Raw genomic sequence first — 72089 nt, 5'->3', positions numbered from 1 at the left:
TAGGAAGGGATAGCTAGGCAAAGATAAACATAAGCAAAAGCAGTGTGATATATTGGGGAGGGATTGAGGTATAGAGAAAATATAAGCAATTCATTGCTGCTGGAGTATGAAAGGTATAAAGGAAGATAGCAGGAAGTAAGTCTGCATGAGTAGGTCCAAACCTTACAATGCCTGGTAAACCATATTTAGAAAATGTGGAGTAAAGGTAGGATTTTCAATAGAATTGTCACAGTTGGGTTTGTATTTACAGAACACTGAAACCAGCATAATCCAAAGAGTGAAGAATGACAGCAGAGAGATTAGCTAGGGAATTAGTGCAATAATCCAGTTTTGAGATTTGGGGGACGTGACTAGGGCAGAAAGATTGATATGAAAGCAGAGGAGTGATAGACAGACAGATAGATATAGACAGATATAAATGGATATAATATACACATAATGTGAAATATGCCTTTATTTCATATATATATTGGATGTGAAATATTTAGGACTTGGTAAATAACTGAAAGTGGTGGATGAAGGTAAAAGAAAAGTGAAAACGACAGCTAAGTTCTCGAGAGATGACAGAGTCGAGCAACTCAAATGGTACAGAATTAAGTGGAGATTTAATTGGCACATAATCAATATATAGAGCTTGGGGCATATTCAGGTGAAGGAGTTCAGCAGAATTTAATGTAGATATATGAAGGTGACTTGAGCAATCCATATGAGTGTGATTAGCATGAAACTATGTAACTGGATGCCCTTGTCATGGGAAAACATATGAGTAATAAGAGCATAATGGGTAGAGGAAAAGGAGGGGGTAGACAAGACCAGAAAGGTATCTTCAAAGGTATGAAGAGGGCAGGAGAGAATGATGTTACAGAATCAAAGAGAAACAGCATTTCAAGATGAAAGGAATTGCCAATTAAATACAGAATAAAGGTTAAGGAAGAAAATAATAGAAAATATCCATTGCATTTGAGAATTGATGTTATTGGTACCATGTAAGCCAAAAATTTACGTAGATTTTTATGATTTATTTTGGAGGGAAGGGGAGGTGAGAAAATGGAGATAGAGACTGTTGCTGATTATTTTGAAATCGTGGATTAGAATGGCTTGAGAAGGATAAGAGCTTGGGAGTAACGTGATTCAAGGATGAGATACTTAGGCTAAAAACTGGTTGAAGATAGAAAAGCTAGAGTGTGGCTCACTGATGGTACAAGATTCCAAAAGAGTCAGGGATTAATGAGGTCAAAGACATTGATAGAGTCAGAGGTTGCCTAAGAATAGGAAGAGGGATCTCATTCTTTGGAATTACAGAAAAGGAAGTAAGTATAGATAGTAATGAAGTTGAGGAGCAGACAGAGGGGAGGAAAGTTGAGAAAGACCATGCATAATAACTTTATTTTCCAAGCAAACCAAGGAATTGTCTAGTTACTATCTGTGTGATACTGACTTAATATTGCTGAGCTTCCATTAAGATGGAAGAAAAGAGAGGTCAAAGAATTGGTGGCCTCAGAACTTTAATTAGAAAGTTTAGTAAATGTGAGGGTGTGAGATTCTTGGAAGGACAAGATTTATTGGACAGAGAGTAATCTTGCTTGATATTAAGATTTCTTTTATGCTGGTCTGCCTGATAAAAGAAGGGTCATGAAATGGTGTAGGAAGAAAATAATGAAGCAGAGCATGGGTGAAGCCAGTAAATGGAGGAAGCCCAGGAATTTAGCACCTGGTTACTTGGATGGATTTTGTTCATAATTATTGATGTTTCCTAGATATATGGTGAAAATATCTAGGATAAAGAATGAAAATCTAAACCAGGCATAGAACTCTTCAGTACAAGTTTGTTTGTGGAAAAGGGGTGATGCATAATTGGAATGGTAAAAGCCAGGTGGGATTATCCACAATGGGTTTGGTAAAACGAATATTGTCCATTGTTGAGTCCTGTAGAGGAAGTGATATCCTTAGGCAGATCCAGGATTAAGAGAACGCAAGCTAGTAGAGAAAAAAGGCCATGAAGAGGGTGAGGAAATAGGTAGATAAGCCTTCTTTTTCCAGAAAAAAAAAAAATTTGAAAGGATTCAGAAATGAAATCAGAATCAAAAGGAATCAGGCTACAGGAAATATAGAGAAATAAAAAAATGAGAAAAGTCCCAAGAAGAATGACAACTAATTTTGGTCACTCAAAAGAAGCAGAATAAACACTCACCCCAAATTTGGTTCAGATGTCAATCCTAATGATGTCATATATGCACCAAGAAGTTATGAAAGGTTTATTAGTCACACAGAGACTTTCTGGGAGAACAGGGGTGAGTTCTGAAACTGGTGCGAGAAGGACTTGAGAGAACAGAGAAAAGAGACTAACTTGGGGTTTTAAGGTGGTTAGGGAATGAGGCTGTGGTGAGGACTCCCATGCACTAGCTGGAGCTTATGGGGTTTGATCTTCCCAGTGGCATCAAAGGAGAGAGAAAGTAGGCTTTCTTATCAGCTTTCCCAGATGTAGGGTAGAAGGAGATACCAGCAATCAAATATTAAATATGGAGCCAGACTCTATTTACAAGAGGATTGCCTTTCCTTCAGTAATCAAGGACTATATGGATAAGACACATGGTTAGAAATGCAGAGTTAAGGTGTTTATACTCATTAAGCTTAAACTATTCACACATAGATTCTAGTGACCATGAGCATTGAAAACATGAGATTAAACTGGCAAAAGGCAAGCAGTCTAGGACTCAAGGAAAGATTTTCATCCCATAGGGACAGTGGAGCATTGAACCCAGAAACTAAAGACTGAATATACAAATCCAGCCAAAAGAAGAGACATAAGGTAAGATCCATGTGCCAATGTTTCTGTTGATCAGAAGTTCTTAAGTGTTCAGGAATTTGGCTGGACTAAGCCTGCAGGTGAATTTTATTACTGACTGCAGCTGAGAGATGCCAGAATCATGTCAAGTTTTCAAGATTTTACATCCTTGTTAGTAGAAAGGAAAATGATTCCTCTGAATCCATAAATGGCACATCTTACCTGTAGGAGACAACCAAGAGCCAAGACTATGGTTGGAATGAAGCCTAGAATTATCAAAGTTCAAAATTTAAGACGTCATGACAAGCTTATAAACCCACATGCTTTATCCTCTGGGTTAATTCAAAAAGGAAAAGGAAGAGATTTTTCAACTCTTTAGGTCAAGCAGCCTGTCTGAGAAGGCTTGAGAAGAGGATAAAGATTCTTACTGTGGCAAAACTATCTGGACACAATTGAAATTCTGCTATTCAAAGAGAGCCAAGATAGTAACACAAGTGGATTTTAGTCTTATATTCAATTCCTTTTTAAAATTTTTATTTGTTATTAACTTTTATTGGCGTATAGTTGCTTTCCAATGTTGTATTAGTTTCTGCAGTACAGCAGAGTGAATCAAGTATGCCTATACATATATCCACTGTTTTTTAGATTTCCTTCCCATTTAGGTCAACACAGATCATTGAGTAGGGTTCCCTGTGCTAAACAATAAGTTCTCATTTCTTATGTATTTTATACACAGTAGTGTATATATGTCAATCCCAATCTCCCAATTCGTCCCATCCTCCTTTCCCCCCTTGGTAACCATAAGTTTGTTCTCTACTTCTGTGATTCTATTTCTGCTTTGTCAATAAGTTCATTTGTACCATTTTTCTAGATTCCACGTATAAGCAATATTACACAATATTTGTTTTTCTCTTTCTAACTTACTTCACTCTGTATGGCAATCTCTAGGTCCATCCAAGTCTCTGCAAATGGAACTATTTCATTCCTTTTTATAGCTGAGTAATATTCTTTAATTCTTTTTTCAAAAGTCAACCTGATCCATTAAATTCCTGTTTTCATTTAGCAGTTCTCTCTCTAAACTGAAATCACAAAACATAGGAATATTTTCCAAATATATTTATGGTATAGTTGAAAAGAATTCCCACCAGTAACACACTGTCAAAGATATCATCACTGAAACTGCTAAGTGTCAGAGTCATGGAATCTCAGAAATTTATTCAACATCCTGTTGTACACATTTGTATCTCAAATACTTCAGGTGTAAGCAGGTCCTTATTGACAGTAAATCTAATAATATTACTATATTTTGGAGTAAAAATGAATGATGACTAGGATGGCTTTTCAATAATGGAGAACTAGTGTCATAATAGAAGGAAGAGGGGTTTGAAAATAAGACTATATTTTCTGGAAACTAAATAATACATAAAATATTTCATTTATTGTCTCTGAACAGCCAAGCATAAAAATGTCAAGAGAGCATATTTTTCAAAAAGGAATGTTGTAAAATTCTTTTCTTTCAACACAGTTGTTAAAATCATAAAACTCTAGAACCAGAAAGCTTGGGTTCAAATCTTGTTTCTGACACTGAGAAGATCTGTCTGCCTCATCCATAAAAATATTAGGGGGCTTCCCTGGTGGTGCAGTGGTTGAGAGTCCGCCTGCCGATGCAGGGGACACGGGTTCGTGCCCCGGTCCGGGAATATCTCACATGCCACGGAACAGCTAGGCCCGTGAGCCATGGCCGCTGAGCCTGTGCGTCCAGAGCCTGTGCTCCGCAACGGGAGAGGCCACAACAGTGAGAGGCCCGCGACCGCAAAAAAAAAAATATATATATATATATATATATATTAGGAAGAAACAAAGTAATAATTGAACTTGCCTTATAGGGTTTTGGGAAGGATAAAGGGGTCAGTATTTATAACATGCTCAGAGCAGGGATGAGATCATTGCAACACGGTACAAGAAACATTAGATAAGTGTGAGCTACTATTATCAATCTTGGGAATTGCTTCTAATAAGTCAGTTCTCTCACCTCTCTGTCTGAGACTGATATTTGGAGTTTCAGAATTTTCATCGTTTACTCGTGCTGAAATCAGGGCAAAAGCTATACTGTAAGTACTATTAATCCTCTCAATTGTTGCCATGTTACTGTAGTTTTAATTCTTCAGTTAATTCTCCAAATTGGCTCAAATTCTCTGTCATCTTTGTCATTATCACCTAATTCCATAATTAATTCTTGACAGAATTTGGTTCCCAATGCTATTTGCCTTCTAAAACAGTCAGGAATTGGAAAGCAACAATGTAATTGCCTTGGCAGCATTTTTCTTGGTTTCATGAATCTTGTTTTGGTTATATTCTAGGAAGAAGGATCCAAGATTTGTAGAATTCAAAATCCCATCTTGGCAGTAATAGCATTTGACTTTGCACAGATTGCTGAGGTAGTTTGCTCAGCAGGTGAGAAAATTTCTGTTAGTCATTATGGCTGTCATGCTTTGGGGAGGCAATTCAGAAAACTCCTTTCATAATACTTAAAAGGTTTCCTTGACATTCACTAAAAGAATGGGGGGGGGGAGTGATTAGTGAAATTAATTTAGTCAAAGCAAAGCAATAACCAATATAATCATCATTTCAGAGATACATTATTTATTCATCTGGTCATTAATTCAACAAAAATTTATAGAGTGATCTCTATGCATCTCTCACGGTTTTGATCTTGCAATAAAATGGTGAATAAAACCTGGGCCTGACATCGATATGCCATAGAAAATATATTTTAAAAATACTGTTTTGAATATTAATTCTAAATCTATAATTGAGAAAACACCATTTCTCTTGATATCACTTTTAATCAGTCCCAATATTCCTGTGTATATACTAAAATGAATATATTTAAATTCGATTTTAAACTCAATAACTTAGAAATAAAAATGATTCTGGGGGAAATTTCCTCAGCCATTGGATATACTCCTATGGTCAGCTGTTCACTCTCAGTGTCACATGTAAGAGGGATAATTATTCTCATTTTACTTAGTGGTTCATAACTGTTTTAGACTGAAAGCTACTACAGGGACCATTTCTTATTAGTCTTTATAGTCCCTGTGCCTAGAATAACATCTCGGATAGTGGTTCTTAACCCCAGTATGTACCATTATCTCATCTTCTATATAGCCTTAATAATATGTTTGGTCTGGACCCACTGCAGGTCTATTGATGAAGATTCTTCAAGGGTACAGACATGTCTATTTTTAAAATAGTCCAAAGTGGTTTCAGAGCCTCAGTTAGGGTTGAGGGTTGAGTCCCACCCGTATAGAACTACTGCTTCAATGAATAAGTGACTGAATACATGAATAAAAACTAACATCACAAATACATATAAAAATCGTGTTAGGATAGTTCCTTGATTTGTACAACCAAATTCAAAGCTTTTGTACAACAGAACTGAAGCAGTAATTTAAATTAAAAACTCTTCATGCCAATGTTCTATTCTCAATTAACCAATCTATCAGTAATTTATCATCTTTCCCTATACTTCTGTATTGCCAAAGGAGAACAAACTATAACCATTAGAGAATAAGAAGCTTTCTCTAGGTTGACTCACAAGTTAGAGGAAAGGTTCACAAGATGTGAGTTAGCTGTTGATTTTCAGGCAAGCTGGATGAGTGAAAAAAACAGTTACTGAAAGATCTGAGATTTGAAGGCCAATATTACCCTAGAAGTCAGAGATGGTGTGAGTGAAGAGCACCTGGTGTTCAGTTAGTAGCCCACAAGTTACAAGAGAAATTAATGATTGAAAACAAGCTCTTATAGTAATATTTTATCCTAGAGTCTTCTTTTCAATATCTACTAACTCTTTATAGGAAAGTTAGCATTTAAATATAGGATCTTAAGAAAAATTAATGACATTGTGAATTCTGTAGGTGTACACAATCTTAAATGAAGTAATGGTTCCTTTGCAAACTTTTGTGTGTTTAGGATATGCCCCAAGTATCTTTTTTTAATGCTAATAATATTGAGAAAAACTTATGGATAAGAATAAGCTTTGCCAACAATTTTAAGCTCTGAATAATAGCTATGCAAGAAGTGATTAATTACTAAGTGTTTTAATACTAATTTAATTAGCTCCATTCATTTTCCACACCACGCTGTCTCTAATTAGCTGATTTGCCATTAAAAACAGCACAATTTGTGACAAGAATTGTACAGGAAAAGAAAAGGAACATGCTGTCATTTGAATTCAAAGGCTAATTTACAACTACAGCCCAGGGAAAGAAATATATTTTGTTTACAAAAAAATTAAAAAAGGAAGAAAGTCAAACAAAAAAAAATCACTGCTAAACAATAGTAAACATATATTCATCTAACTACAAATATCTTCTACAGTGTAAAGCTTTTATAATGAATTGTAAGTATAGGAGCTACATACCAGGAATTGGTTCTACAATTCAATCAATTTAATATAGTTGTAATGTCTTACAAAGCATTCTTTCTTCCAATGTTTTTATAGCAAAATACAAACATGTTAATCTAATTGCTCTTGACACTTCTAATTCCCAAGATTGAATCATTCTATTATCAGGATAGGTGAGAATCAGATTTCTAGTAGAAAGAATCATCATTATAGTGGAACTTAATTGAATTTTTGACCTCAACCTGATAGGCAAAGTTATTAATGGACCAGCTTTTATGTAAACTGATATTGTGTTGCTAACTTCTTCTTTCCACTTATATAAAAGGCATTCATCGCACATTGAATATCTAGAAAAATGAGTTACACTTAAATAATAGCAAGGAATATTTTAGTCATTTACAGCTTACCTTTCTGAATTGTAGATCCTTTAATATCACTGCCAATATGCTTTCTCTTTCATAATGTTCTCAACGCAGCAGCATGCTCATTAATGCATATATCATTGTTTTGTAATCTCTGAAGAGAGATGCCATTTAGTGGCACAATGTGAGTTGTTATATGCTAAAAAAAAAAAGACAAAACAGAGTCCAGGGTTTATTTGGAAAGGTTAAAATGGCAGACACTATATTATAATCTAACTCTATATAGTATCTGTTTGTATATATAAAGCACTATATCAACAGGATAATATTTATTAGCCTGTCACTTTTGTTGTCAATTGTGCTATTAAAATGTTTTCATTAAGCAGTCATATTTTCATGAACAGAACATTGTATTAATGAAACATCAACTAATGTCAATTTATTTAAATTAACATAAGCAACATCAACGATATTTAAGCCTAAAAAGAGATATAGAAACACCTTTATTTAAAAATTGCTAGTCTTTGCAAATGCTCCTCAAAGAAAAAACATTATGAGCTCTTACAATGGTTCGGGTTATCTAGAGGCTAGATCAGAAGCTATAGGACCAAAATAGTACAGAAGAAGGTGAAGCACCCTGTGTTTAACACCATGAGAATTAAATTTGCCTTCCATATCTCTATACTGAATAGCATAGTGGTTCATAGGAGAAGCTTTGGAATCAGACGTATCTGAATCTGACTCCTAGTTTCAACACTTAGTAGCTATGTGACTTTGAGCAAAAAATATAAATTAATTAAACTGCCCATCCCTAAAATGGAAGCATGATAGTTCTTTTAGGAGAGGATGGTAGAGTAGAGTACATGAAATATTTGCTGTTAGTTATAATATTACCATTATTGTCATTAATGATAGTGTGCAATGACAGTGCCCATCAGGCAGTCCTCCACATTTGCAGGTCTCGTTGCAATTTATTGGGACCATGTGATTATTATTGGTAAATGAAATGTAAGGGACAATTATGTGAGTCAATTCCACACTGAGGCAATTGAGAGTTAGGTGCCTCTTTATATCGTTCCCATTCCCTATGACAGTAACCTTGAATAGCACATGTTCCAGATAATATAGGTGGAGGAGGTCCAACAATCTAGACTGAATTTCACACAAGTGGGAAATAAAACACAGACATGTGAGGGTTATTTTATTTTAATTGTCACCATAACATGCCTAGCCTAAACTGACTAATACAGATCTTTTGAGATAGGAATGGCAAGTCCAATTGTTCCTATTTTATAGTAGGCGATACTAAGCCTCAAAGATTTAAAACAATTTCCCTAAAGTTCCAGAGATAATCAGTGATATTACCAGGATTAGATTTCAAATATTTCCATCCCATGGAATTTTTACCATGGAAGGTGAGGGGCTAGAGAACTTAGATCATGATCACTGTAGTCAGGTAACATTTATATGAAGGTCTGAATCTATGCAATGCCTTCAATCAGCTGGCATTGCGTTAACAATCTCTAGAGTCACTCATCAAAATAGGTGCTTATAGAATAAGAAGAGCACTGTATACTAAGCTCTTAGTATTCACTGTAAGAAAGATATTATTATAGAGGGTGTCGCTTGATTGTAGGTTAATTATTGAAATATCTGCTTCACGGGAAAAAAAAATTCCTTGGATTGATTTTTCCATGCATGTAATATTCCACAGGCTAGGCTTTTCACCTTGAAATTGCAGACATATTGAACGTAAATCATTTTTTGCTTCCAGAAATAAATTCACTAATTCAGTATTAATTCAGAGAAAATGAACTAATTTTTGCTTATCTTATTTCTAGGGAAATTATGGCTTTTGGAATCTTCACTCCTTTTGTTAAATCCAAATAAATCTAGTAGTCATTCTAAAATGAATGAATTGACCTGAACACCAAATTTTTACTACCTGGGTTAACTGATCTCATTGGTATCATCCCCGCTCTCGAACCCACATCCACCAACATCCTTTCCTTCTTTGCCAAGTGGAACAAACATGATCAGAATTATATCTTGCCTATGATTTCAAGGAAATTGGTTACATCTGATACTTCCCAATTTAATGGTTTTGTTTTGTTTTATTTAGTTATTTTTTTGGACAAATTGGTATTCATTGTTTCCTTTGGAAAAAAATGCATTCAAAAATTTTAAAGTTCTGAATAACACCTTTAGCTGGTTTTATTTTATTTTATTTCTTTCTTAATACATATTCAGAGCCCATTCTAATACAGTTCATACAAAAGCATTTGCTTTCTTGTGCTAATAAAGCATATTGTGAACAATAATGTTTTTAAAGAGAAAACTTTGCTCTTAACTATTTCAACTGAGTTTTTACCAACTCCTGAATAATGAACAGTATAATGAGTGCTGAATATTTCAACAGACCTAAGATCTACTTTTGGTTCTTCCAATAAAGCTATTTGAAAATAGAAAACTCACTTACTCTTACTGAGTTTTAATTTAAAATCCAGTAGTGTGAAAAGACAAAGATCTCTAGGGTCACTTCCATTTCTAATTCTGTGCATCGGTGCATGCATGGCACTTTCATTTAATCTTCTTTAACCTGTATTTGTGCAATATGTTCCTAACTAATCCTCTGTATCAAATTCCTTGTTCACCACCCACCAAACAGTTCTCTCTTCCACAGCCATTCATCCTTCAATGACTTTATTAAGATATAATTCCATACGACAAAATTTCCCCATTGTAATTGTACAATTCAATGATTGTTAGCAAATTATAGAGTTTTTAATAATCATCACAATTTACAAAGTCTTTTTCAGGTATGAGACATAAATATTTTTTTTTAGTTTGTGGATTTTCTAAATGTATTTTTGAAACACAGACTTTTTAATTTTGGTGAAGTCCAATTTAGTCATTTTATTCTCTTATGTTCATTGCCATTTTTTAGAATTTGTTACCCAACCTAAGGTCACAAATATTTTGTCCTACATTTTAGAAGTTTTATAGTTTTAGGTCTTACATTTAGATCTGATTAATTTTGAGTTAATTTTTTCTTATGGTGTAAGTTAAAGGTTTAAGTGCTTCTCTTCCCCTTCCTCTTCCTCCTCCTCCTCTTTCTCATTCTTCTTTTTGCATAGGGATTTACAATTGTTTCAGCGTCATTCAGACCCATAATTTTGTTCTATTAATCTATATACCTATCTTTGTGTCAATACACTATTTTGATTACTATGGCTTTATACTTCGTCTTGAAATCAGATACTGTACATTCTTCAACTTTCTTCTTTTTCAAAAGTGTGATGGATTTCTTGTTTTTTTGAATTCCTGTATAAAGTTTAGAATCTACTTAATAATTTCTTCAAAAGACTACTGGGATTTTAAAAGAGATTTCATGGAATTTATAGATCAATCAGGGGAGAATCATCATTTAACAATATTGAGTCTTCCAATCCATGAAAATGAAATATCTTTCCATTATTTTAGATCATCTTATTTTCCCTCATCCATGTTTTGTAATATTCGGTTTGCAAGTCTTGCAATTATTTTTTTCTTCCATTATAAATAAACATTTTATTATTTTTGATGCTATTGAAGTAAGAATTGTTTTCATAATTTCCTTTTTGTGTGTTTCATTGCTAGTGAATAGAAAGAGAATTGATTTTTGTATATTGATCTTCTATCCTAGAATTTTTAACTTATTTATATTTCTATTAACCATCCTTATCTCCATGAATTTCTTAAGGTTTCCTTCATAGAATGTTAAAATCATAAAGAAACATTACTATTCCCTTTCCAATTTGAATGCCTCTATCTCTTTCTCTCTTAGTTACTGTCTTATCACATTAGTTAGAATTTCTAGTACAATGTTGAGTAGAATTGGCAAAACTAGACATTCTCACCTTATTCCAAATATCAGGGAAAACATATTGTCTTCCAACATTAACTTTGATGTTGCCTACACAATTTTCAGAGATGGCTTTTAATAGACTGAGCTTAAGTGCTCTTCTATTCCAATTTTGGGGGGAGTTTTTATCATGAATTGGTGTTGTGATATTTAAAATGCTTTTTCTATATCTATTGAAATAATAATGTGGTTTTTGTCCTTTATGTTCTTTACTACAGTGGTATAATATTAATTGATTTTTGGTTGTTAAACAAACCTTGCATTCCTGAGATGAGTCCCAATTCACCATAGTGTATAATCCATTTATTCATTGCTGGACTCAGTATGCTAATATCTTGTTACAGATTTTTTGCCCATATATTCATCATGGATATTGTTATGTAATATTCTTATGAAGTTTTTATCTTGCTTTGGTATCAGGGTAACATTGGATTCATAGTGAGTTGGGTAGTATGTCCTCCTTGTCTAAATTAAGTAAGAGTTTGTGAAGGACTGGTATTATTTATTCTTTAAATATTTGATAGAAGTTTCCAGTGTAGCCATCTGGGCCTGGGCTTTTCTTTGGAGAAAGTATTTTCATTAGTTATTCAATCTGCTGTTGAGTTCTACTAACAAATTTTAACTTCAGTTATTGTACTTTTCTACCATTAAATTTCATTTTAGTTCTTAATTTTAATTTATAAATTTTAGCATGTATATCTTTGATTTATTGTTGTTATGCTTGCCTTTAAATCCTGAAATATGCTTTTCTTTAGCTATTTGCACATATTTATAGTTGCTTTGAAGTCTTTGTCTTCTAAATGCAATGCCTGAGATCCCTCAGAAATAGTTTGTATTGGCTGTTTTTTCGTGGTTTGGGTCATACTTCCTTGTTTCTTTGCATATCAAACTTTTTGTTGTTGTTGTTGAAACAGAACATTTTAGATAAACTAGTTGTAGCAACTTTTGATTCTGACTTTTACTGAATGATAATTGTGGATGGGTTTTTATTGTTTATTTCCTTTCCTTTTTTATTTTTATTTTTTCCTTTAATGGTTGATTGGACTAAAGTTATGAAGTCTGTCTCCTTTTCAGTGTGCAGCTACTGATGTCTTTGATCAGTTCTTTTTTTATTATTGTTTTTAAAATTATTTTTAAGAGGTCTCCCAATGTTTGCAAACCTTAGTCATCAACTAATAATTGAGGTTATGCTCATCCACTTCAAGTCCATAAGACTTTTATACTCTGCATATGACATGTATTTGCCTGTATAGAAAAGTGCACTTAAATTCAGATTGGTTTCATATATACTACAGATTTTACTTTCTATTGAGCCCTTTTTAATTTTCTGTGCTCATGTGAGCATCCTCAGATTTGGTCAGGAGTGTGTGGCTGTCTGAGGTCCTCCATGTCTTAGCTTCAGTCAAGCCTCAAACATATTCTTATATACAACAACTACCAAATCAGGCTAGTAGAGCCATTGGCCCTTCATGCCACTGAGAGTGGGCATCACCATCACTACAAAATAAGGGAGCCTCCTTGGATGGCAGCAGAAGCTGCTCTTCCGTATTGATTGCCCTGCTCTGGCAGAACTTTTACGTCTACTAACTTGTGGGGATGTGAGTGAGTTAAGAAACAGCCTTGGGCCAGAATTTTACAGATTTCCACTCTTCTGATGTTCACTCTTCTAAGGTCAGCAGGATTTTTTCGTTTGTTTTTTGGGGTTTTTTGGCAAAGATACTTCTCATAATATTTTACGCCTTTGGTTTTATTAATTTCCAAATCACTACAAAGGTATTTTGAGCTTTATGTGATTTTGTGTGGGTGTGGGTTTGTATTTTTTATTTTTGTACTTTTTTTCCAAATTTATAAGGAGAGGATTTTCCTACCTTCTCACTTGACCATAATCTGAAGTCACTTATTTTTGTGATATATAATTGGTTATTTTTCCCTGCTTAAAACATTTAGTTACAAGATTAATGTTTACTAACATGGGCATCTAGAAAATCAACTTAAAATATTTATAATGGTAACAAGATAATCAAATATCTTGGAATAAATGTTTTAAATATACAAATTTTATGCAAAAATTATAAACTATTGCTGAGTGAATTTAAAGAAGACCTGAAAGTTCAAGTAGATTTTAAATTCTTTTGGGTAGATATATAATCACACAATCAATAAATGACCAAAATTTTTACTAACTAAAAAAAAAAAAAAATTAGTAGCCTCTATTTTTTTCTTAGAATAACAGCTTTCAGAGTACTAATACTTGATACCTCATTTAATGCATCTCCGTAGCAATATTACACCCTGTGCTCCCTTTTCTCCCTGTGGTCTAGCACATTGGCCTTATTTGATGCACTGGTTTCCCTCCCACCACAATGCCTTCATAATTGTTTCCTGTCTGAGATGCCTTCTTCCTCTCTCCTCCGCTGCACAGTTAGCTCTTCTTTTCCTTCATATCTTAGCTCAATCATTACTTTCTGATCTTTCTGACTAGATTAATTGTCCTTTAAATATTCTTGAGCAACAGATAATTCTACTTTTTAACATTTACAATGTTTTTTTTTCCTTTATTCATTGCAGGCTAAGAAATAATCTGTTTTGCTTTTCATTATATTCTCAGTGCCTGACAGGGTGCCTGGCACTCATTAAAATAAGCAGCTGAGGGATTATTTTCTTAAACATTTGTTAAATATGGGATCTGATTATCATGAGCTGGTAAATAAAGTTTGACATATAATATCTTTACATCTACTGTGAACCAGGCACCTTGGCAGGTCTGGAGGATACAAAGATAAATTAAATGCATTAATGTCATTTTTATACATATTAATGCAAATAGTCATTTTCTGCATTAACATTATTACAACACTATCCCTGAGCTGGGCCAGATAATACTTTTTCCACCATTTAACTTGACATAGGTGAGGTAGTTTATGTAAAAATGTATCATTGGGCACAATAAATTAATGTTTTGAAGTTAAATTTTAACATTTTGCAGACTTCTTGCATTTAATATATAAATTTGTTTCTCTTTCCTTCTTGAAAAAGAGATATAAGCACAAGAAAATTATACTAGTTTTATAGTGTGAATATTTAAACGTTAACATTATGATAAAAGTAAATCAATGGCAGAAGTCCATGGGTGTAATTTTCCTGTAAAATTGTACCTTACATGACTCACATTTGAGCAATATTGAAGCAGAGTGTTTTTACAGTAATTCTGCTGTCAGAAGAAAGAGGAGTAGGAAAGGAGGGAGAAAAAGAGGAGGAGAAAGGGAAAGGGAAGTGAAAGGGGGCCAAGAGAAATAATTGTTACATAAACAGATACAGTGGGTAAGTGCCCAATTATCTGCTCCCTTTCTCTATTAGAACATTATTCCTACCTATTAACTGCTGTGTGATTTTCAGTGTCTTCCTGGGGAGCAGTATATTCCTTAGGCTGAAACCTGAAATGAGAAAGCATGAATTGCAGAGTTCCATAAAACCCACAGCCACTACTGAGAGCGAGGAATAAGGCACTGTTATTGAAAGCCACACGGCTTGGGGTAATGGCAGCCTTACCTAGGAACTGAGGGTCAAAATAAGCATTATACATTGCTGAGAGCTTTTTAAGGAAAACTGCAGATAATACGGTGTCCCTGCTTTTGAAATGTCATTTTATTCCAGTGAAAATAAAGCATGTTAACCCGTTGCACATTTCCATCTCTTTGTGCTCCCTGGTTGCTGTACACATGTCACACAAAACTATAAAACAAGTATAATGAAGCAAGTTAAAACAACAGCCACCCCAAAGAATCAATTACCTGTTTTTCCCCAGGAGCCACTGAAGGAAGTTAGTTTTCCAAAGTCGCTTTGATAAAACAGTGATACTCCACAGGCATCACCCCAGGCTTGTAGCTGAGCTTCCTGCACTGCATCTTCCAAAATGTGAAGGGCAGCAGTCTTTGAACTTCAAGGAAGGAAGAGATACTGATTCTGGGAACTCACAGCAGACTAGATACCTAATGTTAAATTTGGGCTTTAGGACTCTTTTTTTCAAACTACTTACTACAAATTTAAGAAAAATTCACATTCTTAGTTAACCTCACAACTTACCTGAGAGTCTTATTTCACTAGTTTCACACATTGTAATTTTATTTTAACTGGAGGCTCTTTCTCAGTTTTTAGTAATGAAAGGGCATGATCTGAGACATTGTCATGTCCCACGAAATCTATTTCCATAAATCCCATTTCCCAAGGAGGGATGGCAAAGGAGAAGGTACACAGACCTTGATGTCTTCATGGAAGACATTTATCAGGGAAATGGTGATAGAATGAGCAGAGAAAAGAAAAGCCATGAATGCCAGGTTGAGTTTTGTTGCTGACCACTGCAAAAGCAGAGTTTTCATGAAAAATTTGGGAAGAAGCCAAACACTTAAGGCGAATATACGTTCACGTTGCATATGTGAGTATATGCAGGTTTTACTTGACTGGGAATTATCTGCAAGTTAAGCATTTTCAATGTGCACAATTTCTACTTGCATCTCAGACCTCCTTTCAGGTGCCACTATCCTTCTTCCCACCCTGTGTGAATATCAAACATAGGTGTCCTAAGTTCAGAAGTTGCCTTTGTCGTTTAGTCATTTATTCAGCACTGTGTTTTGGCTTTATTTTTCTTGATTTTTTTGTAATTCTGTTCCAAATTTTAAAAGAAAAAGAAGCTCACCATCTAATGAAGAGATGGTCAGTAAATACAAAATTATAATAAAATGTGAAAAGTGCTGTGATAGGAGCAATGAGTAGTATAGTGGGATACAGAAGAGGTGTGCTTGCTTCAACCTGCACACAGGGTAAGTGGTTAAAATGTGAGCTAATCTTATAAGCCAAGTGAATTAAGTAGGTGAAGAAAGGGAAAAATTTTCTGCTTCCCTGTAATAAGGATATGAGCGGGCAAAGGACTAAACCAGAAACTGCAATTCACTCCACTGAACCAGAAACTAGCACTTTGATTTTGCTCCTTTTTGGTGTATAATTCAAATCTTTCATTCATTAAACTACTTAGGAATTTCTATTGAGGTGCCTTTCTTTATTATCTCATTTCTCTCATTCATGTAATATAAAAAACTGATTCCTTAGGTTGGGTGAATTGCTGGTTAAATATACACACAGGTGCACAACTTTTCTTTTTTACTGTCACTGGATATCTATTTTGTTTTGTTATTAAGTAGTCCCAAGAGTAACTAATGTTCAATGTATATGATTTCTGAAGATATACTACACTGACAATTCTTAGCTTTTGCTTCATGTAAGTCCTGCACTTAAATAAATCATCTCCATCCCCTGAACCAACACTTTAGCTTAGCTTAGCTTCCTACCTCATGACATATTTTCAATCATCTCCTAGCCCACTTTTCTAGCTCCAGTCTCTACAACAACTTATTCAAAATCAACTTTATCAAATCACTTCCTTGCTCAAAGAATTTCCCTTGACTGACTCTTTCTGGCTGGCCTCCTCTCCCATCTTTCTAGTCCTTATTATTTTTTTCAATTAATTTTTATTGTCATATAGTTGCTTTACAGTGTGGTGTTAGTTTCTACTGTACAGCAAAATGAATCAGCTATACATATACATATATCCCCTCTTTTGGGGATTTCCTTCCCATTTAGGTCACCACAGTTCATTAAGTACAGTTCCCTGTGCTATACAGTATGCTTTCATCAGTTATCTATTTTATACATAGTATCAGCAGTGTATATGTGTCAATCCCAATCTCCCAGTCTGTCCCACCGCCCCCACCTTTTCCTCTTGGTATCATCTAGTTCTTCTTAATCAGACTTTTACTCATCTATTTTCTTTTTTCTCAGTTAAAAAAAAAAAAGCAAAAAGCCATACTCTTCCTGCCAGTCTCTGTCCTCTTGGCTTCCTTCATATACCTCAACTTGACTTCCTTTTTTTTTTTTTTTTTTTGCGATACGCGGGCCTCTCCCGTTGCGGAGCACAGGCTCCGGACGCGCAGCCTCAGCGGCCATGGCTCACGGGCCCAGCCGCTCCGCGGCATGTGGGATCTTCCCGGATGGGGCCACGAACCCGTGTCCCCTGCATCGGCAGGCGGACTCTCAACCACTGTGCCACCAGGGAAACCCTGACTTCTTTTTTGGCATCTCTTTCCAGACAATTTTTATTCATCTTTCAAAACCTTAATTCATTCATCTTCTTAAAATCTTCCTTGTCAAGACAGAGAACAGGAAACCCTGCTGAAGGGCCATTCTCTGAATTCTTATTGTGCTTAAAATTAATTCCGTGAAACTCATTGCTGAAAAAAAATCCCTGTTTTGTACAGATCAATTCTGTCTTGTAAATATTGGTATTGTTTTCTCAACTAGGTTGTACTATCTTTAGGGAGGAGAACTGTGGCTCATACCGTTCTGCATTCCACAGTATGCCTTGCGTTCTGCTGAAAACATAGTGAAAGAAAACTCAGCAAATGTTGGTTGTAATTAAAGTACTTTTCTTTTTTTCCATTCCTACTTACTTAATGACTTCAATTTTCTGTTTTATGTAATTTATGAAATGTCATCTTTTAAAGTTGCATTTAATTGATTTGTTCTATAATACATACAAACAAAAAATAAACACATTTAATATTTAAGATTTACGTGTCAATTTTTAAGAATTTGAATGATTTATTTCATTCCTTTTAATATCCATGCATATTCCCATGTTTCAGGTTTTTTTAACATTTTTATGGCATCAGCGGTGGTCATTATAAAAATTTAGATGTCCTCTGCATTTGACTGTCTATGTGTGTATCTGTGTGTCTCTTATTATCTTGAGAGTAAGTAGATCTGACCTCACCAGTGTTACCCAGAACTAGCTGGAGAGAATATGCTGAAATTGGAAGTGCTCCACGTTTTAACCCTTAGAGTTATTTGAACCATCATTATTAATTTCCATTCAATAAATCTACCACTGCAGATGGTCACGTTTCTGATTTTCTAGGTTATTGTTGTTTTTGTTTGTATTTGTTTTGTTTTGTTTTACAAAACACTTGGAACTGACTAAATCGGTATCAAATTAATTATCTCATATCTCAATGGGTGGCCTGATTTTTCTAGTGTAGCCAACAAATTTAGCCCTGCATACCACTCACCTGATTGCCCATTTACATAAGTCTTTATGATGGGGAGATGCCAAAAAACTGCCACAAAATACAAAACTCTTTTCAGTATGGGATATAAAATGGTGCAGTAGACATGGTATAAATGTGGAATAGAAGACATAAGTTTGATTCCTAGGTAGACCACTTACTTTAGTGTGGCATTACTAAAACACTCTAAGTCGGTTTCCTGCTTTGTAAAGAGGATTACACTTAGAATTTTGAGGATTGAGAAAGTTTTTCAAAATTAACAGCATGATATCTTTCACACAAGAGTTATTTGTAATGACATTTTGGTTGAGAGATACATCATGATGTTTAGAGAACGGGTTCTGGAGTTTTGCAAACCTGGATTTCCAGTTGAATGAACTTTGGAAAATAACAGCCTTCTTGATGTTTAATTTCATCAGTAAATGAAGAATGCAAACCTTTGTAAAAATGTCTTGGCTTAAAGCCAATATATTTAAAATACTGAAGAAATACTTGATATAGCATAAGAACTCAAAAAAACCTTAGCCAAAAGGGCAAAATGCAGATTTGAAAGAACATTCCTGAGTAGCTGAGGTATGTGTTACAAATTTATAGATTTTATTTATTTATTTTTATTAAAAAACAAACAGATACTGGACACTGCATGATTCTTCTTTATTATATCACAGTTTCTATGAATCAGGACTCCTGTCATAGTTTAGCTATGTTCTCTATAATATTGCAATCAAGATATTGGCCATGGCTGTTGTCTAATCTGAAGTTTGACTGGGGAAAGATGCACTTCTAAATTCACTCAGAACATTGACAGAATTCAGTTATTTGAGGTATAGGACTGTGGGCTCTAGGTTCTTGCCGGCTGTCAACAAGAGGCAGCCCTAGCTCTAGAAACTGCTCACGGTTCCTTGACACATAAGGTTTCCCAAGATGGTCACTTGCTTCTTCAAATCCAGCAAAATAGAAAGGGACTCCAAGAAGACAGGTTCTACAATGTTATGTGAATATCATATACACCTAATCACATGCATCCTGCCACCTTTGCTGTGTTCTCTTCATTAGAGATAAGTCACAAGTTATGCCCACAGTCAAGGTGAAGGGACCAAAGAAGGGCAGAACATCAGAAGGTGAGGATTCTGGTTGTTATCCTGGAGTTTATCTACCACACTCCCTCAAACATAATGAGGCTTATTAAGGTAATATAATCTTTTAAAAAACTATCAAACCAAACTTTCATTTCCTGAATGGCACCACAGTTCAGAGAAAATGATGGCATAGTGATGGGATAGCTACTTCAACATGTGCTCATTCCTACAGATGGCCTACCGCTCTCTATGTAGTAACTTGTTCAGGTTTCCTACATGAAGCTTTGAGCGATGTTTCTCAAAGATTCTAACTGTGTGCTATGACCTACACAAAGTTTATTCATATATTATATGAATTTTGCTAACTTCATAATCCTTATGAATTTCTTTCTTTTATAGGCCTTCTTAAAAATGGAATATTTTAATGTAAGATTATCTACTATGGCAACCGAAGACCAAAAAGTCACCTAGTTGTTTCCTGTCTACCAGGTGGCCCCACAGAACATATTGAATGGTAGGGAACCATGAGATCCCAATGTCTACCTCACTGACCAGCTGCCATGATTTTGAAGATTAGTTGTAAAATGGGTGAAATATTTAAATAACAGTCTACATCTCAGAACATTACTGAAATTTGGTCCCCTGCTAATTGACCACTGATGGAAGTAACCACTGGGCTCTCACTGAGCAAATGCAGCAAATTGTCTGCCTGAATGAAATACAAATGTGGTCTATTGGTTCCTATAACTTCTTCCACTGAAAAAGTAACCTTCCATCCTATCTTTCATTTATAAGATAGAAACTCATTGCTTTAAAAAATTCAATGGAAACATACAAATCTCTTTGGGAATTACCTGACTCTTAAAAACTAAACCAAAATACATAAGTAATAAAAAAAAAACTTTGTTGCTATAGAAAAATTGCTTGAATAAGAATTTTGGTGTGTTATTGTTTTTCAGTGAACCAATTATAAAGGCTAAAATTGGAACCTAAGTGAATAACTATTTAATGTTGCTGTAAGTGAACTGCAAGAATTCTCCATTTCAAAGTCACTCGACATAAAACTTACACATTCCAGACTTCTGATACTTTCCACCTACTTATATCACTGTCACTTACACATATCGTTAATCCATCAATAACTCTCAGGGTTGCAACAGCTAAATGGAAAAATGGCTAAGTTTCCCCCATTTCATAAATCTCAAAGTGCTTGTGATTCTTAATACTGCAGATGTTTTTATTTGCAGTTTCAGAATGATTGAAATAATTTAGAAATAGATACTCTTAACTGGTGAGTGATTTAGTCTGGAGTTAGAATTAATATTACACATTTTCTCATTTTTGGACAGAGAACTATTTACTAAAAACATTTCAAGCAAGAGGAATTAATACACTTTTTATGTTGACTTTCCACCTTAATATTTAAAAAGAGAGCATTTATTGAGGAAAACCTGATTTCAAATTTACTCTAGATAGTTTCATATATTGAAAGTTTCATGTAAAAGAAAATATTGAAATTTTAAAGTTATGGAGGTTTATTTTACTCTAGTACATATTGAGTAATTTATATCACAAAGATTGGGTTATTTTTTTCAGTAAACATGCCCCAAAATTGCAGATTCCAAAAGAGAAATAAGCAAATTCCTGTAGACTGACAAGATGAAAATGAAAATTTATTTGAAAATCAAACTTAATTTTAAATTATACTAATTCATAATTCCTGAAGGTGTATCATATTACACTATTTGGACACTTAAGAACAAGTATTCTGTGGCTAGAGAAAACCATAAGGAGAAGAACAAAAAGGAAAATTTTGAAGCAAATTTAGAGAAAAACTGCATCTCTCAAGATAAGGGACTTAGATTTTATTATCACTTTCTTGAAAGGATGAGCAAATAAAGACAGAATTGAATAAAAAAACATTAGAAAGAAAAGGGAACAATGACAAATCATGTCAATTGAAATGATTCCACTACAATTTGAAGAGGGTAACATGTGAAAAGAAAGTAGAGAGACTAGGGTGTCTAGGAAAGTGTCTAGTAAGGGACTATTTAAAAAGTAATATAAGTACAAAAGAAAATAAATAAATGTTCCCCAGGGTGTGGGCCCTTGTTAATAAAGGCATTATCCTCAGGGAAGTTTCAAGGAGCTCTTGCTCTAACTATAACTGTACTGATTACAAGCTTTTTCTTCCATGTAGTTACCTCTACGTTTCCTAGCCTTTTCTGCAGCACTGAGATAGCTTGTTCAATCTTATTGTTTGGAGTCCAAGTAGATATAAAAGCCTCCTGGTTGCTCCACTTGAATATTGTAACATTTTCTTCTCTAGTGTGAAACCCTGAACAATTCACCAGGCAAACAGATGATCTTGAACACCTTACCTCTAAAATAAGTAAAAATTGTCAGGAACAAACTTATTAGGACCCTCTATAGAGTGAGTTATTCAGAGGCTTTGTTCATAAAAGGGAAAATAATATACACAATAAATAAGACAGTAGAGCTTTTTAATTAAGTAATTAATTTATTGGCATTGTCAAATTGGCCTGGCAATAAAATGTCTGTAGTTTTCAAACCATCTATTGTCATGATTGACATTTGGAAATGCTTCCATTTGGCATTTCACTTTTTGTACTGTGGTTTTGACAATAAACCATATACAAGGCACATTTCCCATGTCATTCCTATAAATAACATCAAGCTGTGTTAAGTATTTCAAAGTCAACCTGAGAATTTTTTTTATGGGAGAGGTTTAACACATTTACACTTATCATCATATTATATAGTTGGTCTTAATTTTGTCATTTTATTTTATTTTTTCTTATTTGATTTATGCTTCCATTACATCCTACCTATTTTTGTTACTTCTTCATTTTTCTCCTCTAAAGATTCGAAATATATGAATCCCATTCTATTTTACACAAATGCTTTCTCTTAACTTTTCTCTGTTTGCATATATACTAAAAAAGCGGGAAGAGATATGGGAACATATGTATATATATAACTGATTCATTTTGTTGTGAAGCTGAAACTAACATACCATTGTAAAGCAATTATGGTCCAATAAAGATGTTTAAAAAAAAAAAAAAAAAAGCTAATGTATATTAAGCCCTTACTGTGTGCTGGGTACTAGAGTAAATGTTAGCTCACAGTAAATTCTCCTCACTAATCCTATAAAATAGGTATATCTTCTTCTTCTCCTTCACAAATACAGGACCACTGATGCTAAGTAACTACCAGATTCAGAAAGTATGAAGAATGGCAAAAGAAGTGGAATTCAGGTCTGTTGGACCTAATATCATGTGTTCTTAACATTATGATGTAATGTATCTCTCTAATTATCAATGCAGGGTGAATGCACAGTTAGCAGAGAGAATGGAGAACACACAACTGGAGTTGTAGAAGGGAATAGCCTGGTGGGTGAACGTTGTCTTTTCTATACTATAATAGTTTGAAATAATGTTTGATTATGTATGTCTTTTACATATATATTTTAACTATTTCTCCATTTGTCATTTGTTTGACTTTACTTCATTGTTTTTTCTTTCATTACAATTGTAATAATTCTAAACCATTTTATCTTTAATTTCAAATTTTGGTAATGTTTTCAAATAATACTCCACATTGCAATATTTTAAAATAGTCACCTATAACTTCTAATATTTACTTTTCTGTTTTTAAATGAAATATTGAATAACCTTAACGTTTGCTCTACTATATGATGTAAGATAAAGATTAACTTAAAATAAATAAATCAGTATGTGACTTTTAAGAAATAATTTGTCTAATAAATAATATATATGATGTTATAATACATAATTATACAACCATGTATTTATATGCATATGTGTACACACATATATGCAAATGTATATATTTACATATGTACATGTACACATGTACATGTGCATACATATACTACATATACATACCATGGATCTATTTCTTGAGTCTACAAATAGTTCTATTGATCTGTATGTCAATAATCTGGCACTCATCACACTAATTTTAATTATCTTAGTTTTATAATACTTTTTAATAATGGCTTAAAAAGTCCTCATTATACTCCATTTAAATAATTTTCCTGAGTATTCTAGATTTTGTACACTACTACATTAACTCTAGAACATTAATTTGGAGAATGACTTTAGAAATATTTTTACAAATAGCATTTTTAGTGGAACATGTCAGAAACATTAAAAAACATATTTGACATGTTAATAGGTATTGTATCAAAACCAAAGATTAATTTACAAAACACATACAGTTAGAGTTTTTTACAGAGAAATGTTATTTAATAATTGGAATCAATGAATATTATCATTTCTTCTCATTTGCACTATTTATATTATTATTTTCATTATATCAACCCCCCTTTATATGCTTCAGTATAAAGCTACAGAGCTTTGTTTAATGTACAAATTTCTTTGATTTATCAACATGCTCTTTAATATTTGCATCTCTATTTACCTGTGATATCATCTAATTTTAATTTCTTTTTCTGTTTGGAGAAGTTTCATGATGAGTGTTATCAAGATTAAAAAACAAATCGGACAAATGCTATAAAGAAAAAGTAGAGGAACTTATGAGGAATTATAGCAGGAACTCTGAAATAGATTAGGGAGTGAAAAATAAAAGACTTTCTAAGGACATTATATTTAAGACATGACTTGAAGAATGTATAAAATCTTTGCAGGCAAGAGATGGAGACCATGAAAGAAACTTCCTGACCAAAAAAAAAAAAAAGAAATCAGCATGTGAAGCCAAATCTGTCTCAAATTCTTAGACATGCCAATAGCCCTGTACTATCAGAGTATAGGAGATGAGTCCTCAGGACCACTCAGATTTAGTCAGAAAGAAGAGCAGAATCATGAAAAGCATAATGTGGAGAAGTAGACAAAGAGTTAGGAGAAATATCTGGGGATTGTCATAAAAGCTGTCTGTCACGGTTTTGAAAAGTATATTTGTAGGGATGATTTAGATACACTAGAGATATTTGGCTTAAAGAACAAGAATTTGTATTGAATTAAATATTATGGTTGATTGATCCAGCATCTCAACAAGGACGTAAAGGAGCATGATTTTTCTACCTCTTTGCTCTGCTGTCCATAGTGTAAATTTCATCTTCAGGCCAGCTTCCCTCTTGCCAGTCGAAAATAGAGTTATATGAGTTCACATCCTTTGAAAGAAATCTTTCCCTTTTTTGAGACCTTTCCCAGAAGTCTTCCACAAACACCTCCTTATGTTCCATTACCTATGATTGGGTCACCTGCTCATTTTTACATGAGCAAGAGAAATGGAAATACTTAAAGACCAACCATGATGGTACTGAGAGTGGGACAGGTATCTCCTAGTGGCTTAGTGGTGAAAGGTTGTGTGCCTAGAATAGCTAACATTCTGTTAGAAAGGAAGACAAGAATAAGAGAAGTTTTACAGGAAACTGACCATGTGTGCCACAAAATTAATGTAAATTTGAAAATTAAAAAGTGTGTATTTGATTCAGCAACCAGATCATTTGTGGACATAACAAGTTTCAGTAGATAGGAGGCCAGATTGGAATAGGTGGAAGAGAAAATGGGAAGTAAGAACTAGAGTTTGAGAATTAACAATATTTTCAACATATTTTGTGAAGGACACAATAGTGAGATAGAAGGGTAAGAAAGGAAGCATAGGAAGGGTAACTAATAATACCAGAAAGACAGTTGGAGATGGGACCTAAACCAAATGTTGAAGATTTGGCCACAAGGATGCATTAATACTTTCTATTGCAATGCAGTGTTAAGAGTATGGATTGAGATGAAGGACTCTTTTATTTATTTACTTATTTTAGCATCTTTATTGGAGTATAATTGCTTTACAATGGTGTGTTAGTATCTGCTTTATAACAAAGTGAATCAGCTATACATATACATATATCCCCATACCTCATCCCTCTTGTGTCTCCCTCCCACCCTCCCTATCCCACCCTTCTAGGTAGTCACAAAGCATGGAACTGATCTCCCTGTGCTTTGCGGCTGCTTCCCACTGGCTATCTATTTTACATTTGATAGTGTATGTATGCCCATTGCACTCTCTCACTTCATCACAAATTACCCTTCTCACTCCCTATGTCCTCAAGTCCATTCTCTACATCTGCGTCTTTATTCCTGTCCTGCCCCTAGATTCTTCAGAAAAAATTTTTTAACATTCCATATATATGTGTTAGCATACAGTATTTGTTTTTCTTTTTCTGACTTACTTCACTCTGTATGACAGACTCTAGGTCCATCTACCTCAGTACAAATAACTCAGTTTTGTTTCTGACTGAGTAATATTCCATTGTATATATGTGCCACATCTTCTTTTCCCATTCATCTGTCGATAGACACTTAGGTTGCTTCCATGTCCTGGCTATTGTAAATAGAGCTGCAATGAACATTGTGGTGCATGAGTCTTTTCAAATTATGGTTTTCTCAGGGTATATGCCCAGTAGTGGGATTGCTGGGTCGTATGGTAGTTCTAGTTTTAGTTTTTTAATTAACCTCCATACTGTTCTCCATAGTGGCTGTATATTTACAGTCTCACCAACAGCTATCATGACAAGGTACCACAAACTGGAAATTTAAACAACAGAAATTGACTGTCTCACAGTTCTGGAAGCTAGAATTCTGAGATCAAGGTGTTGGCAAGGCTATGCTTCCTCTGAAGTAAGGGAAGGATCTCTTCTAGGCCTCCCTCCTAGCTGCTGGTTGTTCCTTGGCTTGCAATAATCAACATGGTCTTCTCCTTGTATATGTGTCTATGTGCAAATTTCCCCAGGCATAACTCTACTCCAAACCTCATCTTAACTAACCACATCTGCAATGACTCTATTTCCAAATAAGTTAACATTCTGAGGGGGGTTAAGGATTCAACATACGAATTTTGGGGGACACAATTTAACATACAGCACTCCTCTTCCTCCCCTGTGAAAGAGGTTTAAAGGTATATGAATAATAGTATTGTTGTGGAAATTAAATGAGAAAATGTATGCAAAGTTTTATCTTAGTAGCTTTTCAATCATTGTAATACTATTAATTTAGAATGTATCTATTCTTGTCTAATATTCTTGAGGTTGTCATCATTTTCCAGCCTATCATCTGTGTTAAAGTCACAGGTCATCTATAATTCCTCCTAATAAGTTAAAGGTATAGAAGTTTCAAAAAGATACGCTGTGAAAAATAGTTGTTTAACATATGTTAATTTGTGATTTATTGCTTCCTGCTTGTGGAAGGGATTGGATATGTCTGAGCCATTTTTATTGTCGCAGAGAACCATTGCCTTGTGGTGGCCTCATTCAGAGAGAGAATTTGCAGGGCAAAAGACTACTCTCTATACTAGACCAGCACTTGCTTCTCTTTCCTCCTTTTTAAAATTTACTTATTTAATTTTTGTCCTGTTTGCTGCCAAAGATGTCCCAAATGATGAGCCCCTGCACTGGACCTGTGACCAGCGGGAATAGAATCAATGCTGAGAACACATTCTCACAGTTGAATGGGCAGCTTGCAGTTGGTAATGACTTTCAGTCACAATTTGTGTGAGATCCAATGCCGTGCTTCAGACTGCTAGTCCATTACCAGTTTTCCCTGCTCTCTCAGTCTACTACCGGTTTAAATCCCCAAAATTCCCTTTTACTCTCTCTTTTGCTATTGTTCTCTCTTATTCAATTACAGTGACTTTGCTCAGGGGCTGAATGGAAGGTTGGTGCAGCATGAGGTAAAATTAAACTGCTGTTCCAATACCACCTGCATCTGCAGGCATTTGAATTGAAAAAGAGTTTGACTATTCTGTGATCATTCCGTTTGACCATTTTTATTGTACAAATGCAATATTTTGGTTGGTTTTCTAAGGCACCTGGTCTTGTATTTCCTACTCAACAAAAGGAACAGGCAGAGGGATTATATAGTGGACATTGTGTTTGTTTCCTGGAGTTGTACTAAACATCCCCTCTTTACCCACCAGTTTCATGAGAGGGGAAAAAGTAAGATGACCCCCAAAGGGAAAACTACCCAAATCAAGATGGAGGCATGTTTTTATATACATATATTTTTATTATAGTTAGGGGGAAAAATCAGTTCAAGTATTTATCTAGAAAATAATTACCATTTGTGTATCTACAGTGTATGTACCTAAGTGCTGATCTTCTCTCCAACACTGCAAGTTTATGTATTATCCATACTTCTCAGATAGAAAAACAGAGGTTTAATGAATTTAAGTTACTAACATACAGTTACATCACTGTTAAATAGAAAGCCTGAATATTTTTTAACATCTTTATTGGAGTATAATTGCTTTACAGTTGTGTGTTAGTCTCTGCTTTATAACAAAGTGAATCAGCTATACATATACATATATCCCCATATCTCTTTCTTCTTGCATCTCCCTCCCTCCCACCCTCCCTATCCCACCCCTCTAGATGGTCACAAAGCACCGAGCTGATCTCCCTGTACTATGCGGCTGCTTCCCACTAGCTATCGGTTTTGCATTTGGTAGTGTATATATATGTCCATGCCACTTTCTCACTTTGTCCCAGCTTACCCTTCCACCTCCCCGTGTTCTCAAGTCCATTCTCTAGTACGTCTGTGTCTTTATTCCTGTCCTGCCCCTAGGCTCTTCATGACCATTTTTTTATCTTTTTAGATTCCGTATATATGTGTTAGCATACAGTATTTGTTTTTCTCTTTCTGACTTACTTCACTCTGTATGACAGACTCTAGGTCCATCCACCTCACTATCAATAACTCAATTTCGTTTCTTTTTATGGCTGAGTAATATGCCACTGTATATATGTGGAAGGGCTGAAATTTTATCATGAACTCCAGATAGGTTCCCTGGAACCTCTGCTCTGGGTAGAGATTGCTAATATAACCTAACATCTGGCCACATTGCCAAATATACGGCAGTTTTAATTTTACCTAATCATAGTAGGTAAATCACTTTACCTAATCTTCTTTGCTCATCCAGGCAGGGCAAAGATGCCATCAAAAAGGATCTACATTGTTTTCCTTGGTATCTTCTCCTTTCACTCATCCTCTTGCCTTGGAAAACTGGGGAAAGGCAGGTCTAGGTGAGATCACTGGATGCTGTGTCACTGTGCAAACAAGCTAAGAGGTGAGCAACCATTTTCCATTTTTATACCTCTAACAGAGACCAGAATATACAAGTTAATTTTAACCTATTTCCAGCTCAGCTAACTTGCCTCCAACCTCCCACATTTAACTGGAACAAATTTAATTATATATACATATATATATATAACTAAATATATACATATATTTAGCTATATTGCTTCCATAATAAATTGATATTTCTGCCAACCAGACTTCTAGTCAGATTCTATTCATATTCTTTCCCAAATCTGGGCATTTTGGCGGACACAATACTTGGATATCTAGTTCTTATAATTTATCTTGAAAATTGCTGTCAAGTAAATTTTATGACATTTCATTGTGCCCTATTGTTCTCTATTGTTTCTAAATATATCAGGATTGAAATCATTGGATAAATAATGATCTGGGTGGTGAGCCAAAATGAGATTATCACAAGCCTCCTTGTCCTTGTGAAATTTAGCACAGTTATATGCTTTTAAAATTTACCCAATATGAATTGAATTTACATAAATATTTGTATTCACATGAGTCAGCCCTTTCTCATATTCAATTTGCTATTTGCTTTTACTAGTTAGTGCTGAAACAAGGCTAGAGCAGTCTATAGGTCATATTAGGGCCCATGGATGATGAGGACTGCTAGTACCAATTACATTTTGCTAGCAGACAGTGGAGCTGGAGCATCTTAGGAAGATTGAGACCATTAGGAACCCCAAAGAATGAGGAAAGACCAACTACATAGTTGCTTTCATCTGCCTTTCTAAACAGGGAGTCCACGAAATCCCTGGCGGTCCAGTGGTTAGGACTCGCGCTTTCACTGCTGGGGCCTGGATTCGATCCTTGGTCCTTGAACTAAGATCACACATGCCACGGTGCAGCAAAAAAACAGAAGACAAAAAACAAACAAACAAACAAAAACCAGGGACTCCACAAGAAAATTAAATCCTGAAGCTCCAAGAGACATCTATTTTACCTAATGAGTTTCTTTCTTTCCTCTTCATCTAGTATGATACTACCTAACTATCATTTTGAAGGAATTGAGGCAATAGTCACTGGAATCATTTTCTGGGTTATACAGTTTAGATGAAGAATCCCAACTGAGAAGCTAAGGAAAGTGTTGCACATTCTGTCACTCCTTCACTCTCAAAAAACTGGGAAAGAGATCATTTGAGCAGCAAATGCTGACCCCCAATTTAGGGCCAGATGGAGGGGGGCACACATGAGAATTAGTTTCTTCCAGTCTAAGCTAAGTTTTTTAGAATCTTACTCCTAGGGAAGCTACTTAATAGGTCTTCCCAATTTCCATAGGATCTTTTCTACCCTTAAAGAAATGCCCATATAGATATATGGTCATATGAATTTAGCCAATGAAGATGGTGCATCAGGTCCCGTTGGCCACTGTCTGTGATGCTGGGATTATTGCAAAATAGTATAAGTATATACAAAGAGAAAAAGGAACTTGCTAAGTAAAGACGTTACTGCTGAAAACTGTCATAAAATAACATCGACTTTTATTTTTGGAACTATGGATTAAAATGTCCCCAGAACAGGCTGTTTTAAAGTGCTTTCTCATTCTGAGAAAAGGTCACAGTTGTGACAATTATTGTTGTTCCCTTATTTTGTCACAGTAAATTTACAAACTTTATTAGATGAAGTGTGATAAATAATGAAACAATAGAAACAATAGATCTAGATCTGGAAAAGCAAGGCAAAGTTGCAGTTCTAGCATCTAAATCATCTTTATTAACCATGTGATCTTGGACAAGTTTCTCAATTTCTTTAAGTCTCAGTTTCTGGCACTATAAAATACTAACTCTTGATCTCAAGGGTTATGGTTAAATTCAAGAGGTGAGATATAAACAAATCCTATATATGCTCTAAAGAAACAATTATGAAGTCCACCAAGATTTGCTGATTAAAGTAGGAATATTTTCATTTATATGTATTTTGTGCTTTACAGACAATTTATCCATTTCTCATGACACCACCATGAACTGAGTCAAGGAACATAACATGACTTGCCTGAGGTCAAAAAACAAATACATAGCTGAGCCTGGACTCCTCTTGTCTCCTTGATTCTCAAGTTCAATTTTTATAATCTGTACAATATATAATTTCTTTAATTGCCTAACTTTTAAAATGCCTCCATTGATTTTACTTTTGCGATTCATTTGCATTATAAAGACTGTGAGGGCCACCAATTGAAATGCAGAGTGAGGAATGAAGGCAGAATCTTGGAAGCAGAAATTTCTGTTGAAATCATCTAGGTGGACTCCTTGCCTTATGTAAAGCTCACCAAACCATTCCAGACACATTGTCAGGGATAGAATTAACCACTCTGCTAACTCCTCTGCTACTTACCATGCTTGCTACCCCCAGAGTTCCTCCTTACCTCATCTGAATTCCCTCCAGCTGCAATTTATGCCCTTATTCTCTTATTCTGCCCTCATCAGAGAGAGAACAGCTGGTCACCATCCTCCGTATAATCATACTCATGATAATGAAGGTGGTTATTGAGTCACTCTTCCACAATTCCAGTCCAGGTCTTACTACACAGACCTATTTACTGGGGAACTGACAAAGATGGCAAGTAGAACAAAACACATTTAAAACATATTCACACCTAGTAAAATGCTGAATAGGAAAACTGCTTTAGGAGTGAAAGTTGTTCCTCATTACTTTACCGCAGCTTATGTTCTGCAATTGTTTTAAATCTGAAGCCCATTCCATAATGGCTAATGATATGATTTTTCATACAATTTGGATCTGGCTTATCTGAGTTTGAGATAATTAAGTCAGGAAATCCAAGGTTTAAAAAAAAAAAAGGTTTGGACAGCAGCCAGCAGAATATTTGGTCCAAGGCACATGTGTCTGAAATTAAATTTGGGAGTTAGTCTGTGCTGTCTAAATCACAACAGCAAATGAAGGGGAACCTTCTGTACGCTAAGAAAAGGGGAATATGTAGGCGACTGCCTTACGGGAATTGCAGGGAACAGGGATAATTCCTAGAAACTACCCAGATTGACTGAATGACAGTTTGGGACACTGGAGTGAGGGGACGAGAATGGAAGCCTCTCCATAATTACCTTGTCTGGGTTCCTGAGAGATCACCTGTGTGGATTTGGGCAGGTACAGCTGCTGGAGTGTGCAGAAAATAAGGCATTGTCTAAATGGCATGTATTTTAAGGTGAACAAGCCCTCAGTTAGAAATCAATTCTATGTGTATTATTTTGTTCATGACAGTTTTATTTTTGATACTTTTAAAAAGTTGTCAACATCTCAGACTCCCTTATTTGAGAGGTAATAGTCTCCATTAGCAAGTCAGCTAATGGCATCCTGAAAGCATGATGTTTCAAGAATAGGGATGATATTCAGACTCCACTTGTGGCTCCGGCAAGGTGGGAGAATTATCAGAATTCTTTCACTCATTTATTCTTTCGCTCAATCATCCATCAATAAAATGGGAATAAAAACAGCATTTATCTCATAGAGATGAACATCAAATGACTTGGCGAATGAAGAGTTTGTAATAGTACGTGGTGCATAATAACAGCTCCATAGATGCTGTCTATTAGTACAAAAGAGAGAAAGCAACATAGGTCACGAGGAGGGCTTCCGTGAACAAACAAAACTAGTGTTTAATGTGAAAAGTTCTTTAAGACAAAGTTCTAGAGCAAGATACATCTTAGTGATTAGGTTTTTAGAAAGAACAGGTAGTTTCAGAAAGAAGGTGATAATAACTACTTAGTGCTGGTTAGAGTCGATCAGAAATATTTCGTTTTACTAGACCTAACACTTTTAAAAGAATACTGATTTACTTGATTATATTCCTGGGAATCAACCAAATAGAAAAAGGTTTTCAAATTAATTTGAATGGAAACAATTTGAGAAAATTTTATGTGTATAATTTAGAGAGGAGTTAGGCTGAGATATGATCGTGTTCTTGCATGACTGTTTATGGGCTATGAAGTCTTTCTGGAGAATAAAACTAGGACCACACAGAGTGGAAGTCTCAAGAAAAATTTCATTCATTAGATAATTTTTTCTAACAATGGAATATCAAAATATGATTGAGTTGTCTCAAGTAGTATATGGGTTACTAAAAATATGGAGGACAGACTTGAGGAGCATATTTGGAGATTGGTGTATAAACTTCCTAGTCCTTTTTTACATTCAAACTTTTTTTTTTTTTTTTTTGTGGTACGCGGGCCTCTCACTGTTGTGGCCTCTCCCGTTGCGGAGCACAGGCTCCGGACGCGCAGGCTCAACGGCCATGGCTCACGGGCCCAGCCGCTCCGCGGCATGTGGGATCTTCCCGGACCGGGGCACGAACCTGTGTCCCCTGCATCAGCAGGCAGACTCTCAACCACTGCGCCACCAGGGAAGCCCACATTCAAACTTTTATAATTTGATGAAGAGCATTCTTAACCTCAACATTACTAATTAACAATGTTTCAAATACCAAATGGACAGAAGACACACTCATCAAAACAGTTTATATCCAACTTTACCTGAGGGGAAGTAAACGTTTTACCAAAACCAAATTTTAAAAATACAAAATAAAAATTATCTTCCTGTAATTGTCTATTTTAAGTATTAGGAAAACAATTGTTCTTTAATTCACCAATGGAGCTTCCAGACATTATACTCTGTAAAGTCCCCCTAGCATTGTAACCAGATATTAAAAGTCAGCTGTGAGGCCAGGGAAGGTCCACTTCCTGTAGAGGCATATTGTTGACTCCGATGGACGGCTTAATCAAGGGATGTGACTAGGGCTTCTGACTCAAGGCAAGAGTAGCTAGGACAATATTTTGTAGAACAATTACTTGCAAAGACATTGGATACACAGATCAGGCTGGTTGTCTGTACCTCACATCCTTATGAAGAATTTAATTCATGACTGTACAATGTGATTGGATAAAATCAACATTTCTGACCATTATCTCTAAACCCTTGAGCTTGCCTATTTACACAGTCTCATCTCCTACTACTTTCCCTTTCATCATGTTACAGACACAATGACTTTCTGCTGTCTCTTGATCAAGTCCAAGTTCACTACTTGCTATGTTTGGACTGTTTCCTCTGTCTCTTCTTTCCTCAGATCTTTGCATGGTTGTTGCCTCATGATCATTCAAATTTCAACATGATATTCTTCTCTGTCCATGAATCTAAATGTATTATGCTATTCTCTTCCATCCTCAATCATTACTCTCCATCTTATTACTCCATTTTATTTTTCCATAGAATTTGTTATCTTTTTTTTAAATTTCTGCAATACAAGTACCTAGAACAATGTTTGTCACATATATGCACTCAGTACATGTTGATTTATCTCAAGTATATATTTATGTGTTTATTATCTTTCCCCTCCCCACTAAAATATATATTTCATGAGGGCAGAGACCCCTTTTTTTTTCATGTTCACAGTGGATTTCCCAATGCTTGAACAGTGCTTGGAAGAAAATGACATCTCCATAATTTTTTTTTAAAGGAATGAATCTTGTTTGTGGTGGGCAGTTTGTGGTGGGCAGAAGAACTTAAAGTTACTTTAGGATGGTAGATGGTATAATTTTGTTTTTGCTTAAGCAGTTTTTATTCTCAAGTATCTAAGATGTAAAATTCTGAGCTTACAGTAATGGAGGCAACTCCATCATGCGATACTCACGATGATGAGGAACCAACTATGTAAGTCAGCCTTAACTACTCTGGTCCAGTTGCTGTCTTTCTTCTTTTAACTATTTCAGCACCACTATTCTCAACAAGACTTGGTCCTCTGAAAGTAAAACTAAAAGTTATGTTGGAGGTCAGAGCTAGTGGAGCTCAGAAAGAATATTTCAATCATAGAGACAACAAGTGCAAAGACTACAAGGCACAAATCGGCTTCAAGCAACTGCAAGGAAATGTCTGTGCTGCAGTGAGCAAAGAAGAGAGCGGTAGCAGAGGTGGACAAAGAAAAAAATCATGCTAAGTTTGTGGACTATCATTAGGAAGTTCAGATTTTATTCTAAGTCCATTGGAAGCTTTTGAGCAGGGGAGTAACTTAATCTGATTTACATTTTTAAAAGATTGCTCTAGTTAAAATAGAATAGATTATATGAAGGTAAGATGGAAAGCCCAGTCTGAGAGACTTTATTGGAGGTGACAAGGTGAGATATGAGAGTGGTTTTAACTATGGATAAGCAGTGAAGATGTAGTTGATAATTATAGAATAAATATGTGAAGAGTTTAGATGTATGGGAAACAGAGAGAGGACTAACTACCACATTTTGGCTTGAACATCTGGTTTGATGGTGGTATCATTTATTTATATGGAACAGACTGAGTTGAGTGAGAAAACTATTAGAATGGTGAGAGCCATTAATATCATTCTTAATAAGTTTCAGAGATCACTCGATATAGCAAAATCTGTCATGTATATGAAGTTCAGAGCAAATTTGGGCCAGAAATATATAACTGGGAGTCATGAGCATATAGTTGATATGTAAAGCAACTGACATGGAGGTGATAACTCAGAGAGAAGGTATATATAGAGAGAAGAGAGTAAAACCTAGGACCAATCTTGGGAATAGCAACTATTTAGAGGTCAGATAGGAATAAGGAATATATAAAAAAAATACCTACATGGAATTATCAGTTAGATAAAGGAAAACTATGAGAATGTGAAATCACAAAAATTGAAAGAATATTTCTAATATATGGGAGTATTTATTTCTGCTGAATAACACCAAAATGTATAGAAAGACTGAGGGACAGATATTAACGTATTTTAGGAGTTAGTTTGGAGGTCATTGTTGGCTTCATAAGTACATTTAAATAGATCAGTGAACACCTAGACACACATGAATCAAAGTACTGAACTCTAAAGACAGTCTTTAAAGCAATCAGAAAGAAAGGACAAATTTACTTGTAAACAAAAGATGATTATTTATACTCGTAGCTGAATTCTCAGAAGCAGCATTAGAAGACTGAATTCGAAGAATAATATCTACAAAGTTAGGAGAAAACTCCATTCCAGTGAAATTATCACTTTAAGAATGAGGGCTAACTACTTCATACCAATTAAGATGGCTACTACAAAAAAATTAACAAGTCTTGGTGAAAATGTGGAGACATTGGAACACTTATGTACTGTTGGGAATGTAAAATGATGCAGCCACTAAAGAAAACATGGTGGTTCCTCAAAAATTTGAAAATAGAATTACTGTAAGATCCATCAGTCTAACTTCTGAGTATATACTCAAAAGAATTGAAATCAGGAGTTAGAATAGATATTTGTGCGTCCATGCTAGTAATAGCATTATTTGCAATATGCAAAAGGCAGAAGCAATCCAAGTGTCCACCAATGGCTGGATGAATAAATAAAATGTTGTTTATATATACCACATTTTGTTTAGCAATTCTGATATGTGTTTCTTTTTTTATTTTTTACCGCAATTGAAATTTTTAAAAAAATAGTTTTGATCTTTTTGAACGTGTAAATTTCCTCTGAGATACCCAGGAGTCTACAGGCCATACTTTGAGGACTTCCAGTATAAATTAATCTTAATAAGACATATTATAATGTTTACCCTAATAATTACATAACACAATCATGTGCAAAGGACTCTTCTATGTGTTTTCAAAATATTATCCCTTTAAACCATAACAACAACCTGATAATGTAAGTACCATTGTTCCCTCCACCCTCAATTTTACAGCTATAAACTCCTCATCTTCAAGGAGTATAATTCATATTGTGTGATGTAAAGTAGCTTGACTGACTGCCTCTAAGTGAAACTGAGAGAACCCTGCCTAAGCCTCTTGAGCTAACCGGTCTCACAATCTTCCCCAAAGGTTACACATTCTCTTTAGTAGTGCTTAAGGATTTAAGCTGTTCCTTTCCCTTAACTCTGCTGTAGAGCTGGTTCAGACTGATTATGGCACATCAGAGTCTCTGTTACTTGTTGGCGTTACTCCTTCTTTTGCTCTGAGAACTCATCATTTCTCTTTCAGAGCATTGAGTTTTCACTTTCTTTGCTCAAGTGGTTCCTAACGTGTAAGTACCCCAACAATCACACTGGGGGAAGCTGAAGGAAACACCCACTCACCACCTTTGTATTAGGATTCTCAAAAGAATAACCTGGTCTCTTACTGCCCTTGCCCATTTAATTGCTAATGTTCACAAAAATTTTTTAATGGCACCCAAAGTGTCCTAAGGGCTGGATGGGAAGATAATTTAAGGTAGGATTCAATATCCTCTACTTTGTTGTGAGATGAATGTGGAACACTGCCATGTCTATTATAGCTAGAAAACAAGCAAAATAGATAAGCTAGACATTTTATAAATACTCAAGGATGGAGTCTTCTTGCAATTTTCGTGCAATACCTTACAAATGTGAAGATTTAACAGCATTAAGGAAATACTGCTATATATGTCAAAAAAGTCTTCGTCAGTTGTGCTCAAGGAATTGTCTTCAACCTACTATGTCAGAACCCCCTGCATAAACATCATCAATTTTTTTCAAGTAGAAATTTCTAGGCTGCAACTTGCTAGAGATATAAATTAAATAGATCTGAGTGGAGTTCATAAACATATTTTTAACAGTCTCCTCACGTCATTCGTAGGTAGAATATACTTTGCGTACAAATAATCTAGAGGATACCATCTTCTTTGTAAGTCATAATGATACTAGGAACTCTTGCATGGCATGCTATGTACCAGGCACTATTCTAGGTGTTTGAAAATACTCTCTTGCCAGGTGGCATAATCAGGTCAATCCAGGCAGGCTACCTCCAGAATATGCTTTTAACCACTGTACTATGTTTTCTCTAGCTTCATATAGAATGCCTAAATTATCAAATCTTTGCAATGGGAATAAGCCAGAGAGTTGACATTAGTCCTCCTGCACTATCTCTGTTAGTATTTTGAATTAAATGGTCTTCAAGATTCCCTGAATTGAATATCAAGCACTTAAATATATGTTGATTAACCAATCACCTGGAATTGTGCAGGATCCTTCTAAATGACTTCCAAATTATTGGTTATGGGGATGTTTAATACTAGAAGGGGGGGAAATCCCAAGAGCCAGGGCCCATCATACTGGAGAGTTGATCTCACAAATATCCGTAGGATACATTGTGACCTATCTGGGGACTTCAGGACCCAGGAGAGAGACATTAATTGTGGGTATGGTGAAACTTCCCAACTTTCTAGGACTCCAGTGGAGAGAAACATGGACCACTTCACTTCCAGCTGAATTCTGGATAATGGAGACACAGTGGTTTTTCCAGGAACGAACACTTTTACTAAAGTGAAAACATGTTAAAATGTTGAACTGCTCTTGGGGATGTGAACCAAAGGTAAAATAGAAAAGTAAAACAACTTTGTCAAATAAACAAAATAACAACACCTAGTTCCCTTGACATACTGATTTGTAAAATATGGGATAACTATAAATACGGTTGGTCTCTACCCTTCTTCTTTCAGAGGCTCACTTTAATAGATCAAGAGTAAAATTATACTTGGCCGAAGAAACCTGATGATCTTAGGAGCTACCACTCCCATTTTCTAATCTACATTATATTCTATTATAGTTAACAAGTCATTGAGTTATAGGGCTTGGGACAGGCACAGATCGCTGATAAGCTTCTCCATGAGCATTTGGAGGTTGATAGTTTTCAAACAGAATTCCACAATTATTCTATTCAATAATTGAAAGTATCCTTGCAACTATAATTAAGCATAAAGCATTTTAGTTATCACTGAAAATAGTAAAGGCAATGCCATTTATACCAAAACTGGAATTTAAGGCTAGTCTACTAGAATACAAATTCTGGAACCAAGCCATTATAGTTTATATCCAGTCTCTACCACCTTGCAGAAGTCATTCAACCTCTCTGTGTTTCAGTTTCTTCATCTGTAAAATGTGAATAAAATATTGCCTAACTCATAGGGTATGGTGAGGATTCAATGAATTGATACATGTGAAACTCTTCGACAGTGCTTGACATATAGCAAGAATGATACGTGGTAGTTGCCATTATGTTATTACTCATCAGAAAGATCTTAACACCTCCATCAAAGACCTAGGTTAAAAAATGGTACAGGCTGCGTGTTCTGTAAGACTTCACAAGAAGGAGCAATCACTGTGAGCCTCAGTAATAAGTCTCCACTTTAAACTTTAGTATCTCCACCTACAAAATGGAGATGGAAGTGCCTGCCCTTCTAGCATATTACAGCTGTGGTAATAATTAAATAAAATGATATTTAGGAAGAGTTTTATGAATTTCTGAAGAGGGATAGCTTTGCAATTTAGCAGTGTTGTTATTATTACTATTTTGTGAGAAGCCTGAAGGAGACAGCAGACTTTGAATGAGGAGCTGGAAAAAGAATTTCCTACTGCGGGTGGAGGCAAGGTGCACAAATGTACCTCAGTCATCTTTGCACTGTATCAGTGAAGAGACCAAAATTCACCTTTCTTTTAAAAAATTGAAGTATAGTTGATTTACAATGCCCCGTTAGTTTCAGGTGTACAGCACAGTGATTCAGTTTATATATATACATATATATATGTATTTTATATATTTATATATATATATATATATTCTTTCTCAGATTCTTTTCCTTATAGGGGAAAATATTGAGTATAGATCCCTGTGTTATACAGTAGGTCCTTGTTTGTTATCTATTTTATATATGGTAGTGTGTACCTGTTAATTCCACCTTCCTAATTTATCCCTCCCCCCTTTCCCCTTTGATAACCATAAGTTTGTTTTCTATGTCTGTGGGTCTGGTTTTGTTTTGTAAATGACACTTTTTTGGTACTTCACTCTTTTTGGATGATAAAAATCAAAGTGAGAGAGAGAGGAGAAAGAGAGAAATTCACCCATCCAAATATGAATTCAAAATTCTTTTCACTTACTCTACTACCAGCCTCCAGGGTATGAAACTGTCATCTGCTGGATTACTGAGCTGTCTGTCAAATCCCTCAGGACTGTGGAAGCTAGTCTCCCATTTCATTAGTAACGTTTCAGTGTTGCAGTGTAATAGGTTGTCCTTCTAATGGTATAGACCTAGTCCCTGTACTCTTCCATTTGCGAATATCTCAAATGTCAAAGGAAAACACCTTAATATGATTACCTCTAATTATATAAGGGAGAGATATTAGATAGATAGATAGATAGACATAGATAGATAGAAAGATATAGATAAATAGAAATATATGTTTCACATGATACACAATTTTCATCAATATCATCATCACCATCATCATTAAAATTTTCCTTTTGATGAAAACTTAACTCCCACTGTTTTCTTTGTGTAAGATTTTATTTGCCATGAAATTTCTGCAGTTGAGTATTAGGTTACTTTGTTATTTTTGTTTTGTTTTTAGTTTTTTGGGTTTTTTAAAATCAGGCTTCTGGTTAAACCATTAGATTGTTTTATTAAATAAAAATTTTAAACACAGATTTTAGGACTGTTAATGCAAAACCCTTTTCAGACTCATAGATGGCCCAATGCATTTGAGGAAGAGAAAGGAATTGGTATGAAACCTCAGACAGAGATGGTTTTGAATTGACACTTTGGTTAACTCCTCTGGTTCTGATTAATTGAACTATCTACTCAGGTGTAACTTAAGTACATTGTTTTTAATAACCTCCATAGCTATTTTAAAGACCATTACCTTACTGTTCTGAGAAAAGCCTCAGGATGACGTGGGTATCATTTTTTTCTGCTGCTCTGTATTTCTAAGTTGGGTCATCAGAAAATGCATACATACATACATACGTACATACATAAATAAAGTTTTTAAAACTGTTGCACATTTTTAAGCCTCTTAACAATCTATTAGGCAGGAAGTTAAAGTTTCCCAGAGCAGGAACTACTCTGCAGATGTAGGCTAGATGCTTTAGGAGGTGAAGTTCACCACATTAACAGACTGTGTTTGGACAGTTTTGGACAGCAAACAGGCTTCAGAATCAGAAAAACTAGGTTTAATTCCAAACTCTGCATCAGTCTTTGTTCTCACTGTTCTCACCGACCATGGGTCTCCTAATCGCTTAACCAGGGTAATAAAAGATTCTGACATCATAGAGTCGTTTTGAGGTTAAATGAGGAAATAGATGTCTAAATGTCTTCTAAACTGTAAAACAGTTTAAAAGAAAACTTTTTCTTCCTGTTCCAAAAGACATCAGGAAACCTAACTGCAGGACTTCACGAAGCTATGTGAAATTGGGTCTGGGGTTTCTCATATGGTCAGGCACTATATGTCTATATGTAATGGTTAAGAGCTTAGTCTCTGGAGTTTTAAAAGACAGATATAGCATGTTGGGGGTTCCAGTTTTAGGCCAAAGCCCCCAGCTGGTTTTGGAGATCACTTACTCTCTAGGATTTCTTCTGCTTTAGCTTTACCTTGGTCTCTGATGATGTCTTTTTCTATCATGCCTGCTCAGGAATGCAGTAAATAAGATTTAAAATGTTTTATTTTCAAACACTTCATTGGTTTTATGGAGATGGTCATTCAGGGTGTAGAGACCATCATGCTACTAGAAATAGAAGTCTGCCATTTAAGTCAGAACTCAATAACAGAATACCTGTTTGTGTAGAGATCTATAAAAATTGACATCTATATAATTTTAAAGGAGGCCAGTATTTCACTATTCAGATAATTGGGCTTTACTGAATGTCACACATGTCCAAGGAAATATACTTTCCCTTACTGTGTTACTGTTATGCTCTGAATCATGATCTCTGCTCGTTTGTGTTTCCTTCACTCCTTTATTCCAAAGTAATGTCTTCAAGCCTAAAATGTATTTATCTACTAACTATTCTCAAAAAATCATTTACTTATTTTACCATTAAATATGTACAATTGGTTGAATAAAAACTGAGGGTGAGAAAGGGGGAGGAAGGGTTCAGAATGAGTTTACTGCTTTTGGTTAAATTCTTATTACTGCTTTTCCTCTTTATATAAGCTACTTTGCTAAATATGGGAATGACTTTATATATTTTATGCTTTTGAGCATCTTTACATATTTTTTCAGAATTTCATTATCTCTGCTTTAAATATTGATACAAAAATGAATGCTACTATTTTGTTTTGTATTATAACAGGGTAAAAGTAAAATTCCAGAAAATTACATTTCCAAAAGTTTATAATTGATATTCAAAATAACAGTAAAGATTCAATTTGCAACATCTTTTAACAAGCCCATCTCCTTCTAGCCAATAGAGTGAGGAATACCTTTATGGACCACCAAAAGAGACTGTACCTTTTTCATAACACCACTCACCTTCCTTTCATGTCATTCACACAAAGAACCACAGCAGACATGTGCTAATGAAAAAAATCTGAAACACATTTCCTTCTTCTGTTTTACAATGAAATTAATAGACACTGAATGACAATTTTTCATGTCCCTTATCTTTACCACGCCAAGAATTAGCACATGTCATTGTCACTGTCACTTTTTGAAACTCCTTTTTTTTTTTTTTAAACTGGGCAGATACCTTGGCTGATGATTGCAAGAAAAGTGATTTCCAGATGCCTTTTGGAGGGGAACAGATATCATGGGCAGGTGGGATCTGAGAGTGTCCACGGCAAAGCTGTTAACTGATTTCCAAAATTATCTCTGCATTTTACAGTTATTCAGCAAATCTCTTCTCACAATAAATGGATCCCCCATGCTGCTTAAAAAGGCCATGATATTCATTGCATGGAACAGGAGCAACTTGTTGATTAGATGAAAAAGGAGTTAGTCCTGCAATCCATTGCTTTTTACCCTCCATTTATAAGGTGATTAAAAATTTCATAGTAATGACCTCTGTGTGTTTTTTCCTAGTGTTGCTTTTAAAGTTTGCTGGGAGCTTCCCTGGTGGCACAATGGTTAAGAATCTGCCTGCCAATGCAGGGGACATGGGTTCAATCCCTGGTCCAGGAAGATCCCACGTGCCACGGAGCAGCTAAGCCTGTGTACCACAACTACTGAGCCTGAGCTCTAGAGCCCGTGAGCCACAACTACTGAGCCCACGTGCCACAACTACTGAAGCCCACACACCTAGAGCCCGTGCTCTGCAACAAGAGAAGCCACTACAATGAGAAACCTGCACACTGCAACGAACAGCAGCCCCCACTCACCGCAACTAGCTAAAGCCCGTGCACAGCAACGAAGAACCAACACAGCCAAAGAAAAAATAAATAAATTTATTAAAAAAAAACTTTATTAAGAAAATAAATAAAGTTTGCTGGGTAGCAACGTTTTTTTTCCCTCAAGGAAATCATTTTGGGGTAGTATATTATTATACATCACATACACATGTTTGTTTGAAATTTACTATAAACAAGAACTCACTAGATTTTGTCCTCCACTCCTTGTTGGTTTGCCTACAATAAATGACTTTCAATTCCTTAATGGATGTTTTTTTCTAGTCTACTACCACTAGAGCTTCGTCTTACTGAAGCTATCAGTAAAATCCAAACTAGAAAATTTTATTTTATCCGACCGTCATAGTCTCTATTTCTGGACCCAGGGCTTTTTTTTTTTCCCCCCCCTGAATGAATAAGCAGGATTTTAACTCTATTTTGAATAGAAATCTAAGACCAAGCTTCTGAGAAAATCACTGACAAATATGCCTGGTTGGGAGAATTGATAGTTTGCCTTTAACAAGAAGTTTACTTCCAGATCTTTTTAAGATGCTATCTTGTCATAAGGAAGCAGTCATGACAGTGTGTTAAAGAACACTGACCCTAAACCAATAAGGAGTTGACATGGTTCATTCCTCTGCTGACCTGCTGTGGCTGCTAATAGCCTGAAAGTAGCTACTGGTGAGAAGCATTAAACCATGAAGACAGAAAAAAAATCTATCACTCATGATCCCTTCATTTAAAAACTGTCAGGAATGATATTGAACCAAATTTCCTAAGACTAACCAGCTGCTCTATAAATATAATTAACCTTGGTACTTAAGAGTTATATATTATGTTATGTTTTGTTATATATGGGTATAATTTCTTTATGATTAGCTCTGATTTGGGTTTCCTTATTGTAAACATATTTCCTCTTTATATTATACTCATCATACTAAATTTAATAGAAAAAAATAGTTCAATATCCTTTAAATACAAGAAATAGGCTTGTCATATATGCTTTTTTTTTCAAAAATATGACTTTTTATACTCCCCCAACAATAGTAAAGGCAATTTGGTGTACTACAAATTATTGTTATCCATTTTAATTGTAAAATGTACTGCTAAAAATTTGAGGGGTTGGATGAAACTAGAAATTTACTTTTTTTCATAAATACTTTGACACTCTCCCAAACAGTAGATTTTATTAGATCAATTAAATGTATTGGTTCACCAGAGTTTAATATTTTATAATATAATTTTGTATACTGCACCCTAATTTTGACTATGGCTTTCTCTTTAGGGCACAATACTTCTCCTTCCTTAGAACTATGCCTTAGTTAGGTTTTATGTTTTTTTGTTATTTTCTGTAACCCTGAATAGGCACAGAGGGAAAATTAAATGTTCATAATGAGTATATTTTAAATTTACTATTCTACATTAGATAGAAAAAGTATTCTAACAGTAATTCTAAATTTTCAGGCATACTTACACATATTTTAATGCATTTGTCTGATCATATTTATTGAAGACCCAAGCGAAAAACATCCTAAATGTTTAGGGTTACAGTCAATTAAAATTTTCCAATTAGATATGTAATTCATTCTCAACTTCTTCCCCACAACTGATGGGCTCAAAGTAGAAAAGCTGCCATTATTACCTGAAGGAATGTTGCTGACTGTGGTGCTTTCCTTGCCTGCTCTGCTCAAAGAAGACTTTGAATGCAGATTCCTCCTCCAAAATCACTTTAACGTGTAGAGCACTCAGTGTGTCTGAAAGATCTATTTTGGTCCCTGCCAGGAAGATTCCATCAACTACTATCTGTGTCACTTGCCCTCTTCTGTTGACTTAGCATTTCCTGAAATACATTCTTCACTGACCTAGTACTCCAGGAAACACCAATTTAGCATGGTAAATTACCATTTTCACTGCTGCCTCAGCGTTTCCGGCAAAGATTTTTTTTCCTTCCCTTAGTCCCTTCTGTCAGAGAGCTATGGTTTGGAGGTAGATTTAGAAGTTCAGGACTATCACAGAACATAATGACAGGATGCCCTCAAGTGGTAACATTTACTCTACCCAGAAAACTCTAAATGGTTTACAACATGAAGACACAATTCATCCTGTGGCCTCCTTAACAGAGGTGGATAGCATCCCCGATAGCTCAGTAACGGGGTAGCATGTGAAAGCTGAGTGAAAGAAATGGAAAAGGTATTAAAATACTTGGAAGGAGATAACATGTATTTAACCAGAAAGATTTCTCTGCATGTCTCAAATTACCACTCTGTAAAATATTTAATGGAACTCTTCCTGTCTACCACTGAGTATCAAGAGTATCCAATTGGTTATGAGTATTGTTTAGATATATTTATAAGGATAATTGACCTCAAAAAAAGACACATTTCACAAAGACCTAGTTTATACTCATTAACAATTCTGAACTTTAGGTTAAAACAAATATATGAATATCATGTAGACAGGTGTCTGATACAAAGAAGGGGCTCAAGGAAGGATAATTTTAATCCTGTTTCATTTCACACATTTCTCATCATCAATGATATCACAGCCAGGAAGCCTAGCTCACAATGCAGATGAAAAACTGATATTTGTGAAGAGTCAAAAAGACTGAAATGATGGACTGACACTAATGTGAGTAGATGTAATAAATCCCTGAGAATCTCAAGCTGAACATTTTAAACTAAACTCAGCTTGTTGTTTTTCTAGGCTCCGAATCTGTGCCTTTTATTCCAATCTTTTCTGTATTTTATTCTGGTAAATAAATCTATTCTAGTTAAAACATTCAGTTATTCAAGTCTGCAACCCCAGGGCCATCCTTGAATCATCCATTTTATGTCACACTTGAATTACCTGGTTTTCTGAATGTTTCTTCAACCTGTCATCTCCTTTCTACCATCATAAGAGCCTTGGTTCAAGTCCTCAGTATTTTTCACCTAACTGATCTTTCCAGCACCAATCTCCTCTTCTTATTGTAAGTGCTAGGAGTTATCCTTTCAGAATAAAATTATTGCCATTATTCTTCATTAAGGCCAGTCAATTTAAAAAAGAAATTTTTGAAATATAGTTGAGGTACAATATTATATAAGTTACAGGTGTACAACATACTGATTCACCATTTTAAAGGTTGTATTCCATTTATAGTTATCATAAATTATTTTATATAACAGGTCAGCATAAGTTTATTATAATTATTATTATTTAACTTATCATTTTACATTAATATTACATTTGACATTGACATAGTTATCATAAAATTTTGACTATATTCTCTGTGTTGTACAAAATATCCTCATAGCTTATTTATTTCACACATAATAGTTTGTACCTCTTAATCCCTTACCCTTATCTTGCCACTCTCCACTTTCTCCACTGAACCACTAGTTTGTTTTCTATACCTGTGAATCTGTTTCTTTTTTGTTATATTCGCTGGTTTGTTTGATTTTTTAACTTCCACATGTAACTGATATTTACAATATTTGTCTTCTCTGTCTGACTTATTTCACTTAGCATGATGCCCTTCAAGTCCATCCATGTTACTGCAAATGGTAAAATTTTATTCTTTTTTATGGCTGAGTGGTATTCCGTTGTGTATATATACATATATATATATATATATATATATATATATACACATACCACATCTTCTTTATCCATTAATCTGTTGATGGATACTTAGTGAATAAAGAAATTTGCCTTCATATTTCCCCAATATTCATTATTTATTTTAGCAAATTACTGTTATAGTCTACTTCTAAGACAACTTATTGTGGTTTGGACTTACCCAATGCTTAGTATTTTATTGAACTATACAGAAACAGAATTGGTCAATTTATGTTTGGAATATTATATCTTTACTGTACCCCTTGAACTGAATTCCTTGAATCATTATATTTCACTGGTGTCTCTTTCATCTTAGTTCCCAAAGGTGGCCCCAGGACTTGGAAATTATCTCAGTAATTGTACCCAGGTAAATTTCTCTCTTACACCACATCTGTCTCATAACCTCACCTTTCCTTTCATAAATGCATCCAGGATAAAGTAGTACGTAACAAATATAAGGTGTCTACCAGGCTACATTTTTTAAAGCAAGGCTATACATGCATACATAAAGCTTAGAGGGAAATTAATAAATGTGAAGAGTAGGTAGCATATGTTAAAAGGACACAGGGCATGGCACATAGTAGGAGGTCCGGAATGTATATTTAATGATGGTGGAATTACTGGACCATGGTCAGGAAAACATTGTTTCATCGTAAATATCAAATCATATTTGTTAGTAGTGGCTGCTGACAATATTATGTTGGGAGGGATTCCTTGCCTCTAAAGGGCTCAACTAAATGGATCAGTTAGTACTGCCAGGATGTGGGACACCTCGTTGCACAGGTATTGCATTGTTGCCTTTCATATTCTGGCTTCTATTCAATGAATAAAAAGAATAGTAAGATGTTTTTGACATAAATATGGACTAGATGACCCCCAAGGTACCAATCCTATTGTTATATATTTCTCTGTTTATCCATGACATAATATTAAAGTGAAGAGTACACTGCTCACTGTATGCCAGGCATAAATGTGTTAGACATATTAGCAACTTTTATTTATAATTTTATAATATCCTTATAAATTGTATTACTAAACTAATGTCATACAGAATGATAATGAGGCAAGAAAGGTTAAAAAACTTCCCTTCTGTCTTTCAAGCAATTAATGAAGAAATTTGACCCTGTATCAAAAGAGATCACCTTGCTTTTTACTTAGGTAGTGTAACTGTTAATTCTGTGTGCCAACTTGGCTGTGTCATGGTGCCCAGATATTTGGCGACACATTATTCTAGATGTAAACATGATTCTTGGGTGAGATTTATATTTAAATAAGTATATTTAGAGTAAAGCAGATTACCCTCCAGAATGTGGGTGGGTCTCATCTAATAAGTTAAAGGTCTGACTAGAACAAAAGGCTTACCTTCCCTGAGCAAGAAGGAATTCTGCCAACAGACCTCCTTTGTACTTTTTCTGCATCATCAACTCTCCCTTGTTCACCAGCAGACTGCCCCTGGATTCAAACTGCAACTCTTCCCTGGATCTCCAGCCTGTGTCTCCAACCAGATTTTGGACTTTTTTAGCCTCCACAATTACGTGAGCCAATTATTTAAAATAAGTCTATATAAGTGTGTTGGTTCTTTTTCTCTGCAGAACCCGGCATTAGTGAATATAGGTGGGTATTTTCTGGTTATTGTATACTTAAAGACTCTTGAATTTTACACTCATTTCAGACACTATATGTAACCACACATCATTAAATTTGAGGTCGTATGAGGAAAAAGAAGAAAAACAAAGAAGAAGCACATTTGTTCTGGCCATCTAATGCTATGTAACAACTTATTATTGGCTTAAAATAACAGTTATCACTGTGTTATCTCTCATGCTGTCTTGGATTCTGTGGATTAAGAAATTGGGAAAGACTCAGAATAGGGAGTTCTGGTTTGGGTTCTCTCATGCAGTTCCAGCCAGACTGTGGCTGGAACTGGAACATCAGGTGATTGGAACAACTGGGGCTTTCTGGGCATGTGTGTGAGTGTGTGTGTAAGGGGACATATGTTCATGTGTGCACGTGTGTGTGTGTATGTCTGTGGGGTCTCAAAGCCTCTACATGTAGTCTCTCCATCTGAGCTACTTTCAGCTTCTTCACAGCTTGACAGCCCCAAGCTGCCATAGTGTTTACATGGCATCTAAAGATTTCAAGTATGAATATTCCAGTGATCAAGGCTGAAGCTACATCATTTTTTAAGATCCAGCTTCAGGAGTTGCTAATATTTTGTCCTGTTGAATGCTGAACTCTGTTGGTTGAAACAGCCACAATGATACACCCATTTTTAAGGAGGGGGCACACAGATCCCTATCTCAATGAAAGAAGTGTCAAGAGACTTTGCAGACATATTTTTAAATGTCCATGCTATTTCTTTCATCACTTCCTTCACCCCTCTTAAGAAATGTAGACAAGTTCTGTCTCTAAAGCCAGTAAGGAAACCTCAATTCCTTACCCAATCAGCACTGGTTACTCGATCAGTACATGCTATAACTAACATGTACTAATCAAGAAGCTATCATGCTCTTAGCACTTTGTAGGTAATGCTAATGTGGAGAATAGGAAACAGTATAAAACTGATTCCCTGAGCTAAAAAGCTTAGCATTTTATTGTAAAGTGTATGATCTCCCTTTTCCTTCTGAATCCTCATCTATTTTTTGAAAGTTTTAAAAGCTGTGGGTGACATAGTGGTTATTTGGTTACCATGTTCATGATTCTGCACTAAATCCATTTTCTCCAGACAGAATTCCAAAAATATATATATTTGTATTTGTATCTACATATATATGCGTGTGCATTTATTACGTATGTACATGTGCATGTATGTGTTTATGAAATATGAATACATTCTGAGATGTTCAATTCCACTCCAGCTCTGCAGAGTATATTTAGTCTAACACATTTTTATATGAACTTCATAATCAATAGCGAGAAATTTGTATCCTGTTACCTTTAATATATTTACTCACTTCTTAAGCTAAAACTACATAAAAAGTAGTTCCTGAATTTCTAACCCATATAATTATTAAAAAAAGAAACTTTACTAACTAGAGTCCTAAACTTGTTTATTGTTTCTTTTTTATAGGGGGACGTGACATTTACATATAATGGTATGCACAGATCCTAAGTATACAATTAGATGGATTTTGACAGGTATATACTCCAATGTAACCTATACCACAGTCAAGATATAGAACTTCTTCATCCTCCAAAGAAAGTTCCACTGTGCTTCTTGGCAGCCAACAAATCTCCTGAAGCAAGCACTTTTCTGATCTGTTTTCATCATTGATTATTTTTACCTGTTTTAGAACTTCGTATAAATGGACCTATACAGTATATATTCTTCTGGTTTCATTTGTCGATATAATATTCAAGATTCATCCTTACTGTAGCATGTGTCAATAGTTTGCTCCTTTTTCTTACTCAGTATTATTCTATCATATGTGTATACTACAAGTTATTTATTCTCTTAGAATAGCAACTAGTTGTATGGCTTTTGCTAGAAGTCCTCTCTCTGTGCAAACTCAAAGAGAAGACCCTCTAAGTCCAGTTACTGCCACTACTGGTTTTGGTTTTTGTTGTAGGGTCCATGAGTGGATGAGAAAGGGACAAGGAAGGCCTACTCTGTATTTCATTCTTATTTGGCAGCACCTGTTACTTGGCTTGCTCTCTACTCTAGTCCAAAACCCAGTATCAATTCAGGAAGAAAATTGTTACCACACACACACAATATGGATATTTCCAGAAAATATAATTTACTGTTCAGAAAAATCACAGGAACTCAGCTTAGTATAGGCTTAAATTTTTGAACGTTCTCTTCGCTATTTTCTGGGACTTTCCTGCTGGCGCACTGGTTGAGAATCCGCCTGCCAACGCAGGGAACATGGGTTCAATCCCTGGTCCGAGAAGATCCCACGTGCTGTGGAGCAACTAAGCCCATGCGCCACAACTACTGAGCCTGCTCTCTAGAGCCCGTGCTCCACAACAAGAGAAGCCACCACAATAAGCAGCCTGCATACTGCAACGAAGAGTAGCCCCCACTCGCCTCAACTAGAGAAAACCCATGCACAGCAACAAAGACCCAACTTGGCCAAATAAAAAATTACTATTTTACAACTTTTATTACACTTTCATGGGAGAGTAAATGATGTCCCTTGCAAGAGGCTTTAACACTGTGTTAAACAAAGGTAAATTGGTTAAAAATATTTATTTTTCAATGCACAATTTTTCAGGAGTTGTGGTGTGCTAATATGAATTATGAATTTCCATGGAGGAGTGTGACAATGTTCTACAGCACTTTCCAAGCTGATGTGAGTACAGAGCTACTTTTCTCCTAATTGGGGAGGGGCAGATCTTTTCACAGGCAAGTAAGTGTTCTACAGAATCCCCTTGTACAAAGTCTTCCTTAATCCATGCATAGGATGGTACTTAATTATTCCAATCCCTTCTAGAGTAAGGGTACTTCCTAACTGTGCCCTTATACATCTCTTGGCCACTATTTTTCTTTGTTTTTTACTCTTCTGAGAGCCTCATGCTTCACAAACTCAACCACTGTTAACATTTTAAGTTTGCTTATAGAAGATCATTTGCTCATCTATGTTATAGCCATACATAATTGTCTCTTTATTTAACTGCATCTTTCTCTACCAAGCTTTTATTATTCTGTACCCTCCACTGAAGTTCTCATCAATATTGTCACAGCTTCTTTGTTCTTTTCTCCCTCTCAAACTTATCGACTGAGGGTTTTCTTCAAGTTAATCCAGATGTCCACTGACATTATGTTACTTTTAGAGATTTAAATGAAATTAGGTTAGACATCATCTCAGGAAACGTTGAAAATGTCATTTTCTTCCCCAATATTTCTTTGACTATCTAGTGACTCTGAATGTCCTGTTTCTGCTAAGCTCCAAATCTCATTTCTGCCTCATTTACTAAAATTCTTCTCTCTGCTATAAAAGACATGAATATGTGATAAAAGCTTTTTCTTGATTTCACCAATCCACTGTTCAAGTGTTTGAGTTTGAATTCCACCTTTTTCCAAGTTAACAATTTTTCTTTATTGTATTTTGTTTTTTAATCCATCCATATATCTTCTATATTTTCTGAAACTTGATAATATTTTAGATATATATAAAATGCAACAAAATGAAATGGAACATATGTTAATGAAAATCTGTCTCCTAAAATTCAAGCACACTAGAGCTAGAGTCCATAGTTTCCCATACATTATTATTATGGTGATATGATAATTGCTTCTTCCAAAATTAAAACATCTAAAGTTTCTTTTAATTTGATTTATGAAACGTAAATTTATTTCATCTGTTATTATTATATAACATATTAATAAATAATATAAATTATAAAATTAGAATGATCAAATCATTAAAATGATTACTTCTTATCACTTATATTAACAAGAAGAAAAGTAACAGCCAACTGGTAAATATTTTTTTCAGCACCTATTTGTTTCATGTATTTTCTTGGTGGTCTTAAATTGAAGAATAAAAAAGTCATTTGATAGAGCATAGTGGTTAAATTATGATTCAGGAAAGCTCTTACACAGTGGATTTTTATGAGTATCTTAATTGTGGAGCTAAGGCAAGCTATAGATTTATGCTGATTAACTACAGATGGCTCTCTCTCTTCACCCTTAAAAATTTAAACTGTCAGTTACTCATTCTCCTTTTCCCACTGTGTATTCTTAGTAAAAATATCTCTCTTCCTTACATAGAAAATATATTCCACTCTTTGTTTTACATTTGGTTTAAGTTTTCTGCATGTTAATGTTTGATTTTTTAAACTTATAGGAAAACAATAAAAAATGTATTTTAAATATTCAAAATCTCCCTGAATATGAAAAGCTCTCATATTTACTAACAGTAAGACTGTCTTCCTTTTATGGTTCAAACTAATCCTTTAATTTGAAGAAAAAAAATCAACTTGCTAAACAATCCAACTTTATCTGTTTGTGTTAACAACATTGAACAAATTGTTTGAAAATTAAGTCTCACTGTTTTAGCCAAGTTTAATTTTGAAAGTTATATATGTTGAAATGGGTCCCTGACCCCTAGTCATACAACAGAACAAGTAAAAAGAAAAGAGAAAGAAAATCGCCAGTCTGAAATGGATTTTCTAACTGTAGCTAAAATGATTGCTCAGTAATCTATGGTGACATGGTTAACTCTGAGAAAGACATAATACTTAGATTATATCAGCTTCACCATGACTATTTCTCAAAGACTAGTCACTAGTGTCTTAATGCCCACTAATATACGAAAGCAATAAAACATGGGGTTCTCTTGGCAGTTTAGATTACACACAAAATGGAAAACTTCAAACAAATACAGGTATGTAAGGAATTAGGTGAAAACAAAATGTTGTCACCTTTCCTCAGCTCAGGCAAATGTGGAACCATGATTTTGATGATGTCCCATATGAAGAGCTATAGCCACACATTGTTTGCTTTTCTTTCATCTGGCCCTACTTTAATAAGTCAATCTCATCTCCCAAAATACTTTCCTTGAACCAGACTGGCCTGATCACCTACTCATTCTGACTTTTGCCTTGGAGGCCATTGAAAGGTTTGGATTTTCTTTTAAGAGGAATGGATGGTGATTAGAGAGATTTCAGCTGGTGGATAACATAAACGTAGAGATCATTGCCTATCCTGTTCTACGATGAAAATGCTCAAATGTTGATTATAAAATTCAAATAACTATAACAGTAATACATGCTAATTATGGTTTATTTAGAAAATAGAGAAAAATATGAAAAAGTTGAACTCACATATAAACATATCAGTTAGGAAAAATGTGCAAATGTGCTGTTCTCTTTCTTTTACTTTTTTTATGTAATCAGCTACAAAATCACACTATATATTGTTTTGTGTGCTGTATTTCTCACTTAATATTGTACTTGGTTATAGTCAGGTGACATGACTAGTACTTGAAAATATAGGTTTTGATGCCTACTAACACTATTTCATAAAAAGGGTGTATTTATTCCATAATTTAGAACATTTAGGGAGTTTCTATTTTTACATTTTTAATAACAGTTTAACCCTCTATTAAATACTTTTAAAATCACATATATAAATAATTTCTTAGTAATTATATCATCATGGTTAAGAGTGTAGGTTAGGAGTCTACTGCCTGTGTTCAAACTGCAGATTCATGACATATAAGCCATGTGACCTTAGGCAAATTATTAAGCTATCTGCATCTGAAGATTTTTGTTCATAAATGGGCATAATAATAATACCTATTTCATAAGGCCACTAATGGATTTAAATGAGATAATGCATATAAAGAGTTTGACACACTGTTTGACACAGTGTTGTTGAAATCATCATCATCATCATTATTAGTCTTTAGATATCAACATTTATAATACCACTCTCTTGACAAGGCCAGTCAATAAAATGAAGGCTTTTTATTATTTACTCAACACATTTCACCAGAGAGCACTTTTAGGTATAGCAATTCTTTTTAATTAGTATTTTGTAGAACAGACATGTAATAATTTTACCCTAAATAAAATATTTCATAGCATTTTTTTCCTGGACTTTTGTGTCTGCCATCTAATCAGGTGCCAATATTAATATTTGCCACTCTCATGGTACTGTTACAAAAATTTCACAACAGTAATCTCTTAGTTGGAATACTTTGCTCAGTTTCTAACCACCAAAATCTCTCTTAATAACTATTGACAGATTAATATTCTAAGTGTCTAGCTCTAATCACATAAAGGCCTCAGGTAGTCTCCTTCAAAGAAGCTTTCACTCAGCACTCCTAATTCTTCACATGCATCCAAAAATTTTCATGACCCAGAAAGTAATTCTCCCACTTTATTGCCATTGGTGAAAATATATTCCATGACCCTGGAAACCTGGAATAAATATCCTTATAATTTCTAGCCTATCTTTATTACCCGAGTTGTTCCTTGTATCAAAAATATCCCTTACTTTCTCTTACATCTTGTCTTTCCATTTAGAACTTGCCGTATTCTTCACTTAAAACATCCCTATTTTCTGTAGGAGGAATACATTTTGCTTGTTTTAACTTCTATGGCTGCTATTCTCTGATTTGTATTCTCATATTGGGTTTTTGTTTAGGGTGGATTTATATTAGTTCTGACTATTATTTGAGTTATTTATGCACACATTTCATATCCATTACAAAACCGTGAGCTTCTAAACAACATTTCTGATACCTATGACCTTTGTAGCCGTCATAGGACCAGAACAATGTTTTCCAGATGTCAATTATTCATGTATCTATTAAATATGTAATGTTCTAGCCCTTTACAAAGGTCACCATTACTTCTGCTGAAGATCCTATGGGTCACTCCCTTATCTCAGGTATATAGGTAATACAGGTGACAAGGGGTCTTCATCTGGAATTCTATTAGGTTGCCTTAAGTGGTAGAGATCTTTTTAAAGTAAAATTAAACTGATTGAGGAGCTAAAAAGATTTTTTTTAAGTATTGGATTTTCATGAAAGGACCACATCTCAGCAAGAGCAGAGGTCAGAGTCTCCTTTATCTGCCAAGAAAATCAGAAATCTAGCTAAGCATTTAGTGCAATTATTGGACTTAAAGAGCACCAGTGAGTCATTTCTAATGTGATTAAGAGGCTATACCAGGAATATTAGATATCATAGCTGTTAATAAATATGAGGTTCCAATTATTATTCATTATCTCTGTTTTCATAAATTGTATCCTGGAGGCTTGGCTTTTCCATGACTTACTGAAGGTGATTCTATTTTTAGAGATTTCTGGGTTTAACCATGTGGTAACTCATCATTCTAACACACATGTATAAAGAAAGTATTTGGAGGGAAAAATCGTCAAGAGACAAACAAATGAAGTAGGAACTCTTTCCATTTCACACCTGAGTAAAGGCATCTGGGAAGGAAATGCTGTCACTCGAACCCCAATACCTCACTCTGAAGTCCTGTGAGCCCCATTATGAACCACAGCTCTCCTCTGGTTTCTTTTAGCTGTTTTGCTCCTATCTCTTTAGAGGCTCAGAACTCAGGAAAGCCAAAAAATCCCTCCCTCATTCCTGAAACAGAGAAAGGGAAGAGTGCCTGGAATATGTCAAGTAGATTCTTAAATGAATATTATTGTACTTTTTGTTTCCAATCAACTTAAACCTTAATTCCAGTGTCCTTCCTGAATGAAAGCTTTCTGTGGAAAAGGAAAACCTCTTTGTAATTATCATTAGTGAAAATAATAGTAATAAATTATCTCAAGTGAAAAATATATTTTCTTCTTTTTCTTTAGGCTCTAAATCTGCTCTTTGCTCTTGGGATTTCTTATTTTGTATGCCATTGAAAAATTCAAAGGCCCACATGTTTCAAAGTTTATATGAAGAGGTCAAGTTAGAGTACAGGGTAGAGAGCAGAGTAGATTTAGCTCTGGTTCTTTCTCTGGAAGGCAGAATGTCTTTATGCATTTCCCAAATCTTCTCTATTGAAAGTCTTCTCTCCTCCTTCATTCTGCTATTCCCCACTCTGCTTATTGCAACTGACTATTTTAAACTTATTTTTTAATTGAAATATAGCTGATTTACAATGCTGTGTTAGTTTCAGGTGTACAGCAAAGTGATTCACTTATATATGTGTGTGTGTATATATATATATATTTTTTTTTCAGATTCCTTGAGTATAGTTCCCTGTGCTAAACAGTAGGTCCTTGTTGGTTATCTATTTTATATATAGTAGTGTACATCCCAAACTCCTAATTTATCCCTCCCCCCACTTCCCCTTTGGTAACTATAAATTTGTTTTCTATGTCTGTGGGTCTATTTCTGTTTTGTATATAAGTTCCCTTGTATCATTTTTTTTTAGATTCCATGTATAAGCAATATCATGTAGATAAAGAAGATGTGGTATATTTATACCATGTAATATTACCCAGCCATAAAAAAGAATGAAGTAATACTATTTGCCGCAACATGGATGGACCTAAAGATTTTCATACTAATTGAAGTAAGCCAGACAGAGGAAGACAAATATCATATGATTTCACAATTTACTTTTGATGGTGACTTTGTGATATTTCTTTCCTCAATATTCTAAAATGTGAGACAATGTTTTTCTACTTTTGTCCACTACTAAGATGTTTCCATGTGAATTGTTAGCTGAGCTTGCTTCTCCCACTCCTGCATTCCTGTTGTGTTCACTGAGCAACTGATAAGAGAAAAAATATTGTTAGACTACACCTAGCTTGCTTTCTTAAGATGAGCCATTCACAAGTAGGGCCCTGCGTACTTAGACTAAATTCCTTTCCCTCCTCTGGGACCAGTGTTTTATGTTGGAGGCTTAATTTGCATGGAAGGCCCTGAAGTACTTGAATCTGCAAGAGAGTCATGGAAATCTTGCAGGAACTGTCTTTCCTTTTAATTTCTTGGTTCTTCCTGTTTTCTATCAGTTTTCAAGCATGAACCACTAACTGAGGAAGAAGTTTGTTTAGGAAGCATTCTCCCTGTCCAACTGTCCTCAAGCAGGATAAGAGAAATCTTGACCTGTTTCCACCTTTTTTAGGTTTTTTTTTACTTTTTATTTTATATTGCAATATAGTTGATTATGTTGTGTTAGTTCCAGGTGTACAGCAAAGTAATTCAGTTATACAGATACATGTATCTATTCTTTTTCAAATTCTTTTCCCATTTTGGTTGTTACATAATATTGAGCAGAGTTCACTGTGTTACAGTAGTAGGTCCTTGTTGGTTATCCATTTTAAATATAACAGTGTGTACATGTCAATCCCAAACTCCGTAACTATCCCTTCCCCGCCCTTCCCCCCTGGTAACCATAAGTTTGCTCTCTAAGTCTGTGAGTCTGTTTCTGTTTTGTAAATAAGTTCATTTGTATCATTTTTTTTTTAGATTCCGCATATAAGCAGATGGCCAAGAGGCACATGAAAAGATGTTCAATATTGCTAATTATTAGAGAAATGCAAATCAAAACTACAATGAGATATCACCTCACACCAGTCAGAATGGCCATCATCAAAATATCCACCAACAATAAATGCTGGAGAGGGTGTGGAGAGAAGGGAACCATCCAACACTGTTGGTGGGAATGTAAATTGGTGCAGCCACTAAGGAAAACAGTATATAGGTTCCTTAAGAAACTGAAAATTGACCTTTCTAAAATCTCCTATGTTTTATAAGATAACATAGTAATTATTTCTTGCTATTTCTCTAGAAAAAACAATTTTTTAAAACTGTTAAATTAATTAAACAACGTGGCCATATTAGACTGAGGTGACTCTAATGCAGTGGTGGCCTACATGAGAAAACCAAAATCTAAACTTTTAAATACCTCAAGATTACAAAATCAAAACCTAAGGACAACCAATTGCAAACAGCCAACTGGGCTTTACGCTATAATCAATCAATAATTTTCTTACTTTGTTTCCTGCCTTTTCTGTACAAAAGGTTTTCCCCAGCTCCTATAGTTGGAGCACTCCTAACTACTTTTGGTTTGGCGCTACCCTATTCCAATGGATTTTTGGTCAAATAAACTCTTCAGATTTTTAATATGCCTCAGTTTATCTTTGAACACAACCTATATTCTCTACTTTCCCTGATCTCTCATAGAGAGCTTTGAGCAAGTTGATATTTTTAATATTCCCTCACCTCACCATACCTCTTTGGTCCCCCCCACTTTCTTACCAAAACCAGACTAATTCCTCTTTCGATAGATGTATAATTTAGAAACATGAGTCTTCCATGAATCTCTCTCTTGTATCTTACACATAAAGCATGAAATATTATTTTGTAGGTAAGGTGATTTGTCTACTGTTATTATGGTAGGAATATTGGTGCTAACTAGAAATTTCTTGGTGATGAAATATAAATTTCATACTTAACTATAATATATATTTCTTAGAAGATTTTCCACAAAAAACAGGAAGCTAGTATTGAATAACACTAGGCTGACCAAACCCAATTCTTTTCTCATTTTCTACTTTTATTTCTCAGTGTGTTTTTTGTTTTTATTTTCTTAGTGATGTGATTTTCTTCCACAGTTCCCTTCATCTCCTGTTCCCTTTCTTTCTCTCATAATGCATTCATTGAATACATATATATTAAACACCTTCTATGTTATTTGGTCTTCCCCTCATTCCTTCTAAATACAAATAATAATTAACATTTCATATGGGGCAAACATTGTGATAAGCTTAGAGTACAGTGATAAATGAAACAGACATCAACCCTGTTGTCAGTGACCTTGAAATCTAGTGATGGAGACAGGTATTATATAAAAAGGCAAAAACATATATAATTACATGTAGGATAGTGCTATGAGATAAAAGGGTAGTCACTAGGTGATAAACAAACACAAAGTGCCCCATGATAGATTGTTTGACCAGGGAAGAGTTTATGAGAAGAAAACGTTTGAATAGAATCCTAGACGATGAGAAGGGGTCAGCTAAGTAAAGCAAAGTAAAGGAGATAAATATGATCAATGCCACTTAGACAGCCTTTCACCAAGCACAGGGACTGTTAAAATGAGAAATATTCACCCTGCTTCAGGGAATGAAAAACTCTCACTTCTATGTGAATCACTCAAAGATCTCTATTTCCAAACTTGACTTCTCCCCTGAGTTCTGCTACACACCAGAGAGCTCTAAATGGAGGTTTCAAGGACTATTGAATCAAATCCATCATCTAGCATGGCACAGGAAGATCAGCTCGGTGCTTTGTGACCACCTAGAGGGGTGGGCTAGGGAGGGTGGGAGGGAGGGAGATGCAAGAGGGAAGAGATATGGGAACATATGTATACGTATAACTGATTCACTTTGTTATAAAGCAGAAACTAACACACCATTGTAAAGCAATTATACTCCAATAAAGATGTTAAAAAAAATCCATCATCTACTCCTCAAAGCTGTTCCCTCAAAATTCACAGGTGAACACAGGGATGGATTGGTCTGGTATGTGTCTCTTTGAAATTCTCTATTAACTAAGAAATGTAAAAAAGCAAAAATTGACAATAGGTCTATGTATTAAAAACTATCAAAGAGCATATGTTCAGTATGGATAAACCTGCTATCAGTGCTGTGAATGTTAATAGACTTAGAAAAACACATAATCCTGCAAGTGGCATATGTTCCAATCTAATGCAGAATAGGATGTGCTCTCAGATACCACAGAAAGGTTTTGCCTTTTTTCGCCCCATTGTGTCTAATTGTGGAATATAGAGGGTGTATTTGATCAGAAAATTGGATGCCATTGGAAGGTGAAAGAGTTCCCTTAACCTCAGTCCTCAGAAAGTCGAAAAAGTGCATTTGACTCTAGTTCAGTTAGAAAACCTAACAGTGAGGGCAAGAAACTTCTCTTCCTCATGCAAGGAGCTCCAGAACAGTCAAGAATCTGTTGGGTATCAGTAATTTAATTAAAGCCTGCACACAAGAGCTTTGGGTTTATATTTCTGCTCTAGCTAACCAGACCTTTGGCTGTTTCTCAAACAGACCAACCCTATTGCACCTCAGTGCCTTTGCACTAGCCTTGAACATCCGCCTGGAATTCTCTATGCTCAGTTGATCACAGAAGACCTCCATTTCTTCATTCATTTCTCTGTCTAGTCACATTCCCCCTCCGTTCTATTCTCTGTAACTCTCCAACCCCTTATCCTGCTTTCTGTTCCCTAGTACTAACATTATTTTATATATGCATATATTGTTTGTCAGCTGTCTGTCCATCACATAAGCAGTAATCATTTCTGACCTGTGCTTCATGTGTCCCCATCATCTAGAACAGTGTCTGTAAGTTAGTAAGTCCTCAGTATATATTTTATTGAAAATTGAATGGATATCTGATGGCTAAAAAAAGTTAAGTCAATGATTGAATGATGAAAAATACTACAGACCCAATTATTCTCTCTGTGAATAGATGAAGACTGTAAATATATATCACAAGTGAACATAGTTATTCTATGTTTTCAAGGAAATGTGTGAAAAGGTTGCATTGTCTTAAAATTCAGAAAAATAAGGTTCTCTGAAAATAATCATTTAAAAAATTAAACTTTTAGAAAGCATTGCCTAAATATCATAAGATATTTGCAAGAAGATGTGTTTTTAATAAATTGAGAATAAGATATCATATGGAGATACGATGAAATAATTTCAGAGATGAAAATAATCAGACTATTGTGTGAAAATATGAGGTTATATGAAATGCAATAGCAAAACTGAAATATATTTGTAGGTAATAAAGAACTGACGTTGCTGAGAACTGCAGCAAAGCTGTAAAGCCCCTCCAGAATGCAGAAGCAAAAGAAAAATAAGTGATTGCAGAAAAGAGATATACAGAACAGAGAAATTATTATTTGATAGGAATAGAACTAGAAATAATAACAGTTGACATTTATATAGTGCCAGACAATGTTCTAGGAGCTTTACTTATTATTAACCATTTAACACATACAATAACCCTATAAGGTAGGTACCATTATAATTTCCATTTTACAATGAGAATGCTGAGGCATGGAAAGACTATGGGAATTGTCCAAGGTGGCTGAGCTGGAATGGGAAATCAGGCCATCTGTATCAAAGTATCCAAGATGTACTAATTCCACTAGTTAGAATTTTAATAAATATTGTTTAATTTTGATCTATTATATGATCTTTTTATGGCCATTTAAAAATACATTCTCTATATTGTTCTTATTATTCTTTGTCTGCTTAAATTGGGAAGTGGATGTAAAAAAGAAACTTATTAATAACTCATAATACTGTGTTTCTGCCTAAGTCTCTTGTAGTTTTATATTATTTTCTATGCTTTTGCCCATCCTTTGATTTTAAACTTTTCTGAATCACATTGCTTCCAGTTTTTTGCTTTTACATAGTATATACTTTTGTGGGGTTTTTAATTCAATATTTGCTATGAAAGTTATGTTTGATCTAGCCCTGCCACCTTGTTTTAAGACATATTTTCTTCATTTCTTTTGGGGCTTTTTGGCAGCCAAAGTGAACAAATACATCTTCAACTATTTTACAAGCATCACTCAGCTATTCTCTTCCCAGAGATTTTATTTCTATTTGCCTTAATCTGAATTATTTAAAAGCCAAGAGTTACTCTCAACCAATAATTCAGCTGTCAACCAACAATATAGAAAAGAAATTATTTAACAAGGGAGTGAATGGACCTATTATTCAGTTTGTTAAATGTATCAGAAAGAAATCTAGAGTAATTAAGAAATTAGCTATACTGTAATAGGATAAGAAAATCACTCTCTCTGAATACCCTGGGCATAGAATCCTCTTTCCTGATGTTCCTTATTAATCTCAAGGTAAACATATACCCCGCAAAGGTGATCTTTTTGTCTTCTCATTCTAAAAATTCTGCTACCAGAACGACACCTAGATAGTCATTCAAATATTAAGCAGGGGTTTTGCACACATGAAGGTAGCTCTCACAGATTAATCTAGTCTTTTAAACACTCATCTGCTAATTGGAATGCTACTGAAATCCAGAGAGTTTTATTATTAATTCTGAACGAAATTCTAAGTCTGTTTAATTATTAATCATGAAAAGAAACAGACATTGCTAGATTACTTATTTCTTTATTGTTTTATGGGGAATTCCTATGAAATTGTAACATTAGAAATGCCTTTAAAAATAAAATATGGGGCTTCCCTGGTGGCGCAGTGGTTGAGAGTCCGCCTGCCGATGTAGGGCACACGGGTTCGTGCCCCGGTCCGGGAAGATCACACATGCCGCGGAGCGGCTGGACCCGTGAGCCATGGCTGCTAAGCCTGCGCAAAAAAGACCTCATCTTTATAAAATCACCATTGTAACCTCTTAGAAACGAGGCACTCTTCACATTGCCCTTGTCTGCTTAGAGGATATCTTCCTGGAAACTTACTATTAAAAGTTCTTGTTTGAATCCATGACCTTGTGTGGTCCCTGACAAAGACAGTATCTTGGGGAAAAAAGAGAAAAGAATAAATGAGAGAACAGTGTGTTTTGGGACATTTAACTTCTCCTATACCCTGATATTTAATTTATTTCCTTTTGTATTTTTTCACTCTCTGATTCCCACACTCAAATGTATGCTTTCAGATGACAGAATCTATTTTATTCTGCTTTATCCCAAGTGCCTAGTTCACAGTAGGTATTTATTAAATAGTTGCTGAATGAATGAACTAGCATCAAACTCTGAGAGATCTGAGCTTTAAAGCTACCAATCACCATTTACTCATTGTGTGGTCTTGGATTATTTATTTGATATCTCTGAGCCTTGTTAAATGAGAATGGTAAAATTCTACTCAGAGCAGCATAGTGATTAAAGGTATGGAGTGTCCAATGCCTAATTCTGTTTTTGGCAGGACTCCGGACTTCTTAGTTGTTGCTTACGCTGCAAATGCCTGCCTCTGACCCGTAGTATACATTATGAAAGTAAAAAATTAGCATGAAATTCACAGTCAACTCTGTGGAAATCGTTTGTCACTTAGAGTGTGTCTCCTCTGGAGAGTTTATACTCTTGATGGTTTGGCTACATTCTTAGATCACCTCAGTCAAGCATTTTCTCAGTCGCTAATTATGCCTAATATAATTTTTTTTCAAATTATCCGAGGAACTACATACTGGCCGGGGAAAGCTTTCTCATCTCATCCAGAGGGAATTAAGCTAGTCACAAACAAATCTTCCCCCATCAATAACCAATGAAAACCATTATCCCAATTAAATATCATTCTGAAAGCAATCTTAATCAATCTAGACTTGCTGGGCTTCCTGAAAGAATTGCTTAATTAAACTCACTATAGAATAAAGTGATTCTGCCTAGTCAACCCAACGGTGACAGGAAACTAAGAAACAGAGGAGAATATTTGGAAGTGAATCTTCTTAGACTATCTAACAGAATTCAGAGGCAACTGGGCTAGTGTCTTTCTCAAGGGCTACTGTGAGGCCACATAGATAATTCACATGAAGCATTTTTGAGATACACTCTGAAGTGAAAATTATAATCATGATTTTTGGAATGTGTCCTCCATGCCACCTGACTCTTATTTCTGCACTCTCTTTCTGCCTTTGTGTAAACCCAGAATCTTGTTATCTCTTCCACTCTTAGGACTGTGGTGCAAGTTGTTCTCTTCACAAAGGTACCTTCTGAAGAGATAAGTGGAGGCTAAAATCCAACCCAGGTACCTCCTCTCCAGGCTGGTTGTCTGTGGAACTCTGTCCATTCAAAGAGCAAACGCCTTTCTTAATTTGCACAGAAAATATTCTAACGCTATCTTATCCCTCCTGTGTTACTTTCCTAGGGCTGTCATAACAAATTACCACAAACTTAGAGGCTTAAAGCATATAATTGTGTTTTCTAACAGTTCTAGAGGCTAAAAGCCTGAAATCAAGATGACAGCAAAGCAGTACACACTCTGGAGGCTCTAAGGTAGAGTCCTTTCCTCACCTCTTCCAGCTTCTGGCAGCTGTTGGCATTCCTTGATTGTGGCTGCATTTCTCTCTGCTCCATCAAGCATCATTCTCTTCTGTTATCTCCTTTTGTCTCTCTTTATTATCAGGATACTTGTGATAGCATTTAGGGCCCAACTGCATAACTGAAGGTAATCTCCACATCTTAAAATCCTTAATTATATCTGCAAAAGACATTTTCCCAAATAAGGTAAGATTTACAAGCTTCAAGGATTAAGACTCGGTATCTTTATATGGTCATTATCTAGCCTACTGTCTATCACTCAAACTGCTTCCAGGTAATAGCTTAATCTTGGGGGTGCAGCATGATTGATTGCGAATAGGTTTTTTTTTTTTTTTTTTTTCAGACAGAGGAGAGCTCAAGCACATCCAAATCTCAGTGCCATTTAGAATGAAGAAGTTAAACTTGGGGAGAATGTATATACCAAGGGTATTCAATGGAACATTCTGAGATGATGGAAATGGGGCAGATGCTCCGGAGTCAGGACTCTGGACTCTTGGTGCCAAGCTTTTTATATCACATATCTTTGAGGATCTGGGGAGGAGACAATGCTGAGACTCACACTGAGTTGCTCACTCCTCATGCGCCACTGCAGTCCAGCGAGCTGAAATAGAAGCACTGTGGCCCATTTCTGGGAACACTCCTGCACTCCTGTCTCGTGGCCCTTATAAGATAGATTTTTGGGTCTTTTGATTTCCTACAGATAAGTACAAAAAACTAATTCTGGATAGACCCATGTGACAGGGAAACCATTAAAACTAATGAAGCAGCTTTTCATTATGAAACCCTAAGCTCTTTAGGAAAGAAGGCAGAAAAAGATGCGTAAATGCCCCAGCTGGTAAAAATTATTCTTCTCAGTAAATGAACCTAACTTTAGTAGGAAAATTAGTAGAGCACTGTGTTTGGGGAGAATATCTGCTTTGACTCCTTATTAAAAGCACGTATCTCTGACATTAAAAGTGAGATATGCTTATTATTTATAATCCTGAAAACATACAGAAAACTGTAAGGAAGACAAAAAAGCATAGAGATAGTCTCTTAATGTATCAACCCTGTCCAACCCAAATCTCATTAACCTGGCCCATACCATTATTATCTCTCGCCTAGGTTATTACAACAATATTCTAGCTGGGCTCCCAGCCTGGAGTTATCCTTCTATCTGCAGCCAGTAAAATATTTATAAGTTGAGAAAATACTTTCTTCAATGACTTCCCATTTTCTCATATAAAGCCAAGTTCCTTCACAAGTCCCTTGCTAACCCAGAAGTTTTATATCTACCCTTCCCATTATGGCCCCATAATCTTTGGTTGAAGCTGTGAAGACACTTTTAATTCCTGGTCAGAGTGATGTTACTCTCACCATGGTACCTCTGAATATTGTTGCTTCCATCTCCTGAAGCACTTTGCCTACCTGCTTCCTTCACTCATTTCTTGCCCTCCATTTCCATTCCTATCCATTCATCTCACCATAGATTTCATGTCATGCTTTCTTGGACGTCTCCATTGATTCTACAATTCTAGATTAGGTGGCCCTTCTCTGGGCTTACACAGCACTCCACACTTTGTCTGCATTGTCTTTATACTCAATTGTATTTGTTGCTCACCTGGTTATATCATCTCCCCACTAGACTACATAGTCTTTGAGGGTAAAGATTATATCTTTTCTGCTACAGTAGTTCCAATGTTACCATAATGCCTAACACATTGGAGACACTCAATTTATATATTGAATGTATGTTGAATTTTAGAAAAGATAAGATTAAGAGCAAGGATCTTAGATCCATATTGCTTGTGTCCAAATACCGGCATTTCCTACTACTTTTAACCATAGGCAAGCTACTTAATCTCTCTGAATCTCAATTCTCTTATTCATGAAATGATAAGAAAAATATTATGTGGCTGATGAAAATTAAGGTTACCTCCAAAGAGTCATGTCCTTGTATAATTTCTTCCTGAGTGCGTGGAAAATCTGTGACTTGCTTCTAATCAATAGAATATGTCAAAATGATGCGATGTCACTCCATTGATTAGGCTACATTGTATGGCAAACAAGATAGACTATCACTCCCTGATTCCATTACATTATATGTCTCTGTCTTAGCGGACTGCAGCAAGAGAGATTCCCTGCTGACACTGAGGACACAAACAGCCGTGTCTTTAATGCCCTATGAGAGGACCATGTGGCGGGGGAGTTCAGGCAGCTTCTAAAAACCTGAGGAGATATTTTCCAACTGACAGTCAGAAACCAGCGTTCATAAAGCCACAGGAAATGAATTGTGCTCACAATGTGCATAAGCTCAGAAGACTCTTTCCTAGTTGAGCCTCCAGATCAGAATGCAGCCCTGCTAAAGTGCAACTACAACGTAGTTTGAGGTAATTTTTTACACAGCAATAGAAAACTAATGCATAGCCCCTCTTTCATATAATTATTTGGAGGATAAATAAATTAATATTCACGAGATGCTGAATTCATGCCTGTCACTTAGTATTATATTAGTATTTGTTAAATAAAAGGAAAATTAGGGCTTCCCTGGTGGCGCAGTGGTTGAGAGTCTGCCTGCCGATGCAGGGGACATGGGTTCGTGCCCCAGTCCGAGAGGATCCCACATGCCGTGGAGCGGCTGGGTCCGTGAGCCATGGTCGCTGAGCCTGCACGTCCAGAGCCTGTGCTCCACAACAGGAGAGGCCACAACAGTGAGAGGCCCGCATATAGCAAAAAAAAAAAAAGGAAAATTAAATGTTCTTATCACTCAGATATATCTAATGTTTACATTATGTTATATATTTTGTTTCTTTCCACTATTTTCACTATATTTTATACTTGGATTTTCACTATTCACACAATATGTAGTATAAAAAGAGTATATTTTACTGATAACTTCCTAATGTTAAATTATGTACATGTGTCAAAATTTGAGTAATTTTTTCCTATTTTTGGATATTTAGGATCTTTCTAATTTTTCATGATTATGATCAATGTTGACTTTGCCCTGAGTCTTTGAAATCACAGCATCAATTATTTTATTAAAGTTTTGAACATACAATTTAAAATTTTTGTTTTCTTTCTTTCATATAGTTCTTTCTTCCCATGCAGCTGATTAACATGGAAGAATTTTAATGTCTCTTCTTACAAAACCATTAAGGAAGTAATAAGAATTTATTGCTTTAAGTTCTTCTAGAATTAAGTCTTTACAGTGTACTCCAAGTTACATAATGTGAAAGAGAAGGCATCCCACCCTTTTTTTTTTTTTTTTGCAGTACGCGGGCCTCTCACTGTTGTGGTCTCTCCCGTTGCGGAGCACTGGCTCCGGACGCGCAGGCTCAGCGGCCATGGCTCACGGGCCCAGCTGCTCCGCGGCATGTGGGATCTTCCCAGACCGGGGCACGAACCCGTGTCCCCTGCATCGGCAGGTGGACTCTCAACCACTGCGCCACCAGGGAAGCCCCATACCACCCATTTTATCCCAAAATACCTTAAGAATGAAATATCAGACTGAGGTCAACTGATCTTGTCCTTAGACTAAATTGCTTAATCCCTCCTTAAGCCATTGACCTGGAGATAAATGCTACACGTATATATTTTGAACTGAAATGTAAGAACTGTATTTCTATTAATTAATAGCATGTGCCTTCCAAGGGGTTAAAGATGTCTAAGTTGCTTGATGTACTGTGAGTATTATGTCCATCTTACTGTCTATATAGATTACCCATCAATTCTCAGAGGGTGAAGATCATGTCTATTATAATCATCATCATCATCACTATTATTATTATTATTTTGAATCTAGTCACAGCCACATGACAAGGTAGTGCTTAGGAGACTCATTGAAATAGGTATAATTTCTTCCATGAAACAAAAGAAACTCTGACAGACCTAGGAAGAAGTGGACTGTATTTTGATATATACAAGTGTTACTATCATTTAGTAACTCTGAGCCTCATAAGTAAGTTGGCATTACAGCACCTATATTAATGTTCAGTTGTGAAGATATATTTAATGAAGTCTATATGCAACTTCAACAGCTCCATCAAGGTATAATTAATATACACAGAACCACATATAGTTAATGTGTACAATTTCATTAACTTAGACATATGCAAACACCTATGACACCATTACCACAATTAAGGTAATGTACATTATATGCATCCAACAACTCTTGAAACTTCTGTGTGTCCCGTTGTTTTGTGTCTCTGTGCTTGTCTCTGTGTGTGTATGTATTTGATAAGAATAATTTACATGATTTACCCTCTTAACAAACTTTGAAGTGCACAATATCATACTGTTAACTATAGACATTATGTTATATAGCACATCTCTAAAACTCATTCATCTAGTAAAATTGAAACTTTATATTTATTAGATAAAAACTTCCCATTCCCTTAACCCTTCAGCACATCTTTTTAACTTAATAGAGATCCAGTGTATCCTGCCCACCATTAATGAAAGTGAACCGATACAAACTATTTTATATATTCTTTACATGTCTAGTTGTTTAATTAATTTGCAGTGAACTTATGTTTATACAATGTCTTCTGTATAAGAGCACAACACCTGTGTGTCTAAGTGAGATGTGGAAAATTTACCCAGTCAGCCATCATTCTCTAATTGTTTTTTCTTAACTGGTATCAATAAGTGGAACTTATAGTACACACACACACACATACACACACACACACACACACACACACACACAAACACAGAGGAACACACTATTCCAGATTGAAGGGGAAAAAGGTAGATACCAGACTGAATTTCATCAAACAATTGGATGTTTTAAAACTAGCGAGATAAATTCAGTTGCATGACTGACCTCAATCATGGGTGGCCTTGCTGGCCAAATGGTTTTCAAAGAAGGTATCTGTGTTCTTCTAGCCAGATGTTATAAAGAGAAGAAAAAGTTTTGTTAAGGGTTCTGGGTAGAGTGGAAGTGATTATTTCAAATTATATTAGTTCTTAATGATAAAATTCAATACATTTTGAGATTCATAACTACTAACTGAATTTTCATTGAGTAAGTTCCACATATGGAATTGTACAAATTTGAAGAGTTAAAAAATTACTTTAAGGTGGTGGCTTTTACGATTTGTTTGGCACAAATAGAAAAATTCATACATTTGTATTATGATGGCTCAGATGCCTCCTTAAAAACACCCTGTATTCTTTTCCATATCCCATTTTAACATGCTATCTTCAATATGTGTCTTATCTATAGGTAATAAGGTCAGCTGATCACTCTATTAGTTAAGCAGCTTTATTAGGAGTATATGATGATGTTCATCTTCTTCCATAGCTATTGTTAAAGTACCATAATGCAATGAATATGGACCCCAAAATGTAGTGGATGTATTATTGGTTAATGATTCATTTGTTCCCTGCACTTACCATGTTTTCTGCTAGAGAGAATGTAATCTCTTGCTTGATTGCCTTTGGGCTTAGACATGTGGTTTCCTTTGGACAATTAAATGTGAGTATGCTATATACCACACATGAATCAAAAATTTCAAAGCACTTGTGCATGTTTCTGTCTCTGATTTGGCCTCTATTATAAGAAAATTATGTCACGGAAGAGAATTATAATTTTAGCCTTGTTTCTGAAATAAGGAGACATATAGAACCAAGCACAGCATAGTCCAGAAGCCTGGCACAGCTCAGATAAGCCTAATCAAACTGCAGATTGCTGTTCTTGTGTACATGAATAAGAACTATATATTTAAAACAATAGAGATATCAGAATTGTTTGATGCTACAGTAAAAGTTTATGGATAGATAAATAACTAGATAGACAGACATGTGGGTATAGATAGATCTATCTACCTATTTATCTATCTATAATCTATTGATTGATTGATATAGATATATATAGCTAGAACTAAATCTACCTATATCTAGGTTATAATACTGATTCTACTTCTTAATAAATTTATGTGTTTGGGAAAATATAATAATTTCTATAATCTTTCTCTTTATCATAATCATTAACTTAGTTAAGGTTAAGGTAGCAACTCTAAAAATAAACACCAATATTTCGGTTGCTTAACATATTAAACATTTATTTCTTGTTGACATAACTCTCCAAAGTGTCCAAATTGGGCAAGATTTTCTCACTGTAAAAATTCAGGAATCCAGCCTCCTTTTATTTTGTGTTCCCACCATTCTCTAAGAACTCAGGTATTCTCTGGGACCATGAGACTTACTATCAAATTGACTTTGAATTCTCTGTGTCTCAGTTTTTTTGTCTGTTAAAATGAGACTACCTCATATAATTCTGGTAATAATAAGTATATGCAATGTACTTGGAATAGTCATGGCAGAGATTATATGGCCCAAACGTTGGCCTTTATTAATTCTCACACTTTCTGGCCCTCCTTTAAGGTATTTTCTGGTCTTTCTCCTTCACAGATAAGATTGTCAGTTCATTTAATATCTCTGTGTCTCAGTTTCTTCAATTGAAAATGCATGTAATGAAAGCCCTTTGCATAGTTGTTGTGATGATTGCAAACTATCCATGTAAAGTACTCACCACAGCATATGGCACAGAGTAAGCACTTAATAAATGAATATATCTCATGATGCTTGTGTTTTAGCATGATAATCCAAAGTATTTTTTTCTCTCCTTTTCAGATGTCTGCATCATCCCACAGAAGGGAGATATAGAAAAGTCTTTCTGACAGGAAGCATTAAATTTAAAACCCAGGAGAAAGATTCACTGGAAATAGAAGCAAAAACAGTCTCAGGAATAAAGTAAAACCCAAAGTACACAAATGCCAGGTGTAAATCATTTGTTCTTAATAGGACTGTGCATTTTAACATGAAGTATCAATATCTTTACTTAATCAACCATCCATCATGCAATGAATTAAGAGGCAAAGAGAGGCAGGAGATAGGAGAATCACTCATATGTATTATTTGCCCTTCACCTTCCCTGCTCTCTCCCCACTTTTGAAACAGTCTTCTTCCGCTCTGGTCTCTGAGTCATCTCTTCGCATTTATCCAAATTCCCAGCCATGCATTCCAGAGAGCATTGTTTTGGCCGACTCTCCATGGTCACAGGTGGTAAAGCCACCTGCATGCATCTTAACCCTCCCTAGACAGAAATCAGCTCTTGGCCGGTTTGAAGTGCAGAGGATAAAAAAGATGGTGGCACAAAGAGAACAGATGGCAGCCCTGCCAGTCCTGTGACTTCTTCAACCTGGAGGCTGGTGGCTTTGCCATGGCTTTCTTGGGAGAATTCATATCCTGAGAATTTTTGCTCAGCCAACCATGATGTTAATAGTACCCCATGGACTGCAGAGGAGTCAGAGGGGAGTGTTTGCTTTGGCCAGCTTTTTCTATTGTGAATGTCCCATTTTTGTTATGTTTGGGCCTGACCCATTGCTGGGTTTCATATACAATTAATATCAAAGTCTATTTTCTTTGTACAATCCAGACTTACCTCTAAAAAGCTTATACAAAGCTAGAATGCATCTCCAAGAGGAAAGAGAAGGAACTTTGGATGAGCACAGCTATCTCTATCCTTCAAAATGATTTAACTTGCTCTGTTCTCTTCTGAATTAGCAAACTAAGGTAGACTTTTAAAAATCCATCATCTTTGAAATTCCACAAACTTTCTTGCTTGTTTTGTGCATTAGAGTGAGAAGTGAAAATCTGGATTTCCTGGGACAATCATTTAGCTGTGGAAGACAATATTTTCAAAAGCAGAGGTTCATGACTTCTCAAGGGTTAATGAGAGCACTTCAGAAAAGGGCGAAATCAGGTTATTGAATTCTGAAATATTTCAAATATCTGTGCATATGTATATTATTCTTATGGCAAGGTCCATAACTTTTATCATATGCTCACAGGAGCAGACACCCTGAAAGAATGAAAGAGTCAATGTTTTTAAATTTAATTATATTACAACCTCAAGAGATAGTGCCAAATCCAAACATTTTACGAGAAAATCTTCCCTCAAACTAAACAATAGCTAAATCTACTCTTACCTGATACTGTTATGAAGTTGAAGAATTTGTTGAGCTTTTCATTAGACATATAAGCTTTCATGATATTTTCTCAAGTGAACTACAGGCTATATTTTGATTCCTAATCAAACTATTACAATGTTTGCTATAAAATATAGCTTGTGCAAAGAGCTCATCTTTGATGGTGCACATCTATA

This window comes from Globicephala melas, chromosome 5, assembly GCF_963455315.2.
Source record: "Globicephala melas chromosome 5, mGloMel1.2, whole genome shotgun sequence".
Lineage (NCBI taxonomy): Eukaryota > Metazoa > Chordata > Mammalia > Artiodactyla > Delphinidae > Globicephala > Globicephala melas.
Note: the sequence above shows the minus strand (reverse complement) of the source record.